At 42.6% G+C, this 70,711-nt stretch overlaps 1 protein-coding gene across 2 annotated transcripts; it reads right to left on the reverse strand.

Annotated features, from left to right (window-relative positions):
• Nucleotides 1–26,618: 26,618 nt before the first annotated feature.
• IAR1 (ZIP metal ion transporter family) lies at nucleotides 26,619–53,922 on the reverse strand. 2 transcript variants are annotated; one of them, XM_087378101.1, is made up of 11 exons: nucleotides 52,792–53,922; nucleotides 49,614–49,697; nucleotides 49,385–49,434; nucleotides 49,164–49,215; nucleotides 48,873–49,049; nucleotides 48,430–48,710; nucleotides 48,166–48,327; nucleotides 47,757–47,864; nucleotides 27,766–27,867; nucleotides 27,612–27,656; nucleotides 26,619–27,401 (listed from the first exon to the last, which is right to left on the reverse strand). In XM_087378101.1, the coding sequence occupies exons 1-11, from the start codon at nucleotides 53,282–53,284 to the stop codon at nucleotides 27,249–27,251; spliced, it is 1,707 nt and encodes a 568-aa protein (XP_087234227.1). In that variant the 5' UTR covers nucleotides 53,285–53,922; the 3' UTR covers nucleotides 26,619–27,248. The 2 variants fall into 2 exon arrangements, with proteins under 2 accessions (XP_087234227.1, XP_087234228.1); XM_087378102.1 differs by having other exon boundaries at nucleotides 49,614–49,710; nucleotides 52,792–52,907.
• Nucleotides 53,923–70,711: the final 16,789 nt, after the last annotated feature.

Genomic DNA, 70,711 nt, shown 5'->3' on the forward strand with positions numbered 1-70,711 from the left:
TTCATGCATTTGAGCTTGATTCTGATTGTTTTTTTATGTTTGGTTGTACAAGAAGGTATCTAGTGTGATTGCTAAGCTCGTTGTATCGTCAAATCCAGCTGAAAACATTCAAAAATGAAGAGATGAGCCAAATTTTGAAGTGGTTTTTTATATGCGATAGTCCAATTTGTGAAAATCACTCATTTGAGAAGAAAAAGTTATTGTGTTTTGGTGTTTTTTGTTTGCTACAAGTAGTTTAGGTAGCTTGTAACACCCCCATGCACACACAACTGGAACAGAACTTGAAAATCCACCAGGAATCATTAAAAAAGAGTCGGTGATGCCTTGTGTTCCCAGACAATTCTTAACCCGCCGACTCAGCACCTTAGGCTAGGTATCCCGCCAACCGGTGCCATAAGTCCTTAACCCGCCGACTGATACATGTCTATAACCTAACTAGCCCCCTAAATTAAAGATTGGTCAGGGGTTTGTCGGCTAGCTATATAATTCTCATAATTTATGGGACTAATTCACTCATATTTAATGGTTGGCGACTATCATGAACGATTGTGCTTATTTGGCTATTTGTGGATCCTATTTATAAATTTTATGGAGCATATTTATGGACAATTTTTCTTATTAGGTTGTTTGTGGAGCATATTTAAGAAGAAAAGACAAGGAAGAGGGGGATGAAGGGAAATCCTAACTTACCCTATAAAAGTATAAAAAGATCTCCTTCCCTTAATTCATTCTTTCGTCCATCAATTGGAGGAAAGGAAGACCAAGGACAGAAAGTCTACTTCCTATCTACTGACTCTCAGCTTGGTATGAAGATTTAAGCTCATGTTTACTTTCATGTTTTACAATTGTAAAAAAACAAGAGAGAGAAATTGAGAGAGAAGAGAGGAGAGAGAGGGGTTGAGAGACAAAGGAGAAGGAAGGGAAGGCATGGCCACAAATGGGAGGATTAGGGAGGGAGGAAGGGAGAGGTACAGCATGGCGGGAGGCAAAGGCATGGTGGGAGGAATAGATAGGACGGGAGGCAAAGGCACGGTGGGTGGGAGGAATAGAAGGGATGAGAGGCAAAGGTGTAGCATGGCACAGTGCAGGGGGAGAAGGAGGAGACACTGCTGAAGAGAGGGTATAGGGGGGGAGGAATAGGGAGAGAGGCAGAGGCGCCTCGATGCGCATCGAGAGGAGGGGGAGGAATAGGAAGGGAGAGAGAGGCCGACGGTGCGGCGAGAGGAGAGGGAGCTGTAGCAAGCAGCTGATGAGAGGAATGGAACAAAGGGAAGGGTGGGTGCACCAATCGAGGAGAGGGATTACCCCCTCTCCCTTACCCCTCGATAGTCGCAGCTTCCACCAGGAGATAAGGGAGAGAGGAAATCGCCCCTCCCTTAGCCCCTGGTGGCTGTGGCCACCAAGGGGTAAGGGAGAGGGGGAATGATCCCCCTCCCTTACCCCTCTATGGCCACAACCGCCAGGGGGTAAGGGAGAGGGGGAAGGATCCCCCTGGTATCCGCGGCCACCAAGGGGTAAGGGAGGGGGGATAATCCCCCAAATTTTGGGGGTCTCCTTCCCTCCTTCCCTGCGTCGAGATTCCACATTGCAGGTGGGCAGACAGATAGATAGACAGACAGACGGAGGGATGACAGGATGATGGATATAGTTGATGGAGGGATGACCAATTTTGTGGGCACATTACAGTTTTATGATGGTCAAAATGCATTTTCTTTCATTTTACACTTTACATATCTTCATTGTAAAGCCTTATTGGCTATTTTTGTTGCAATTGTTGACATATTTGAGCCTTGTAATGCCTTTTGGGCTATTTCCCTCATCTATTGCTATATCAAGCCTTGTAACACGTTTAATAGATAGGGATGTTTGAAATTGTAGTTGTTGATACATTGTATCTATCTAAAATCTCCATTATTTTTTCATGTAGGATTTTCAATTATTATGGAGCACTCTGAAGAGATTAGAGCACTTGTCTCTGGCACCACCTTACATTTCAATGGAAAATGGTATGCCCCCGATAACTTTCAATGGAAGTGGACTCACATGCACATGGGAGGAAAAGTTTGGTTTCTCCAAAGAAAAATTGAGCTACATCTTATGATGTCAAGGAAAGATATCGAGCAAAATGAGGAGCCATGGAATGCAAGCTTCTCTAAGAAAGATATAACTTCTAGCATGGTAGTGGGAACCACGATGGAGCCAAAGAAACCATTCTTAGATATTTTTGTGAAGTGTTCATAGCCTGACATTGGGGGGTATCATTTTATCTTATCAAGAGTTGTAAAGAGGTTTACAATACCACCTCCTCCACCATCAAACTTTACAAGATTACGAGCTATATTGGAGGCTCTCATGGATGAAGGGAGCGAATTTCCAAGTGCAAAGGCAAGTAGGATACATCAAAAGTGGTTAATACTTTAAGAGATCTCCATATGAGATAGAGCATGAATAATATCACAACAGGAGAAGGTAGGGCACAAGTAGGATCAGAGGGATGTTATTTTGGTTCACTAGACAATGAACCCCACATCAAGGGTCTACACACAAACTCTTCGAGATAGAAACAAAAGCAGATGCTACAATTGAAGAGAAAAATGAAGAAGCAACACAACCCATGAATGCGAAAGAACTACAAAAGATAGAAGAAGACGAAGGATGAGCCACGGCCATGTTGGTGCAATCTATCAAAGGCAAAGAAAGACTTAAAATGCAAAAGGTTAGTACTATTTTTGTTAATTATGTTGGATGTGTGAATACATAAGGGGAATTTACTCATGGGCATTTATCATGGATACATATTGAAAGTGTGATGATTGATATAAAGCATCTTTTAGTCTAATTTATTATATACATCAAATGTCTCATGATAAGAATCTAATAATTATATCAATTCAATCACCTTATTTCATAGATTTCACTTTATTTGAAATTCGGATTCTCCTCTCATGAGCTCGTCTCTCGTGACTTGTGAGTCGTGAGGTTCCTCTGCCCAAACCTCTTTTTCTTTGAGCTCCCTCTAAAATCCTCCCTCCTAGCCCACTGCATGCCATGTGGACTTCTAGATGCCAAGTGTCCTTCTAGGGGACCTTAGTCTTTACCCCTTCTTGGCATCCCTCTCTAATGCTAGGCCCCACTTATGCCTAGCCACACTAATGTACATCCACCATTGTAGTGTCAAGCCCTCTTGGTTTCTCGCCTCACCATAATCACGTTGCCTGGCTCCAGGATTATGGTTGACACAACATTCCCTTCCCCTTAAGAATGGGTTGCATCCTTGAAAACAAAATTGGGAAACCTCCTCTAGAGATTGCTTATGTTGAACTCTCTTCAGATCTATCTTTCCACTTAACCAGACATTCTTGCCATATTGTGTGTCACGTTCTTTTTTCTTGTCTATCTAAAATTCTTTCTGGTTCATGTGGTAAAGATGCAAGTTCAATGAGTTCAACTAGGACTTCATTTCCAATGAGATTATCATCATATCCTAACTTCTTTTTAGCCTACTAACATGAAAACCTAGATGTACTCTACATCCCTCAGGTAACGCTAATTTGTAAGCAAGTTCTCCAATCCTCTTAAGTATTGTGAATGGTCCACAATACCTAGGAGACAACTTTGGACATTTACCTGTCTTTAGAGATTCTGAAGATTCAGGTACCTTAAGGTAGACTTTCTCATTTATTTCAAACTCCAACTTTTTACGGTGGGGGTTTGCATAACTTCGTGCTCTATCCTAAGCTCTTCTTATACTATCTTTAGCTAGCTTAAGTGTTTGATTCATCTCTTCAAGAAAGTCTTTGGCTGCTTGAACATTCTCTTTTTCGAGTCCCACTATCATTGGGGCTCTTGGTTGAAATCCATACATCATCATGAATGGACTAAAACCTGTAGCTGAATGTTTGGCACTGTTATATGCAAATTCTAATATGAGCAGATATTGTTCCCAATTAGTTTTCCGTTTACTTACATATGCTCGAAGCATATCCTCAATTATCTGATTGACCCTTTTAGTTAGACCATCACTCTGTGGATGATCCGTGGTGCTCATATTCAATGAAGTTTCTAACCTCTTAAACACAGCCCTCCAAAAATGACTGTTAAATTTGCTATCCCAGTCACTAACAATACCGGCTGGTAGCCCATATAATCTATAGATTCACTCTCTAATCCCTTGAAATTAGGAAACATTAATTGGAGGCCCTTTTGAGACCCCAATTCTCCCCTAATGTTAGGGACATCCTCTTCTCTAATTTGTACTTGGTGATATCTTGATCTTAAATCAATTTTAGTAAAGTATTTTGCCCCTTGCAATTGATGAAAGAGCTCATCAATGCGAGGCATAGGATACTTATTTTTTATGGCAATTTTATTTAGTGCTCAGTAATCTATGCATAAATGCATAGTACCATCCTTTTTCTTTACCAGTAAAACTGGTGCAGACCAAGGTGAGCTATATGGTTGGATTTAGCCCTTCCTAAGATATTCCGTTAACTGTCTTTCAACCTCACGTTCCTCCGTTTGACTAAGCTTATATGGGGGTTTACAAACAAGGGTAGATCCAAGAATTAAATCTATTTTATGATCTACTTCTCTCTCAGGAGGTAAACCATCAGGTAAATCAGACGGAAAAACATCTTTAAATTCAAACATTAAATCATAGAAAGAAGATTTATACTTTTTAACATTATAAAAAACAACATTACTTCTTTTTAATGCTAAAGACATAAAATCACCAATTAAAAAAACAACATTACTTCTTTTTAATGCTAAAGACATAAAATCACCAATAAAACTAAGTTCAGAGAGATATACCTCGCATTCTTCTTGGTGTAGTAGTCGTTCCAATTCCATCGAACAAATAAGAGGAGAGTTAGGCACATCATGTTCTCCTTGAATTTGGAAGACTCTACCCTCTTTTTCAAACATAATGGAGTTATTAAGATAACTCCACTGTAAGCTATGCCCAAGAGTATGCAGCCATTCTCGACCAAGCACTACATATGTTCGATGGAGATGCATGATTTGGAAATCCAAGGCATCCTGATAACCTTGAATATCCACCTTCACACCATGTATCATGGTGTCCCAAACTTTTTTATAAGTGCCCTTTGCCAAAGAGACCACATATTTATAGGCATTGGGACTCTCAGGTAATTTTAATTTCTTAACTAACGAGTAGTTCAAGAAATTATGTGTTACACTATCCTCGACCATCACTCTTACTCTTTGCCCCTTAATTTTTCCATGCATCCTCATTAAATCATGAGGACCAAAGGTGGGCTACCACATTGCTGATGATAGACAGCACATGTGGGTGCTATCCTCATGATAGACCTCTACCTCAGTGTACTTTTCAGTACCATTAAGTGGCAACACTTGCACCGTATGCACTTGTTTTTGTGGAGGTCTATTTGGGGCTTTAGCTCTCGCTTGTTTATTTTTAGGGCAGTTCCAAGCAACATGGTCTTTGCCCAAACATTTGAAGCAAATATTTTCTTGCTTGGCCCTTTCATAATCCTCTTTCTTCAAGAGAGGATTAATTTGTGTTTGAGGTTTCTTAGGTGGTGCCTAAGGAACCTCCTTTTTAAAGTGCCCCTTACTTTTCAAATTGGGAAATTTGTTGAACTTTTGAAAACCTGTTTGTTTTGAAGTTTCAACTTTGAATTTCCCCATCGTATCATCGTATATTTGGGCATACTTAATGGCTTCTTCAAAGGTTTTAGGAGAATTTCTTTTCATCTCAACCTTATAAGTGTCTTTGAGACCCCTTATCTTTTGGAATTCATCAATTCCCTTCAGCTTAAGGACCGCCTCCCTATAGTTCACTATGTACTGGACTAGAGTGTTTTTACCCATAGTGCAATTGTCCCAAGCCTCCCATGCTCTTTCTAATTCATTTTCCAGTAAAAACTCTTTTAGGAAGGCTTGTTCAAACTCAATCCAATACCTAGGAATTCTATCACTTTCCCTTAGGCTCATCCACCATTTATAGGCTTTATTTCCAAGGAAAAGACTTGCTTCCACGACTTGATTTTCAGGAGGAGTATTCCTGAGTTGATGGAAGTCTTGCCACTTTTGCAAGAATGTATTAATCGCATCTTTATTACGCTCTTTTTCTTCCCCATTGAAAATTGGTGGTATCTTAAGAGGTTTCTCTAAGTCAAGAGGTGGACCTCTCAACTTGATTAGGAGGAATCGGTGATTTTTCTATAATAGATACCGATTGAGAATCTGCTATCTTAGTTATGGCTTCAGCTAGGGTTTTCAATGTATCACTTATAACTCCTAGCTATGTTTCTATTTTTTGCGTTCAAGTTTCAAGTTTGGTGAATTCCGTATACAAAATTCCATAATCACCATAGTCTGTCCTCCATTATCCTCTTGAGTTTCAATTTGTACCTCCTCATGTGTTTCCTCTTCATTTATCACTTTTCCTTTTCTAGTCCTTTCCTCGGCCTCCCTAATCATATCATCCCTTTCTGGAGTTGTCATTTTAAAGATGTGTCAAAGTGCAGATCGTACTTAGCCTAATCTATCACTCAATGAGCATAAAGATCACAGAGGATCTAACCATAGAAGACACTCCATGAGAGAGAGAAAGTAAGTATGAAACTCTCAATCTATTCCAAATGTGCTACATCAACAATACATGATAGGCCTCTTATATAGAGAGTGCCCTTTGAATAGTCAACACTTGTGGGATCCTCTCATCCACATCTCTCTTTATGGATATCCTCAATCCACATCTCCACATCATGTCATCCACATCCTAGGGTGGCTACTTTGATTCTTTCCTTAGCACATACCTTAGCCTCTAATTATATGCTCATGGCACCACAACTCTCAACACCTCCCCTTGGTGCCATGATCCTTTGGCTACTGCAAGGTAGTCAGATGTGAGTTACACTCCATCACCTCCCCTTAGTGCATACATTGCTACTTAAGGTGGTCAAGTGTGGTTTTTGACAAAATATGAAGAGGGGAGAGGAGAAGAGTGGAGATGAGGAGAGGGCACATCTAGAGAGCATACCACAAATGTGACTAACTATACACTAGATATAGTTGAAAATGTAGAATATATACAAACCCATTTAGGGTTAGGATTAGGGAATCTAACCCTTTCCTTTATAGCACTCTATTGGGGTAGTGCTATGCACATATGATCACATGATGTTGCTAGGCACATGTGATCACATGATGTTGAGCATGAACTCTCAACTCAAGAACAACATCATGAAGCAGGCCTTCCCTCAAGATGATGATTGTTGGGAATCAAAGAACTGAGCATTACATTCCATCACACCCCTTTAATGGGAATGTCCTTCCTCTACGTCAAACCAAGAGCTAGTCGGTGTTTCTCGAAAAGCTCTTTATCGAGTGGTTTGGTAAAGATGTCCGCAACATTCTTTTTGCTATCACAATGTGGCAGTGTGATGTCATCAAGTAACACTCTTTCTCTGATGAAGTGCTCTATGACATCAATGTGCTTTGTCCTGGAGTGATATACTAGATTCTTGGCCAATGTTTGAGCTGATTGATTATCACAATATATTGTTGTTGGCTTTGACTCATCAAAGTAGTCTGTTTCTGACAATAGTCTTCTGAGCGATATAGCCTCACATGCACCTATAGTGAGTGCTCTATATTCTGCTTCAGTTGAAGACAAAGAAACAGTCGGTTGTTTGTTTGACAACCATGATATAGCACCTTGACCAAGGAAAAATGCATATCCCTATGTCGATCTCCTGGTCTCATGATCTCTGACATAGTCACTATCATAGTATCCATGCAACCGTGGATGACTTCCTCTGTATTCTATCCCAAACTGTCTTGTACCTTTGATGTATCTCAAGACTCTTTTGGCTACATTCCAGTGAGATTGTTTTGGATTTGCCATAAACTGTGCTAGTGAGCTTACTGCATAACAAATATCTGGCCGAGTGATAGTCAGATATATAAGAGATCCAATGAGCTGCCTGTAGTATCTATCATTGACTGTAGGATTTTTTGAATCTTTAGTAAGTTTCAAACTATGTTCCATGGGAGTGCCTGCAATCTGCCACATGAAACTTCTTTAGGAGACTGTCAACATACTTGAGCTGACTCATGAATGTGCTATCTGAATCTCTCCAGAACTCAATACCAAGACAATAGTGCATAAGTCCAAGATCTTTCATGTCGAACTCTGTAGAGAGAAGTCTTGTTTTAGTTTTCTAATGAAGCTATTCTTGCTTCCGGTCACAATCAGATCATCTACGTACAAAAATGCAATAATAGTGTCTTTCCCTTGAACTTTGTAGTAGAGAGTATAATCTGCATTGGATTTCATATATCCCAGATCAGCAAAATATTTGTCGATTCTGTTGTACCAACTTCTGGGTGCTTGCTTTAAGCCATAGAGACTTTTCTTGAGATGGCAAACCTTATTCTCCTTTCCTCGTTCAAGATAGCCTACAGGTTGTTGCATGTAGAATTCCTCGTCTAGATAACCATTGAGAAATGCATTCTTGACATCGAGCTAGTACACATTCCATCTGCTGAGTGTCGCTAGTGATATCAAGAATCGTATGGAATCCATCTTTGCCACTGGAGCATAAGTCTCATCATAGTCTTGACCACATTGCTGTGCAAATCCTTTTGCAACTAGTCTAGCTTTGTATCTTTGAATACTTCCATCTGGATTGTACTTCACTTTGCATACCCATTTGTTTGCTATGGCCTTCTTTCCTGGTGGAAGGTTGCATAATTCCCAAGTATTATTCTTATACAAAGCATCCATTTCTTCATTCATAGCAGTTTGCCATTCTGGCTTGTCGACTGCATCTTCGAAGTACACTGGCTCTTCTGTAGCCATGATGGTAGTCATAAGAGCATAGTTGGTGGTTTCAACCTGAATTGCTTTGCCTTTTTGAGCATATGTCAATCTGGCTGGAGGTCTACTTTCCCTAGTAGACCGTCTGAGCTGTTGTGGCTCTACTTGGGGTGTTGCTATCAATTTTTGCTCTTTTTCATCAACCTATTTTGTAGATGACTGTGAAGTTGATGCTTCTATCTCCTGTGTGTTTGAGGTTTTCCATTCTGATTCCTCATCAAAGATTACATCTCTGGAGATAATGACCTTGTGGTTAATGGGATCATACAAATTGTATGCTTTGCTTTCTTCACTATAGCCAACCATGATGCATTTGCATGACTTCGCATCCAATTTCCTGCAATGATCATCATGTATGTGGGCATATGCTATGCAACCAAATATGCGGAGATGCCCGATGTGTGGCTTGTGTCTAGTGAATGCTTCATAAGGAGTCATACCTGTATCGGTTTCGTAGAAAGCCAATTAAGCAAATAGTTTGCTGTGGCTATTGCTTCTTCCCAATAGTGATTCGAAAGATGCTTCTCACTAAGCATTGCTCTAGCACTGTCTGCTAAAATCCCATTCTTCCTTTCAGCTCCTACATTCTGCTGAGGAGTATTTGCACAAGTGAATTGTCTTCGAATGTCGTGATTTCTGCAAAAGTTCATGAATGCTGAAGACATGTATTCACCTCCTCTGTCTGATCTCGTGACTTTGATCCTTCTGCCTATCTGGTTTTCTACCATGGCTTTAAATTCTTGAAATCTGAAAAACACTTCAAATTTCTCTTTCAAAAAATAGACCCAATAATATCTGTTGTAGTCGTCGATGAAAGTCTAGTAAAGTGAACCATTGATGTTGCAGGTCTAGGCATAACCCCATACGTCTATATGTATCAAATCAAGAATACCTCATGCACGAGAGGTACTTCTGCCAAATTTGGTTCGCTTTTGTTTGCCGAAGCAGCATGCTTCACAAACTTTTCCAAGAAATTGTAGCTTCAAAATCCCAATTGCCATATTCTAATTCCTGAGATCTAACAAGTACTTGAAGTTCACATGACCATATCTCTTGTGCCATTTTGCACAGATAGTAGCATCTGTTGTGGTTGAGCTGACATGGCATGCTTCTCTGGTATTATAGCTAGCATTCTGTATAAGGGTCCTTCCTTGACACCTTTTGCTACTAGCTAACATCTTCTGGATTTATCTTTGATAGTGCATTCATCTCCGTCAAAGATGACTCGGTAGTTGTGTTCCGTCATTTGACCTATTGACAAGAGGTTCTTGCTAAGCTTCGGAACATAGAGCACATCTTTTACCAATCCTTTCGTACCATTCAAATTGTTCATAGGGATAACACTTGTTCCTTGAATTGGATTCGGTGTATTATTTGCTGTGTAGATGACATTTTTCTAACCTTCTAATGGTTTCATCACTGTGAACCATTCCTGATGATTTGTCATGTGAGATGATGCACCGCTGTCGATGTACTAAGGATCCTATTCCGCTTGGTCAACTTGATAGCTGAAATCCTCTTTTTGATTGAAATCAATGTCTAGGTACACTGTATCAGTTTGCTACATTTCCTCATTTGCAAGAAACATATTCCCATGTTCATTTGCAAAATGAATGTGACTAGAATGTCCACTATGATGATTTCCTCTGCTGCGGAAATTCCCTCAATTGCTACTGGATTGACCGCCTTGGTCGTACTGCTTCTTGTGGCAATCTTTGTCATAGTGTCCACACTTATGACAGTAGTTGCACTGGATGTTTGACACATTGGTGGATGCATTCCCTTGTCCTTGGAATCTTCCTCGATTGTAATGATTTCCTCTTTGTTGATTCTGATGTTGCTGAGGATGATTATACTGATGATGACCTTGTTGTTGTGTTGATGATTACCACTTCACTGGAATGATCTACCTCTGCCTCTGCCTCTGCCTCTACTTCTGTCTAAAGTTGTGAATGCTTTATTAGGACTAACTCAAGTTCTTCCAATGTCAAAATTTGCCGTTGGATGGCAATACTCTGGACTAGATTCTCATATCTCTCTCCTAGTCCATTCAAGATGACTTGAACCATTTCTGTGGGGTTCATAGTCTTTCCTGTTGTGCTGCAAGTTGATTGTTGTAGTCTTTTATCTGGAGTACATAAGCATGACCGGCTTCGTTGCTGTTGCGGAAACTCCGGTTGATTTGGTTTCTTAGTGTGAGAATCCTAGAAGTGTTCTTTGACTCATAGAGAGCTGCAAACATATCCCATGCTCTTAGAAAATACCCAACAGAGGGTACGCACAGTGGAAGACTTATAGTAATGCCCAGGAGCTCATACAGTGTGCGGTGTGGGGTGTGGAATCACAAACTTCTTTACTTATGTGCATACAATAGGTGTGCAGACTCATCAATAGACAATGAACCAACCAGATAGAGAAACCACCAAAATATATATTTCCATCCACAACTATGGACACAATACAAAAGAGACAGATCCAGAGTCCCACCAATGGTGTGGTCCTCTGATCTTACCACAAGGTCCTTCTCCTATCTGCTGTCTATCTCTAGACTCGAGCCCACGTGCTCCACCTAGAGCTTCTATAGACTTTTCGTCTAGTGTGTTCTTCTCCACCTTACTGCCTGTGAATTAGCCTAGGTGGGCAGCCCCTGCCAAGCTATGTCTGCAGCACATAGATCCCTATTCCACTCCTCCAACCTGCTTGTGAATGGCTGCTCCAGAAGATGATGATCTCAGCAACCTCCTGCCCTAGAAGACAGTCTAGGTTCAGCCTCTCCTTGGAGCTAAGTCTACAACACCTCAGCACAGTTCACCTCCTGGTCATAGGCCCAACTACTGCTGCTCTGCTGCTCCTTCCTGCTCCCTGAAGTGCTGCTAGGCTGGATGTTGAAATGAGGCCTGAGCCTCTCCTTTTATTGGGCTCAAGGCCCCCTTGAACCAACCGACTAGCCAGCCCTAAATGGGTCGATTGGCTAGTCTGTAGCAACCCTAACCAACCGACCAGTTGGTTGGCTGCCTTTCCAACCCTATTTAGGGCCCTTTGCTGGCCCTTTGTTCCATGCAGGGTCCATCCCCGTTGTTATTGTTGTCCTGCCACCTGCCAGCCCTGCTTGCAAGGCCATAGACCTGCCCATAGACCCCCACTATACTACGCCTTGCTGCAGCCCTTTGCCGGTACCTTGTCCTAGCTGTACCTCTTCCGTACACTGCCCTGCAGCAGCCCGTACGGATCCGTACAGCCTCCCTCCCCCACGCTCTCCTCATTTGGGGGCTTACAGATGGGGAGGTGACCTTTCCAACACCCCCTCTCACCGACACATCCAGGCCCAATGCCAACACGTCGATGAAGATGCTCCAGTAACTCCCTGGTCGTAGCCCTTTGGAACCTTTCGCTGTCAAAATCTTTTCCTGGCTTTTCATCCAGTGGCTCCTACTCCACAGGTCCGGTTCCGCTTCTGCACACCATACTAGTACACAGGTCCATCTTTGGTAGCACCTCGTGGTACCACCTCCTTCAGTCACGTTCCCGCCTCTAAACTCAAGCAATCCAGCTGTCACGATCTTCCAGTCATCCCCCTCATAATGAGTGAACAACCTGGAGTCTTCCAAGCACCATGCTTTGAGGGTCTGTTTCAACCCGTCCTTCCTTTGGCAAGGTCTACAACAAAAGTACATCTCCAGATCACCTGGAGTGCGAACTTTAAATGCATTTGACTGAACCTGAGTTACCCTCCTTCTCACAAGGGTACAATCCTCCAGTCGTGGAAGTCGATTCCCTAGAGCTTCTGAATCAGGGTCGTCCTTCAGCAAGGTCCCTGCCTTCAGGCTCCCACACCTGTTAGCCTCCTACTTGGGCTCTGATACCATGTTAGAAAATACCCAACATAGGGTATGCACAACGGAAGACTTATAATAATGCCCAGGAGCTCACACAGTGTGTGGTGTGGGGTGTGGAATCACAAACTTCTTTACGTATGTGCATACAATAGGTGTGCAGACTCATCAATAGACAATGAACCAACCAGATAGAGAAACCACCAAAATATATATTTCCATCCACAACTATGGACACAATACAAAAGAGACAGATCCAGAGTCCCACCAATGGTGTGGTCCTCTGATCTTACCACAAGGTCCTTCTCCTATCTGCTGGCTATCTCTAGACTCGAGCCCGCGTGCTCCACCTAGAGCTTCTGTAGACTTTCCGTCTAGTGTGTTCTTCTCCACCTTACTGCCTGTGAATCAACCTAGGTGGGCAACCCCTGCCAAGCTTTGTCTGCAGCACATAGATCCCTGTTCCACTGCTCCAACCTGCTTGTGAATGGTTGCTCCAGAAGATGATGATCTCAGCAACCTTTTGCCCTAGAAGACAGTCTAGGTTCAGCCTCTCCCTAGAGCTAAGTCTGCAGCACCTCAGCACAGTTCACCTCCTAGTCATAGGCCCAACTACTGCTGCTCCTTCCTGCTCCCTAAAGTGCTGCTAGGTTGGATGTTGAAATGAGGCCTGAGCCTCTCCTTTTATAGGGCTCAAGGCCCCCTTGAACCAACCGACTAGCCAGCCCTAAATGGGCCGACTGGCTGGTTTGTAGCAGCCCTAACCAACCGACCAGTTGGTTGGCTGCCTTTCCAGCCCTATTTAGGGCCCTTTGCTGGCCCTTTGTTCCATGCAAGGTCTAGCCCCTTTGCTGCTGCTGTCTTGCCACCTACCAGCCCTGCTTGTAGAGGCCATAGACTTGCCCATAGACCTCCACTATACTGCACCTTGCTGCAGCCCTTTGCCGGCACCTTGTCCTGGCCGTACCTCTTCCGTACACTGCCCTGCAGTAGCCCGTACAGATCCGTACAGCTTTGTACCCTGCTCCATACACATGCTGATGTCAGCGCACCTTTCATAGGGTCCTGCTGTAGTCCACTGAGTGCCTCATGCCACTGATCCAAGACACTGTGTCCCCGCCATCTTCCTGCACATGAGCTGCTCCTGATGCAGCCTTTCATCCTTGGGATACCCCACCAACCATGAATGCTCCAAATCTGTCCCAGATCCACACATCCAGGTAATCTCTCTTTGGGCACATCCTGCCCTAGGTCTCCCTCCCCCACGCTCTCCTCATTTGGGGGCAGATGGGGAGGTGACCTTTCCAACACATGCTTCTTTCGATGTCTTGATTGTGTTGAGTTGTCCTAGCATGACATCTTGCATATTCTGCTTGATCAGATGATATGCTTACTTATCTATCTTATCCCATTCTGCCTAAGCTCGGGCAATGGCAAGATCTGCTACAGGTGCGAAAACTATTTGTGTTGCTGTAGATCCCGTTGTAGAACCCGCTGCTAGTGTTGTGACAATAGGTGGAGTAGAGCTATTGGTGGCTGGATCGTCCAATGGTCTAGGTGTAGATCCATCAACATACTCCCATTTGTCCTGAAGTACTAGAATGGTCTCCATTCGGTATTTCCATGTGCCGTAATTGGAGTTGTCTAGCTTAGCAAATGCCTCCAGATTAAGGTTGCTAGTCGTAGACATGGTGCAAGAAATGTACTCAAAGTGTCATGAAAATCTCTGTATGAATGAACTGCAAAACACTGACTGTGGCAAGTCAGATCTAAACTATCGGTGAAGATAGAACTCCAATATATAAAATCTGATATGTGTTACAAGGGGGTTACAAGGCTTGTGGCAAATGATGCCGAGAATAGCCAAGGGACTTTACAAGGCTAAAATGATGTGCACAATGCCATGAAATAGCCGAATAGGCTTTACAATGATGGCATGTGTGTGTGAGATTAAATCATGTGCTATCTGCCCACTGAACAATCGGCAATGCCTCTGAACACTCTGAAGTCGGCTCATTGAACTGATGAACGTCGGGTTTCAGGTAATTTGATGATGTGAACCTGTATGTGAGCATATGGATTGACTCCAAGTTACTATAAGCTTTTTCTACATTGTCTATGCTTATCAAGATCAGTTCCAGATTATAAGTTGATTAACAAATGTGACTTCTCTTTAGGACCCTCTCAAATCCAAGATGTTTAGGCAATTCTTTAAAAACATTTTGTTCCCTTATTATTTTATTCCTATTTATTTTGGACCATGGAGGCTAATTAACTTATGTTTGTGTAAGGATTGATTAATTTATGTGGGTTAATTAATTTATTAAGCTATGTTTAAGAGGAGTGCACATTATTCAAGGGGGTAGGATTAGAACCCACAATGTTGTCTTTCCCACATGTGAGCCCTACCACTAAGCTACAGAGTGGAAGAGCATACCTAGTGCTGATTAAAATCTTATAAATGGTCCCTCTTCCCCCTCCCCCTTTAGTACGTGCCTTCTTATTTAAAGTCCCCTTCAAATGGTTCCTATTTCCCCTCCCCCTTTAGGACGTGTTTTCTTCTTTAATACCCCTTTCTTAAGTGGTCCCTCTTTATTGAAACTCCTCCCTCCTCCCTTTATCCCTTAGTTTAATCATGTTAGAATATGAAGCCAAGTTGAGTCAATTTGGTTTGTTTTACTGTGTTCTAGTGTGAGTTCTAGTCTAGTGTGTCCTATGGATGCCATGTGTCACATTGGGAGTTATCCCATATGCATAGGTGTTCATATCTCTATGTGTGCTCTTATATAAGAGCTATACTTGTCTAGTGTCAAATCAATCAACTATCAAGCTACAAGCTCTTTGGTCTTTCATTTTGGTTCATTGCTCTAGTCATTTCTTTTCCATTTCATTATGTATCTCTTTGAGTATCACTTCCTCTCTCCCTAGCCTACTCTCTCTCTCTCTCTCTCTCCCTTTCCACCATGTGCCTTCATGTGGTATCAAAGCCTCCCTTCCTACCTTCCCCTTCTTACTCTACCTAGAGGAGGATGAGAGAAGCCGGCAAATGGAAGCTACCCTCCCCTCCAAGGTAGAGTTGTGAAGATAGTGGGAGAGAAGGAAGGAGTCTCACTTGCGGCTTTCTCACATACACAATGGGGGAATACACACAAAGGTGGAGGCTGAAAACAATTTTCCTCTTCTTAGTTGTGTAAGCCAAAAGAACTCTAGTACAAAGAAATAGAAGAACCCTATATGTGGGTCTCAAACCAAACTCAGCTAACTAAGGTGGCATACTAAGTGAGTGACAAACTAGAGTACATAAGGATAGCTGTCATGTAGCTATTATTCATGGGCAGTGTACCAACCGCATCTGCAGCTAACAAGTCGGTGATATAAATGCACAACGGTCACTCTGGCATATCACGAGTGGAGCTCGATATCTCAATACTCCCCCTTGAGCTCAATCCCAATTCTTGCACACCAAGCAGGTCTCTGAACTTGCGCAGCTTCTCTGCGCCCAATGCCTTCGTGAATATGTCAGCTACCTGATCCTCTATGCTGACATAAACTAGATCAATAAGACTCAGTAAAACCTTCTCCCACACATAGTGATAATGCACCTCAATGTGCTTTGTTCTAGCATGATAGACTGGGTTATTTACCAAGTGTATATTGCTCATGTTGTCACAATAAATGACAACTGGCCCATCTGTAGACTGATGCATATCATAAAGTAGCTTATGCAACCAAGCTACCTCACATGCAGCCATTGCTGCACCCCTGTACTCAGCCTTTGTGCTCGACAAGGTAACTGTAGGCTGTTTCTTGCTGCTCCAAGTGACTACAGCACTCCCAAAAGAGAACACATATCCACTAGTAGATCGTCTATCAAAAATACTACGAGCCCAATCACCATCAGTGTATCCATGCAACTGTATCTAAACCCCAGTCTCATAAAATAGTCCATACTGTAATGTGGACTTCACATACCTGAGTATGCGTCTAGCCACATCCAAATGCGGTTTCCTTGGAGCCTGCATAAATTGACTTACCAATCCAACAGCATAGCTCAAATCTGGCCTAGTAATAGTCATATAAATCAAACTTCCTACTATGCATTTGTACATAGTAGGGTCTTCCAGAAGCTCACCTGCATCTGTGCTCAGCTTCACATTCTGCTCCAAAGGAACTGAAATAGGCTTATAGCCTGTCATCCCATATTTGGACAGCATGTCCAATCCATACTGCCTCTACAAGAGCCGTATCCCACTTGGTGATCTAATCACCTCAATGCCCAAGAAATAACGCAGCTCTTCCAAATCCTTCATCTCAAACTTCTACTTCAATAGCATTTTCACATGAAGGATATCTTCATCACTATCACCTGTGATGGTCAAATCATCAACATAAATGACAAGCAGCATAATACCTTTCTCTGTTTTTCTCACATAAAGTGAGAAATCTGCCTTGAAAATCTGAAAGCCAATAGTGACAACATACTTTCCTATCTTGTTAGACCATGCTCTAGGTGCTTGCTTCAAGCCATACAAGGCTTTCTTCAACCTGCAAACAAACTCACGATGAACAGCATGAACATAAGCATGAACATAACCTGGTGGCTGCTCCATAAAGACCTCTTCTTGCAAATCACCATGCAAGAAGGCATTCTTTACATCCATCTGATGTAAAGACCATCCCTTTGATGCAGCCATAGCAATGACTGCTCTTACGGTTACCATCCTTGCAACGGGACTGAATGTTTCTTCATAATCAATGCCATATGTCTGTGCATACCCCTTGACAACTAATCTTGCCTTGTATCTGTTCACAGAACCATTTGCATTGTGCTTCACCTTATAAACCCACTTACAGCCAATTGCATTCTTGTCTTTAAGAAAAGGCACCAATTCCCATGTAGCATTTGCTTCCAAGGCATCCATTTCTTCATCCATGGCTTTCTCCCATTTTTCTTTTCCCATGGCTTGCTCAAAAGAAGTGGGTTCTGGTTCCTGTATCACTTTGACCATATAGGCATAGTGAATGGCTGTAAATCCATCATATTTCAGCCTATCCACAGGATACCTAGCTCTAGTAGACCTGTGCAAAATAGGCTCACTTCCAGATGCTCTCAAAACATCCCTGGTCTTCCTTACTCCAGGTGTAACAACAGAAGGAATACCCAACTCATCATCAATGCTCTGTTCTGAGCCACTAGATTCACCATCCACATAAGAGTGACTTGCATTCACATCAAACATGGGCTGATCTACCTTCTCTTTTCCTTTTCATGATACCTGCATACCACTATCTGCATTGCTTTGAGGAGATTCTCCTGATCTCAATCTGCCTGTCCATGGCGAAGTATGTGAACCACTGCTAGAGGACACTGCAGGTCCACTAATATTTTGTGATTGCTGTTGTGAATTCTGTGTAGCATTACCATTTTGTGCATCTACATCATCAATCACATTTACTGGTTTATACCAGCTGCTCATCTCATCAAAAACAACATCTCTGCTCACTGTAAACTTACGAGTAGAAGGGTTATAGCATCTATATCCTTTCTGCTGCAGAGAATAACCAATAAAGATGCACTTCTCAGCTTTTGGATCCAACTTGGACCTCAACTCATCTTGCACATGAACATAGGCAATGCAACCAAAAATTTTCAAATGAGAAATATCTGGTTTCCTACCAGTATACATCTCCTCTGGCATCATGCCATGTATTGCTGCAGTGGGAGTCCTGTTCATTATGTAAACTGCTGTAGCAACTACTTCAGCCCAATAATAATCTGGTAGGTCTTTTTCATTTAGCATGGCCCGAGATACCTCTCCAATATGCCTGTTTTTCCTTTCTGCAAGTCCGTTTTGCTGTGGGGTATGACTGCATGAATATTGCTGCTTTATGCCATGCTCCTGCAGGAACCTTGCAAACTCATTTGAGAGGTACTCTCCCCCTCCATCTGACCTTAGGCATTTTATTTGTAGGCCTATTCCTTTTTCAACCATAGCTTTAAAAGCTTTGAAATGTCCAAACACTTCACTTTTCTTTTTCATAAAATACACCCAAACTTTGCTGTTGTAGTCATCAATAAAAGTGATAAAATAATGATAGCCTCCAATAGATGGAGCTTTAGTAGTCCACACATCAGAGTGGATTAATTGCAATGGCTTCTTACTCTCTTGAACATGTTTAGGAAATGGTTTCCTTGCCTGTTTTCCAAATTGACAGGCTTCACATACCTTATGCATTTCTGCAACCTTGAATTTAGGCAATCCTGCAATAATATTTTGGGCCTGCATTGATTTAAGTTGCTATACATTAACATGACCAATGCGTTTATGCCAGATATCAATACCAGATATCAATATCTGCAACTACACCGGTCCCATGTGCAAACATTGCTGCACTCAATTCAAGCATGTTTGCATCCAACGTGAACATCCTGCCCTTCTTCTTTCCTTTTGCTATCAAGCGACCGTTATTTTTCATATCCTCAAAAAAGCATCCATGAGCATTAAATCTGACCTGCAAGCCCTGCTCAACCATTTGACCAACAGAAACTAGGTTCTTTGTGATATTCAGAACATGAAATACATCAGACAGGTATTTCTTTTTCCCATCCTGCATAGACAAAGGAATTTTACCAATCTGCACAATAGGATGTGCAGTATCATCACCAAACTCCACAAATCCTAGTCTTTCCATTTTCCTTGCATCCTGCATCCATTCTGCATGACCTGTCATGTGGTTTGATGCACCTGAGTCAACATACCACACATCATTGCTTTCTTCTGCACTTGTCACAGAATTGGTCATGTGCTGCACCATAAACATATGCTCATTTCTGTCATCACCCTGTCTACTAGAAGATGCATAATTCCCTTGCTGCAATTTTCCATTCATGATGTCATTCTTCTTTTTATAGCAGTCTTTAGCCATATGACCCATTTTACCACAGTAGTAGCATTCAACATTGCTGTTTGCATTTTGGCCTCTCTGCCATCCACCACGACCTCTTTGGCTCCCCCTACCTCTAGAGTTACAACGTCCTCCTCCATAGGACCGGTTTTCTTGAGTTTGCTGCATATTCTGATTTCTACCACAGCCTCCAGATCGGCCTGCTCTACCTCTGCCTCTACCTCTTCCAGCATTTGAGTAGAAGACAGTTTCTTTTGAAGTTCCTCCTGAAGAAGATGCACCACCATTTCTCTGCTCTTCAGAAATTAGAAGAGAAAACAACTCCTCAAAATCAGGAAATTTTTCACGGACGGCAATGGATGTCCGGAACTGTGCATAATTCTTTCCTAGACCATTCAAGGTCACAGAAACTAAATCATCATCTTCCACTGGTGACCCAATGGAAGCAAGTGCATCTGCAATTTTCTTCACCTTCATGTGGTAGTCATTGTGGTAGTCATTGATGCTCATATTTTCTCTCTGCACATTGTGCAACTCCTGCTTGAGCTGCATTTTCCTGGCTTGCGTATTTGTGCTGTACATTTTTGCCAAAGTATCCCATGCCTCCTTTGGCGTACTTGCATCCTGAATATGCACAATCATAGAATCTGAAATATTGATAGACAGCCAGTACATAACTTTTCTGGCTCTCTCATGCCATCCTTTAAAGGCCTGCATTTTCTGTTGATTGGGAACATTAGGAAGAACTGGTTCTTCTTCATTTCCTGTAATGAACTCCCAATAGCCTTTTCCCATAAGGAAATTCGTCATTCTAAACTTCCATGCTTGGAAGTTGTTCTTGTCAAGCTTTTCAGTGACAATCTGTGAAAGAGAATCAGACGCCATTACAGAACACTGCAAAATATTCTGTCACTGCAAAAAACACAGCTTCTGCCTCACAAGGGCAAATCTGCAAAACTGACGAAAGTGGTATTTGACCACACAGTCACTTCCTAGTGACGATTTTGCATGAACAGGCAATAAGGATGATTCTGTAACTCCCAATATCTCTGCGCATAGGCATACGATGCAATTTCCGCGGCAACTTTTCACCGACCTGCAGAGCAGTGGTCGCACAACAAAAACAGGGCCTTTTTCTCAGTGCTTGCGGAGAACTTCCGCCTCCAAAACGGGCCCCGAAATGGCCTCGAATCAGAAAAATAAAGTCACCGATGGCTTTGCCCTTTCCCGCAGCATATACTGCCCTCTCGCCACACCGCGAAGGGCGTCTCAATCTAAGACAATGCACTCTTGCACTTTCCGGCTGTGCTACCTGTAGAGATTTGCTCCCAAACTCGAAAAAGGAAAGAAACACTGGTCCTCTTACCAGGGTACCGCGAACTTGGTTTGCTTTCTTGAGCTCCTTACCACAAACCAGGCTCTGATACCATGTGAAGATAGTGGGAGAGAAGGAAGGAGTCTCACTTGCGGCTTTCTCACATACACAATGGGGGAATACACACACTTCTTAGTTGTGTAAGCCAAAAGAGCTCTAGAACAAAGAAATAGAAGAACCCTATATGTGGGTCTCAAAGCAAACTCAGCTAACTAAGGTGGCATACTAACTGAGCCACGAACTAGAGTACATAAGGATAGCTGTCATCCAGCTATTATTCATGGGCGGTGTACCAACCGCATCTGCAGCTAACAAGTCGGTGACATAAATGCACAACGGTCACCCTGGCATATCACAAGTGGAGCTCGATATCTCAACAAGAGTTTCCCTCCCTTAGCCTCACCATTGTTTGAAGCTTTTGGAGGAGGTGATCTACATCGACCATCAGCCCAGAATGCCTCACCTTTAGCCTAGACCTATGCCGCACCATCGGCCGCTCCTTTAGCCTCAGCATCAGCTGCAAACAAGCCGTACAGACCGCTGCAAGCAGGCTGTACAGGGCCATACAGTCCGTATAGACTGTACGGAACAGTACGGACTGATCCATACTGCATCAGAGCCGTACAAAGCCCATACCAGCCCTTAGGACTGCCACCAACTACTGCTACTCCTACCATCACGCACAACAGGTTCGTACTAGCCCTCCATACTACTTGCAATCCCACAGTACATTGGTGAACCTAATGTGAAAGGTTCTTTGCCATTTGTAGTCCCTCTAAAATGAATGTTTAAACAGTTAATAAAGGTCCTCTGCCTTGGATTGTCCTCCTAAAATGATGTATTTCTTTTATGGTGTGTGACTCCATGTTTCTAGTTAGTCCCTGGAGTCAAGAGGGAGATGTACTGTGGGAGCCATGTACTGGCAGTGATAGGGTCTAGTTATCATGCCTGGCATATGAGTTCCAGGATGTTGGTGCATTGGTCTTCTAGACCTTTGAATTATTCATGCATCCATGCAAAGACATGAGCCTCCGAGTCATCTTTGGGACGTAAAACCATGTGAGTGCTCAGTCCGACCTCTAAACCATGCTTGGACTTCAGCCTCTGAGTTGGCATGGGAGCCATGTCTAGTTCAGACATTGCACAATTTAGTGGTCCTGACACTGTCATGTTCTGTCCTTGGTTCCATTCCAGTAGTCTCTCACCTTGCCTTCATGGGGGGGTGTTAGAATATGAAGCCAAGTTGAGTCAGTTTGGTTTGTTTTAGTGTGTTCTAGTGTGAGTTCTAGTCTAGTGTGTCCTATGGATGCCACGTGTCACATTGGGAGTTATCCCATATGCATAGGTGTTCATATCTGTGTGTGTGCTCTTATATAAGAGTTGTATTTGTCTAGTGTCAAATCAATCAAGTATCAAGCTACAAGCTCTTTGGTCTTTCATTTTGGTTCATTGCTCTAGTCATTTCTTTTCCATTTCATTATGTATCTCTTTGAGTATCACTTCCTCTCTCCCTAGCCTACTCTCTCTCTCTTTCCCTTTCCACCATGTGCCTTCAAATCATGCCCTTTCCCCCATCCTTTTCACCCCTCTTCTCTTCTCCACAACTAATTAATGGGGATTTCCCATTTTTCAATGTATGGGGGCACATTTTGTTCCCTTGCAATTCTGTGTTTAAGTGGATATTCCTTTGTATAAATTTCTTAAGTAGCTTATGCTTATGCAACTTCTTTTAATTCTCTACTTCTACATTCAATTGTAAACTTGATTTAATTCGAAGGCTTTTCTTTTCCTACTCTCAAGCTAAGTTGTATAGATAAGTGAGCAACCATTTCACACTTTTGGGAATAAAGTGTGCATCCTTTTTTTGTGGTTTCTACTCATTATAATAACTTATTGTTCTTCCCTTTTTCATGATCCAACTCATCATAACATACGGAATGTTCAAATTTATTTGCTCTTCCACTTTTTTCTTATGAGCTTGCCAACTTGTTCTAGCTTGGCATCTTTAACCAAAGTTTCTTTCAAGGATATGATGTTGCTAGATCTCTTGGTTGATTGTTGGGTCGTATTCTTGACTACGATGACAAGTAGTGGGGGTCTATGACACCTTTAGTCCCAAGTTAGAAGTTATATGTTTTCTAATATCACTTCTCTTGGATTGGATGCAAGTAACACTTCCTGACATTTTAGCACAACTGCCAACAAGATCAATGCCTCCAATTGTCTCCTTGCTCTCCATTTCTACAAATGAGGATTGTAAATGCAAAGGGTTTCCTACATCATTATGCATTCCGTACTTCACTCTAATGCAATAATGTTTTCTAACTAGGATACCAATCTGCAAAACTGCTACCTGTTCCCAGGAGTAGATCCTTAGCACAGGTATACGTATGCGTATATTTATCTATTTACTTATTTAAAAAATGGCTCAATGGGAAATCCTTCACAAAACTCATTCCTTTGCAACACACATTCAAAGCTTGTTCTTTAAAGAATTTAAGATCTCATTGCAACAAGCTACACTTCATCGACATGAGGAAAGATAAAATTAATAATATAATTATAAGAGCTGCAGATGTTAAAACTAATCCAAACCTACTCAAATCACATCTAGGCTATCGATAATTAGAACATCTCTTGAACGCCTACAACATAACCACCAATCCATTTTGTAATGTTCACAAGCAGGGAAAGTAGTTGGTTACCATTTATAAATGCTTAAAGTATTCATTAAAATAAGAATTGGATGGATATAATATCAACATCTCCATCGATTAATTAATATGTGGCAATCCAATTACTTATGCATAGTACTTTGGCACTATCTTATCATGCATATCAAAAAAGGATAACCAAAGTTGCCAATTCATCATGCATCTAGGACTATTCAATTCATAAATACATCACCAAGGAATGAGCAAACAAAAGTACTAAACCACAAAAACTGTTACAAACATTGTTTGATGATTCTCACGATATCATGTGCCAAACAATAATTGATACCATACTCAATGGAAAATCAACTCTTGTTGATTTCACATGTCTTATGATCTTAAAAATTATAAAGAACAACAAGAAAAAGGAATCACGTCATACTCATTATAGTAAGTGTTGTGATCCCAACAATTACTAGAGAGAACAAACAATACTACAACTCCTTTTTTGACAATCTAAGAATACACTAAGACGACATGAAATATACTGGTAGGATTTCTATACACTAAATATTAATACAATCATAGAAATTTAAAAGAAAATCACATAAGATAAACACAAACAATATAAGGACCCTAAGAAAAAGCACACGAACTAGCCACAAAATACTCTTTGGGCACAAACACTTAATGATGCAATTATTTTAGATCCACCAGAAACAATAGATATGACAAACTCAAAAGGAAAGACACGATTGTGAATGTGGATATTGAAAAACCAAAAGTAACGAGCGAAATCATCAATGTTTACAAGCTCTTGAAACTTTGATTAATGTAGAAACCCTTCACACACAAATTAGATTATTTAATAAAGAACAAAAAATTATATTTGATGATATAATGTGTAGCAAAAAAAATCCTTAAATCCCCATCCATCTAAAAAATAATATTGGAATCCCAATCTATCTTTTCTTAACCAAAGGAGGCGGTACATGAAAACCCACAATAATGATCCACTATAGAAAAAATCATTGAAAATAGCATACACCAAAGAAGTAACTTACAATATTAATGGAACCACACTTCATTCCACACTTCCCATACCTATAAACCATAAAAGTAAGGCATTACCTAAGTTACACAATGAAAAACTATGCATAAATGAAACATATGTAGAATTATAAACCATAAATTTAGATGAAATTTCTCTAATTTGAAAACAAATGTTAGAGAAAGTTGATAAACGCTTATGAAGTATTAAACATAATTACAAACTTGCCATTTAGTGGAGATGTTTTAATGATATGAGACTTGCACCATATCAAATGTATGTATGATAGTTGGATCTTTCAAAACAAGAAGGCATTGTAAGCTTTGGGCCTTGCCACTTACCCTAGCCTCACTTCGAGTAGGGGATGTGTGTTTCCTACTCAACCCACTCCCCTTCTCTCTCTATAACTTTCCCTTTAGCCCAAACTACAAGCCAATGACCAATGTGTCTTCCTTCTTCCCTTTTGCCAATTGCACCCTACAATGCCACTCCCATCAACACATTGGAAGCACTTCACTCCAAGTTTCTGGGAGTTTGTTTGGGCCTGTAGCAACGACAATTTGCTCTACACTTTGTTCTCCCTCCAAACGATGTGATGGTTTAAGCACTCTTTGTTGCTCCCTCAAGTTCTGTTTTGGCGCAAGTGTTTACACTAAAGGAAAGAAGGTTCATATTGTGTCATTGGGGCAAAAGCTAAGTCCCCTATTTTGTAGGTGTTTAGGACAAGTCTTCACACTTCTGCTTATTCTTTGATTTTGGCACAAGTGTTTACACTGAAGGAAAGAAGGTTCATATTGTGTCGTTGGGGCAAAAGCTAAGTCCCCTATTTTGTAGGTGTTTAGAGCAAGTCTTCACACTTCTACTCATTCTTTGATTTTCATTCCAAATTGAGTGTTTCTCTCTACTTCAGCATTTTTTGGCTTTTTTTGTGAAGATTATGGGATGGAGATTACTCTCCCACCTCTACTATAATATTTAATTTGTCATTTTGAATGGAATAGATTATTGTCTCATTTAAAATAACAATGAAATAATTCAATGACCACATTCAATGCTACCAAGATAATCGTGCAGACATGTTTATAAACATATTTGATAAGTTTCAACTAAGTACTCACAATGAAGATAATATCATAAAATCAATTCAATTCTGTAACAAAGATTCCTGTCGATTTAGCAGGCCCTTACGTGTTCTATAATTGAAATTCACAATGAACATGGCTTTACACAAACATTTAACAAATGGTGAAATATACATTCTTGATGCAAAATTATCAACACCATTTACATTATCCAACTAAGACTATCATATAAAGATTTTGAAAAACTCAAAGGCCTTCGTAAAGAATTAAAATTAAAAGTATGAATGTTGATGGAAATTTGTATCGAAAATTACAACAAAACAAATGGATTAGTAAATGGAGCAGAAGGTACTTTCAAAGGAACGCCACAGCATCTTCTTGATATAACTATTTGGATTGAATTTGCAAATTAAAATATTGGACAACATATACATCACCAAGAAAACCACTGATACAACTTAGATGTACAAAGAAATTTGACACCGATCCTTTTGATCTCTAAAGGAGTTCGAACAAGACAGAACGAAAACCATACAATAACAAGAATCCAATACTCGATTCAACCCCTGTAGTAGCATGGACAATTCATAGAACACAATGAACAACCCTTGAGAGAGCAACTCTCAATCCCACTATAGCAAAAGAGCAGGAAGTTACATAAAAGCACTTTCAAAGTAAAGAACAATTGTACCTTCTTAAACCATTAGAGCTCAACAACTTTCAAATCAATAAGCATGTAGAAAAGAAACACAATCTACATGAAACTATTCCATATCATTCTCATGAGAATATAAAGAAACTCTCCATGCATTAAATTGTGATAAATAGTAAAATACAAAAACTTCCTACTCCAATACCAACATTTGCAGCAGTGCCATCTTTGAAAGTTTACAATTGTGATACCCTACCCTTAATGCCTACAGCTTAAAAACAATATAGTTAATGCCCCTTCAAGAAAACGCCTTGACTAGTTACTTGTGCTTTAATATACATGGCTGAGGATAAAAGCCATGAAAACACCTCAGTGCCTACATGGCCAAAAATCATTAAAGATCTGAAATGTAAATTGCCTCAAAACAAGGCAGCAAAAAGGATGGCTTGTAAGTAATAATTTGGAAAAACACAATGGCCCAAGCAGTAGACAAGATTCCAGGAGGAATACCTCTCCTTGAGGGCAAACTGACCCAATGCCCAGCTTCCATGATAGGATTGCAGTTCAAAAAAGTCCTTATATTAGGTGATGAAAAAACGGCCCTTGTACATTATTGTGTTTGAATCACATGCTATCCTGCAAAGTAATTTTGAGGCTGGAAACAGAGGACATGTGCAGCATTGTGTAGTTGGAATGTGCAACGATTGCCTCACTTAACACATAAAGGGGTGATAAACTCACAAGCACAAGAATAAACCTGCCTGTGGACCGTAGTCCAAACTATGACCCCTCCAACTTGTGTTTCAAGGAACAGAACAGCCTGTTACTCCAACAGCGAGATAACCAGGGCAATGCTCATTCCCAAACCTAAAGCAATCAACTGAAGAACTGTAGTTTTGGCAGTTGTCCCATATTGATGCATTTCTGGTAAGACTCCAGCTACGGCAATGTATATGAAGCCACCAGCAGTGAAACCCTGAAAACCATGGTAGCCAAGTTGAACACTCTCACAAACACTACCTTCCATTTCTTTAAAACTACATAAACCACTTTGTCTTTGACCAACAGATACACAACGTGGTTTGACTCAGCTTGGACACCTCAGCTTGGACACCAAGGAAAACAGAAGCTGCTAGACACTGAAACATATTGCAGTAGACTCGTGTAAAGCACATGTTCTCTTTACCTCTATCAGGGATGAATGACCAGGACTTCCGCCCAGCATTAATGCCTGATAGGTGAATCAGACCAAAGCACTTGTCAGCATAGAAGCCATGCTCTAACACAAAATAGGAAAAAGTCATTTACTTTTTTGAACGTAGTCAAGATTTTTAGTTTACCAAAGCTGTCCCTGCCAATGCCACCAATGCTGATAAAAAGTTGAAAGCTAAGGCCTTCAGCACACTGAACCCTGATTGCACTAAAATGCCAAAATCTCCAACCTGTTACATGTACTCAGGTTCAAAGCTTTAACTTAGGTTACAATCAAATTACAACAAAATCTAATAATTAGAATGCCCTAACTCGTGAGCCCTTTTCCATCCTTCAAAATATTTCAAATAAACATGGATCATCCTTAGCATACCTCAGAGCGTTACAAACTTATGCCCATGGATATGACAAAAAGAAAGGCATTACAAACAAAGAATTCTCATAGATGTCTGACATTCTTGACACGGTTCATGAGGTCTTTAAGAGAATGTTGACCATGTTAACAACACCCCCATCACTAAAGTGCACCTAGTCCCTCAGATGGATGAGTCTGATTTTGCAAGTGGTTGCCTGAAACATAGTTCGAGCATTTTGTATGTGGGATGAACCCTAAAACCCCATGTATATATATTTTCTAAGTGGAGTTTCTAATTAAAGCATGGCATTCTTTTTGGCACCAATCCAAAAAGTTCCAACTTGTCTTCTTTCACCTGCATTGTTTACCGTGCTTTGCTCTACTTAATAAAGAGCTTGTTCTGGAATAAAAGAAAAAAAAAGTCTCATGCTGTTTTGTGGAGCTTAGAAATGAAGCGGATTTTCTTAATATAGATACTATCCTGTCTTGAATGGAGTCAGTTCAATGGGATGCTTTGCTGCCAGGTGTTTTAGCACTAGCTGACTTCTCTAGTCTTTCTTCCTTTAACTTAAAAATGAATTGTGACCTACGAATGCACCACTATCAAGCTGCTGCTTGGCTGCACAGGACACAATGCTACAAGTTCCATTATGCAAGAACAATGCAATGGTTGCAAAAAGAATTGTGATGATCTAAGAATGCACCACTATCAAGCCGCTGCTTGGCTGCGCAGGAAACAATGCTACAAGTTTCATAATGCAAAAATGAATGCAATGGTTGTAAAGTATGGTCTTTTAAAGACAGATGTGAGAACTTTAATGAGCAACCTTTTGCTGTAGTGAGCTCCTTAACAAAGCCGATTTTATATCCAACTGATGCACATTTCATCCGTGATGGGCAGCCAAGGCAACTACACATATAATAATGAACAACCTATAAGTGAGCACAAGGGATAGTGGAGCCGAGAACTTCAGCCAGTGTGGAACAGTTCTAGCTAGGAGAGCTTGGAGGCTTGACACCTGCATTATATTGTGGGTACATGGATCAGTGGGGGGATGGGCTGAGGCTTCAATATGGGCAGCAAGATGGCTGGCACATGGACAGCAGACAAAGATCCTTCTTAGTGTTGATTTGAGGCAGCCACATGGGCCACCCACACCAGCAGCAGTGGATGCCATATGGCCATGGTTGAATGCACAAAGCTGCTGCAGTGCACAGCAAGAAAAGGACCAGGAAAAGGGCTGCAACATAGAGAGCATCTAGTCGGCAGCAGCAGCAGCAGGTACAGATGGGCAGCAGATGCTGCAGAACTGGAGCAGTACCAGCAGGACAGGCACTTACTGGACAAGTGTTTATAAGCCGAATTGTTGGATCAGGTCAGACAAACTGGTGGGGATGTACATATCGATCAGGGTACTGGTCAGCTGAAACCGGAAGGGGCCCTGTGTAAAGGGCCCCAGGCAGGGGGCCAAAACGCTTCAGTTACCTTGGACTCCGCTGCATCTAGAGCAGCCAGAAGTCTCCTCAGACTGCAGATCTACTCGCCAGAGCATTCCTTTGCAGGAGTGCTCAGCCTTGAGCTGCTACTGAAGCCTACACGGAGGAACATGGCATGACAGAGAAGACTTTACCTGAGAGGGTGCAGCAAACAGAGCCATCTTTTGGTACCTTACCTTCGCGGCTGTTTGCTTATGGTGTTGGTACCATTTGTTGGCAGTTTTTGTACTTAATATCTACCATGAAATATTTTCTATTTTGGCTGTACATCTAAGTTCTCTTCTGGATCTGAGTTGTCCTCTATTACTGTACATAGAGTTGAGTGTTCCATACATGTGTCTTGCGTTGCAGGGTAATCCTTCTGCCTTTTTGGGAGTTGGCATTTAGCAAGTGACTTCCCTCTATTTTTCTACAGGTCTGCTATGGGCTGATTTTCTGCCTCAACATGCTGCCCATCAGGCGTTACAAGTGACCGGTTTTCATGGACCTCTGTGCCAAATGGCAGTGGACCTTCAAACATATTCTGTCATATACTGGTTATCTGTCTACTGAATTCAGCAATTGGCTGAGGTGAATTCTCTACAAAAACAATATCTCTGCTGTCAAAGATTCTCTGCTTGCATGGATCAAAGAGACCATATCCCTTACTGCCACTGCCGAAACCCATAGATATGCATTTGACAGCCTTGTCATCTGATCGCATCTGTGAAGGAAGATCATCATAAGCAAGGCTACCAAAATTCCTGAGATCGTCAACCTTAGGCTTTCTATCATACCAGCCTCAAATGAAGTGATGGTCTTCAAAGCCTTTGTAAGTCACCTCTTTAGAACATGTGCTTCACACATGATAGCCTCAAGCCAAAACTTGTGAGGTAGATGTTTGCACAACACCATTCATATGTGGTATGTATGGCATAGTGCACTGATGCTTTATCCCTTTTTTGTTGAGTATGCTTTGAATGCATCTGACAAATATTCCCTTCCTCTATATGTACAGAGGGTCTGCAACTCGCAACTTGATTCATTTTCAGCCATTGCAAAAAAATGCTGAAAACACTTAAATACTTTAGACATTGCTTTCAATGGTTGGGGAGCATCATTCAAACTCATATATTAAAACCGGTTTATTTGTGCGGGACCGGACCTAGAGGAGCAGGAGTTGTGTGTTCAAAGACCGATGATCGAGGACGTCACCTGAGAGCTTCTCAGTGGGAGCTGATGGAGCATCTGCGTTAGACGTGTGGGTGTTGGCCCACATGTTAGAATTATAGATATAATTCAGCAGTGACCAATGTAATTTAATAAGCTAGTTAGGGGCACTTTTCCCTCTTTAAGAGGTTTTTCCCCCTAACTGCAGTTAGTCCAGTAACTATGGTTAGTGACTACTAAGGTTTTGTTACTAGGACAAAACCTTATCTCACTCTTTCAGTTGTATCACTCTCACACTCTTCTATTGCAACTAAGCTCTCAAGCTTTCAGCTCTCAGCTCACTCTCTTGCTCTCTCTCTCTCCCCAAATCTTACATTTGGTATCAGAGCAGGTTCAAGAGCTCCTTGCTCCCTGCTCCCTTCAGCCCCTTGCTCACAGGGTCCCATGAGGACTCCATCATTGGGTTGTCATCTCTACTTTGTTACTTTTATTGATGATTACTCCAATTTCACTTGGGTCTTTGGGCTGAAGCGCAAATCAGAAGTGTTCATGGTGTTTAAACACTTTTCAGCCATGGTTGAAAATGAAACTGGACTCAAGATACAGACATTGCGCACAGATAGAGGTGGGGAATACTTGTCTGCAGATTTTGATGCTTTTCTGAAAAGTAAGGGTATTGTGCATCAGCTCACAGTGAGGCTGACCCCTCAGCAAAATGGCAAAGCTGAGAGGAAAAATAGAACTCTTATGGAGATGGACAGATGTATGCTGAAAAGCGAACACATGCCTCACAAATTCTGGCTTGAAGGTCTAATGTGTGCCAACAACATCTTAAATCGGGCTCCCACTAAGGCTTTGAAAACAAAAACTCCCTATGAAGTCTGAAATGGGAGAAAGCCTTCAGTGGATCATTTCCGTGTCTTTGGATGCCTTGCATATGCTCATGTGCCAGTTGAATTTCGGCATAAGTTGTCAGATAAGGCAATTAAGTGCATATTTGTTGGGTACTGTGACGCCAAAAATTGATATTTTTAACTTGGCATTGATATTGTTTTTCTCTATGTTTGATAAGGGTTTGAGTATCAAGTGATAGCCTAGCGGCTCTCACTTATTTCTATTTTTCTATGATATTGTATGGGATTGAGAGGATGAGTGGAATGGCTCATTGTAAATACCATAGGTATGAATTATAAATACCTTGGTATGGGGTGAGAGTTATTTGTGTATGGGATATTATGGAGTTTTTTAGAAAATAGGAAGAGTGAGTCATATAAAGAGGTGGGCTCATGTCCATGTGTTCCAATAATATAAGAGAGGCCACATGCCAAGCATGTGGAAGGCATGTGGAGGAGTGTGAAGTCAAGAGGAATCCTTCTAGAACTCCTATGTGGAATAAGGAGAATGTGGACATGTGGAAAAGAGAGGGTCCCTATGGGCTCCATGTGAGGAGACTCTTGACTTTCTCAATATTTTAAGAGTCTTGAGCATCTTTTGATGGGACACATGGCAAGAGTAGTCAAAAAGGACATGGATGGTGACATACGTGCTTATGTGATTGATGGGGAAAGGAATCTACAGGCAGCAATTGTAAATGGGTGAAGGAGGGTAACAAAATCTCTATAAAAGGAGCCCTCCTCTCCCTTGTTCATCAGAATCTCTTCCACCATTGGGCCTTATGTTGCTGTAGTTCTAGTCTCCCCAAGCCTCTTCCATGAGTCTTCTCTTCCTCTTGTAGATATTCTCTTATGTAGACTCTTGAGTCCTTCTCTTTCTAGTTTATTCTCTCTCTATGAGTAGTCTTGGAGCTTCCGCTCCCTCTTGTATGTATGAAACCTCTTCTTCTCCCTTGTGTTTGTAGTGTTGAGGTGGATTCTCACTCTATTTGTAATGAAGGTCACTTCAGGTTCTCTCTCTCTTGAGTATCTCTTCCCTTTTCTTTCTTTCAAAGCCTTAAAAGTTCTTTCTATTCGGCTGCTCACTGTGCACACATGGTCCATTTGTTTTCCGAGCCACTATGCAAACTTCTTCCCCTCTTCTAGGCGAAATCTATGAGGAGTGGATCGTTGATGAAGGTGGAGTCTTGAGGGAGCATCCTGCTCAGGCGAAATTAGCCTGGCTGGAGGGTAGTTTTCATGACAGTTTGACCCCCTGTTAGTGTTTTGCTCATAACTTTCTGCTCGATAGTCCAATTGTAATGAAATTTATATCAGCGCGAAGCTCTCTTCAAGGTGCATGTTTCTATGTGATCAGATCTTGAATTAGATACTGCTGCAAAAAGTTATGAGTCTCTGTGTTTGACAGTCTGTTTTTGAAACCGGCCTTTAATCACTCAGAGGGCAGTGGAACTAAACCTTTAATCACTTCAGCACTTATTTACAGCTCACAAAGCATATATCACAACCATTAACCATTGCATGATCACCATTTGGCATTTACCCATTTTTCCACAAACAAAACCACTGAAAAAGGGATGGAGGCTAGAATGCCCCTGCTCAACAGACATAGACAAGTGCACCCGATTGGCCCCTTCGGTATTTCTTTATATTTCACAGTGAAATGATTACAAGTTGCATCTGGGAGACCTTCCCTGCAATCGAGCACGCAGCCCCAATTCACTAAGCCTTCGCAAGGCTTTCAAGCATATAACACCATCACATAAGTGTACTTAACCCGTAGGCTCAACCCAAAGGCATTCTCTTTTCCGAGTGCAATTCCATTGGCTGTCCAGATGCAATCACACTGCACCCCAGCTGCACTCTCTTTGAGTGGTTTCCAGATGGCATTCACAAAGCTTTTCAAAGCTCCAAAATAAAATCAGCAAAGTACCCAACCAAAGAATGACTCATATAGCACTGCCTGGGCACCTGTGAGCCAAGAAAGAGGCGGCACACGAGGCCAACCAATAGCTTATGGAAAAAAGAAATTGCAGTAGCAAAATCACAACTCACCAAGCCGTGAAAACTCGAACCAAGTCCTCAATCGCCAAGAGGACATAGTAGCCAATGCCCAATTGCATTCTCAGCCAAAGAGGAGTGCAAAGGCATGAAGAAAGAGCATTTACAAGAACCGACCAGCAAGAATTCCACTGAAAAATGCACTTCTGTCGCGAAGAAGTGGGAGTTCTTGGACTCAAAAGAAGCGTGCTTCAGAGAGGAATGCATTGAGAAGGTTTTGGAGAAGTTTCATCGCCGGAAAGTCCTCCAAAACTGAGAAAAACCAGTCAACCAGCGCGTCGGACCACTCGAAATTCAACAGAAAGCTGTAGCTTTGCAAGACGAGAGGCCCAGGAGGCGGTAGAAGAAAAAAGGTCCAAAAAAAGCCACTTTTGCAAATTCGACCAGCAAAAGAAGTGCTCAGCTCTGCCCGTTCTACCAAACGCACGGAGGGAAAAGCATATCACTACGAAGGGGAGGCAGAGGGGAAGCCATCGGGCCAAACGGAAGTCGAGGAATCCAAACGGGTGAGGAGTTATGAAGAAAAACGGAATTCAGCTGAAGGAGGCTGAAAAACCAGTCCAAAATCTCAAAAAAGGGAGAAGATGAGAGAGAAAACCACACATGTGAAGTTTAGAAGGCCCAGGAAGGTCCAGGAATGGCAAAGGAGCATGTAGAAGGCACTAGAGCCACCTGGAACTCTAGGGGGGCCACTGAAGGTACATGGCCCTCTAGGGGGCCCATTAAAAATGCCACGTCATCATTTCCCAACAAGCACTCTTTTAATTCCTTGGAATGCCTTTGGGCCTAGGGATTAATTACGCTTATGTGCTAGGCACCATGCCGCGTTTAATTACACATTATTAAGCCCACGCTTGGACTTTTAAAACCAAAGTTGTCACGGTCTTGTAGTACATTAAAGTACCTAGAATTTCACGCCCCCGTGACATACCCCTCTCTTGAAACAGCAAACCACAGTTTGCTGCCCCAAAACACAGGAGCGAGCATGAAATATAGCATAAAAGAGTATACAAGAAAGCCGCAATTATAGTATACAGAGATAGTAAAAATATGGCTAGGAGAGGCATGCATCCATCCATATATACTGCTCAAAATCTATGTGATCCTCGGCGATCAATAGTCAAGATGCATCAATATCATGAAGTCTCACAGCAGAAATACTGTCAGCTCAGTATCTCGGATGAAACATACAGTGTCATCAAGCGACCTCATGAAATCACAGTGAGCCCGTCTGTACTGAGGGAGTGGAGGTGCTACCCCCCTCTCGAACATAAGGTAATGCTCCAGACGCTCGCTCTGCTGAACTACCTGTAGGAGCCCGGACCGCAGTCGGCTCTAATTGGAAAGCATCAAGGTAAAGCTGCAATATCCCAGGTGAATCTGCCAGTTCACCTTCCTCCATCCATTTCGCATCAAGTGATGGGTAATTTTGAAATTTTACCAAGTAGCGACGGATAACTTTACCCTTGAGCTTTCTATCTCTGTGTGCCAGAATCTGCTCTGGGACCAGAAGTTCATCCTGTTCTTCCACTTCAGGCTGCACCTCATCAGGTACATCCTCAGGAATATCTCCATGATATTGCTTTAATAAACTCACATGAAAGGCATTATGTATCTTCCAATGCGGAGGCAACTTCAGCCTGTAAGCTACCTCGTTTATCTTTTCAGAAACCTGGAAAGGACCATAGTAACGCATGTTCAGCTTTGTGTACAACCTTTCCTTGCCTTTCTTATTTTTCAGCCTTGCCTTCTGAAAACGCAGCAAAACCCAATCACCTTCTGTGAATACCAATTCCCTGCGGTGCTTATCTGCTGCTCTTTTCTGCTTGTCTTGACTTCTTTGCAAGGCATATTTGATCTTCTTGTAAGCCTCTTCAAGGCTTTCCACAAAACGATCAGCTTCGAAGATTTTCTCTTTTGTATGCAAAATGGGAGGTATCTTCCTAGCACCTTCCACTATTTCAAAAGGTGCTTTACCTGTGGATGTGTGCACCGTATTATTGTAAGCATATTCCAGCAAAGGTAAATAATGCTCCCATTTGCTTTTGTGGTCTGAGACATAGCATTTAAACATATCCAAGATGGTAGAGTTTTCCTGCTCCGATTGTCCATCAGACTGAGGGTGAAAAGATGACGAAAAATTCAGCGTAGTGCCCATATTTTCAAACAGTCCTCTCCAAAAGAGGCTGGTCATCCTCGGATCTCTATCACTGATTATGGATTCAGGCATCCCATGATACTTGAAGACATGCTGCAAAAACAATTTGGCCATTTGATCTGCTGTAATTTTCTTTCTTACTGGCACAAAGTGGGCTTGTTTGCTAAACCTGCAAATTATTGTCCACAATCCATCATGTCCAGTAGGAGTACGTGGAAGATCAAACACAAAATCCATAGCTATGCTTTGCCATGGTCTATTCGGAATTGGCAAAGGGTGTAACAACCCAGGTGCCTTCTGCCTGTCAAACTTTACTTTCTGACAAACCATGCATGTTCTCACATATTCTTCCACATCTTTCCTCAAAGATGGCCAATAAAAGTATTGCTCCACTGCTGTAATTGTTGCTGTAATTCCCCTATGTCCTGCATATGGAGGAGCATGACTTTCCATTATGACTTTCTGTCGCATCTGATCAGTGACACAGAGTCGTCCATGCATCAAAATGAAACCCTCTTTCAACATATAGTGATCATGCCTTTGACCATCAGAAAGCTGTTCATAAATAGTTGAAAAATCAGCATCATTAACATACTGATCTTTCATCACATCTAACACATTGTTGTAAGCAATGCTCACTACTGAAACACTGGGTTTCTTGGAGACTGCTTCAGGCTATGGTTTCCTGGAAAGTGCATCAGCCACGACATTTTTGTTACCCGGCACATGTACAATTTGAAAATGAAACATTGAGAGGAAGTTAGCCCATCTCATGTGCTTTTTAGATAATTTTCTCTGCGTGAGAAAATATCTAAGTGACTGATGATCTGTCTGCACATAAAAATCAGCTCCAAGAAGGTAATGTTTCCATGTGGTCAAAGCATGTATCACTACTAACATTTCCTTCTCGTATATCTGCAAGTACAATTCAGCATCTTTGAGAACTCTACTCTCATATGCAACCACTCTGCCATCCTGCATCAAAGTGCCTCCTATGCTGTTCCCACATGCATCACAAGTTACAGCGAAGGGTTTTGCAAGATCTGGCAAGATAATAACGGGTTCAGAACACAATTTTTGCTTCAGCTCTTCAAAAGCTGCATTTTCCTTTGGTCCCCACCGAAACGGTACAGCTTTCTTTTGTAAAGCATGCAAGGGAGAAGCAATTTTTGCAAAGTACTTTATAAACCTCCGATAGTATGAACACAACCCAAGAAAGCTTCTGACTTCATGCAGATTTTTCAAAATTGGCCAACTCCTTATGGCCTCAACTTTTGCAGGATCCATCTTGACTCCATCCTTTGACACTATATGACCGAGAAAATGAATCTCATGCATAAAGAACTCACTTTTCTTGGTGTTTATTAATAGCTTGTGTCTTTTCAACTCTTGAAACACAATAGTGAGGTGTTTCCTGTGCTCCTGCTCATTTTTAGAGAACACAATGATGTCATCGAAGAAAGTGCCCACAAACTTTCTGTGTGCTCTAAAAATTCTGTCCATTATTCTATTGAAAGTGGCAGGTGCATTAGTCGAACCAAAAGGCATCACAAGGAACTCATATAAGCCAAATGAAGTGCGGAAGGCAGTCTTGTAGACATCTTCAGGCCGTATCCTTATCTGATGGTATCCACTTTTAAGGTCAATACGACTGAACATTGAGGAACCTTCCAACCGATCCAATATATCATCAATGCGTGGAATTGGAAAACGGTTCTTAATTGTGACTTTATTCAAAGCCCTATAATCAATACACATTCTCCAACTGCCATCCTTCTTTTGCACAAGCAACACAGGGGAACAGTAAGGAGAATTACTTGGCTGTATTAATTCCTTTTCCAAGAGTTCCTTCACTTGTGACATTATCTCTTCCTGTTGTGCCTTACTGACACGATAGGGAGGTATATTAGGCGGTGAGCTTCCTGGAATTATATCAATTTGATGATCCTCGGGCCTCTTGGGAGGTAATTCTTGAGGAAGTGCATCTGAGAAACAATCCTGAAAATCTGAAATAAAAGCAGCCCTTTCTCTATCTAAAGCAGAAAGAGTAGAGCCTTCTTGAACTGGTTGGCTGTCCTCTTTGACAAAAATCAAGTACGCTGAAATATGACGCTTTATTACATTGGAAATACAAGAAGCTGAAACTATAGGGATGGACTCCCCTTTCAACTTTACATCAAGTACATGATTTTTGCCTCTATGAGTTAAAGAAATCTTCTTGTTTCTCATCTGCACATCAGCCCCCACCCTGTACATCCAAGGCATCCCAAGCAAAGCATCACACTCTGGCAAAGGCATAATGTAGAAGTCCTCTGCATCCTGATATCCCTGGATATGCATCCTCAACTTGCCAATGATAGGAGTGACAGGTGTGTTGAGTTCAGGGTTGGCCATATCACACATGCCGGATGGCCCCATTTCCTCAGGCTCAATGCCAAGCCTTCCTGCCATATCAGGAGTTATGAAATTTGCCTTTGCCCCAGAATCAAAGAAAAACAAACAATTCTGATGCCCAGAGCATGGTAGTCACCGGATAGCCAGGACAGTGTCTGAGGTGTCACGGCTTTGGACACCTGGCGGCTGCTTGCCCACGTTTCGCCAGCTCTTCTCGGCCTCCCCCGCCTCCCCCCTCTCCGCCCCCTCCTCCCCCCTCCGGGCAGCCACGCCAGGAGGAGCAGAGGCAGCCGAAGCCCGGACCAGAGATAGCTGGCGGCTGGACTGAGGTTAGAAGGAAAAGAGGAAAGAACAAGAAGATTTCTGATAAAGGCAAGGAGGCAGAGGTTACCCCGCCTGTAGCTGCACCTCAGAGACCCGACAGGCAGCCGCCCCAGGGACATGGAGAGCATCTTCTTCGACGGTAGCCCGCCCTCCACAGCGTCAGGTCCCCCTCTCTTCCTCTCCCCAGCCTCTTCCCATCCAGCCCCAGCCCATCCCCCAACTGCACCCCTTGTCTCCCGACCCGCAGCTTCAGCCCCCTCGTCCTCCTCAGTCTTCTCCCCCTCCTTCTCAGCCCCAGTTCCAGTTACAGCCCCATCCCTCCCCCCCCCCCCCCGCCTCTTTCAGTTCTCCCGCAGAGCTAGCTGCTCCGACGGTTCCTCAGCTGAGGGCAGTTCCCGCTCCCCCTCCTTCTTCTCCTCCGCCAGCCACCCCTGAGGAGTCTGAGCTGCCTATTCCCCAGCCTCCTCCCCCTCCCCCTCCCCCTCCGCTGGCAGGACACCCGGAGTCTACACCACCACCGGAGCAGGCTTCTCCGTCCGCTAGCCCCTCAGTGGCAGACTCTGACGGGCCTCAGCTTCAGGAGAGAGAGCTCCCCCGCGACTTTTACAGATCTGGCCCCTGGGACTACTTGGATGTGGGAGGCCTGGGAGTCATCGATCCAGAGCTGCAGAGTCAGGCCTTGTTAGGCAAGTTAGTCATCCGCGGTTTGACCCCGGGGGGGCAGACGTGGAAGATGCTACTTCAGCAGGGGGTCGGTTCTTGTGTCCCGCGCCGAGGTGAGAGTGGCTCCCGTCCCTCAGGTGGATCTTCACTTCCGCCCCGCTTACTCAGCCCCGTTCCCCACTCGTTCGTAGCCTCCTCATGGTTTGGAGGCGGCTCCGCCTCAGTCTCATTCAGTCCCCTCCCCGCTGTCAGGAGGAGATCGATCGCCAGCCGCTTATCTGGAATGATCAGGTCAGAGATGCCGAGGGCCTTCAGTTGGGGGAGAGATCACATATCAGGTGGGATGGTTGGATGAGGGGGCCAGCCCGGTTCCTTCGAGTTTGGAGGGACACGTACAGACATTTGGAGACGGCTGATCTCGCAGACGCAGCTGGAGGTGCACGTGGAGCCCAGGCGAGACACACGGAGATCGACGGCGCGATCCCAGCTGATTGGTTGGTTCCACCTGAGCCTCAGATCCTCATGCCTGGTGACGACCATTGGCTGGGACAGTTCACCCCCCGTGGCATCCCACTGGTGGTCGCAGGACGTTTGGACGACTCCTCTATTTCTTTCTTCGCGGTTATGGGGGATGGACGACTCAGGAGAGAGGATGCACTCATCGACCCCCTACTCCCATGGCAGAGGGTTCGGATCGTAGGCCTTTTGGGGAAGGTCTGGCGTACCGATCCTAGCATTGAGCAGGATCAGCTGCAGCTTTGGCGACTCTGGCTCTGGGAGGGGCGGGCCTTGTCAGAGCTTGATTGGGACCCAGGAGAGTGGAGCTGGCCAGAGGTTGTGACAGGACAGGGGCCGACCTCCTTCTTTGCCTACAGCACGACTTTGGGCAGGCGAGTTCTTGGGAGGATGCAGAGCCGCCCCCCCACCCAGCGGCCCAGTTGGTATGCACAGGGTATTTCCAGATTCTTTTTGCAGGCCTTCTGGAAGGCCTTGTGGGAGAGCTGGCGGCCGCGGAAGATCTCCTACTTCCTGTGGCTTCTCGCCCACAAAGGTCTTCCGGTGGGGAGCTGGTTGAGACAGATAGGCTAGGACGGACGCTGTCAGATCTGCCATGAGGTTGAGGAGTCACCAAAACACTGCCTGTGGAGCTGCACTCGCGCCCAGGAAGTGTGGAGGTGGACTTTCGGGATTCTCACTCGCGCAGCACCAGAGCTAGGCTTGATCACGTGGGGCGCGTTCTGTTGGTGCAGCACCGCACCTGGTCTACATCACTTATTCGAGGCATGCCAGCAGGACCCCACTTTCCTTATCACGCAGGGTACATGGGGGCAGCTCGAGGGTATCCCGCAACACCTAGCAAAGGCGGATACAGGAGTTCAGGAGAGGCAGCCAGTCTGGGAGATTATTAGCAGCATAGCATGGTGGCACATTTGGACCTCGCGTTGCGCGCAGATCCTTAGTGGCACCTCCTTATCGACTGCCCAGATCATGACTGATATTTGGTGTGAGATTATTCATACCCTCAGAGGCCAGTGGGACCAGATTCAGGGAGATTCCCGGTCCGGTCAAGAGAAGCGGAGACGCTTCCTCCGGACTTGGAACACTCAGGGCCTCTTCTTCGAGCAGACTTCGCAGGGCCTTCGGTGGCGCTACTCACCACCCCAATGGCTGTTCATTCACACTCGCCTTATCCCGACGTGAGAGAGTGATTTATTGTGTTACCTTTTAGGGCTGTGTCCGATTTGTGAACGCAGCCCGTCAGCTACAAGCTGACCTTTTGTATCTTGTTCTCGAAGTAATATAATTAGCACTGTTTTTTCGGCAAAAAAAAAAGCAACAACGGTTTCTGGGGATCAACTATTTTTAACACCGGTCCTGAGACCACAGCTTGTTTTATGGTGTTAAAACTTTCTTGTTGATTCTCTCCCCAAATAAAAGGTACTTTATCTGAGGTCAGATCAGTCAATGGCGATACTATTCCGGAATATCCTTTGATATGCCTTCTATAAAATTGGACAAATCCCAAGAATAATCGCAACAACGCGGTCAGACTCTGAGGGATTGGCCAAGTTAGTATCGCAACCACTTTCTTCGGATCCATTTCTACCCCTTGTGGAGTAATTATGAACCCTAAATACTCAAGCCTAACCATACACAGTATAGTTTTCTTTTTATTCACATTAAGACTGGCTTTCCTCAAAGTACTGAACACTATTCTTAAGTGTTCACGATGCTCAGTAACACTTTTACTGAATATCAAGATGTCGTCAATAAAATGTACTACGAACTTTCCGATATACGGACGTAGTAAATCGTTCATAAGCATGACGAAGGTTGCTGGAGCATTCGTAAGTCCGAAGGGCATTACCAAAAACTCATAATGACCAAACCTGCTTCTAAAAGCGGTTTTATGCACATCCTCGGCTCTAATCCGGATTTGATGGTAGCCACACTTAAGATCTATCTTACTGAAAATCACGGCTCCATGTAATGCATCTAGCAAATCATCAATCCGAGCCATCGGATACCTGTGCTTAACAGTGATATTATTCAATGCTCTGTAATCTATACAGAGGCGAAACGTATCATCCTTTTTCTTCTTTAATATCACTGGCGAAGCAAAAGGTGAGAAACTTGGTTGAATCTTCCCCAACTTGAGGTATTCTTCCAGTTGTCTACGCACCTCCGCCTCTTCAGTAAAACTCATTCTATAGGAAGGTCTATTTACAGGTTCTGCCCCCGGGATCAGTTCAATCTTATGCTGAACTTTCCGCTCTGGAGGTAACCCATAAGGTAGTTCATCCCTAAAACATTCAGAGAACTCCTCTGTTATAAGATTAGCCAGCTTGGCCATCTCACCACTTTGCGTAACATCAGTGCTAGCCGAAGAATCATCCACCAGCTCTACCGATGCTGTGCAAAGGAATAAAAACTCTACTTGAGCCTTCCTGATTTCCATTACGGAAACCAACGGTCCCTGAGGTATATCTTTTTCACCTCGCAAGACATAAAGCACATCATTCATCTTGAATTGATATACGTGCTTTTTCCAATCAATGGCTGGATTCTTTCTAGAATGCCACGCCATACCCAAGGCTATATCTGCATGAGCAAGCTTGGTCATTTCAAAATCAAGCTTCTCAGCATAGTCCTGAATCCGAAGCTCCAACTGGGTAACCCTTTGGTCCCATACTTCAGTTGAACTTCCATCTGCCATCCTGACTGTATACGCATAGTCAGATGGACTTGTCTTTAATTTCAGCCTCTTCACGAGCTTGGAGTTAATCACATTGTGAGTTGACGCCGAGTCAAACAACACAATGACATCATGACTGGCCACTTGCCCTTTCATTTTAATTAACTCCGTATCATTAAAGGCCGTATACCCCATTGTTGCGGGCTTAGATGCGGGCTTAGATAGGATGTTATCAGGTGCACTCGTCACTAACTTAGCAACAGATACACACAGTGGCAGTGTACACTGACAAATTCAGAGAATGTGTCATGAAAATAACAGACCCTCTCCCTATGTCGGTTCAGTTAAAGGACTATATCTATGGACTGAATGACAAGATCAAAATGGAAGTTCGGGCTAAATATGTGACTACACTAGATGAATCTATAGCAGTAGCCCTGAACTATGAGGATGCCAGAGGCAGATCTGGTGGATTTGTGCAGGCAGGGAGTCAGTATGAGTACCCGAAAAAAGGGGGATTTTCGAGGAAATGGGTTTCAAAGACAAGTGTCTCGCAGCCAAGTGGCCAAACCAAGCAGGTGAAGCCGGTTGAGGGACCAGTAAAAACAAGTACCACCGTTGGGGTGAAAAGGAAAATAACTCCAATGGCAGCCCGGGCTTGGTCAAAGTCCTCGTTGACCCCTGAACAAAAAGAGAAAGCTAGAAAAGAAGGATTGTGCTTCGGCTGCCTTCAGCGACATCAGTGGAAGGATTGTCCACTGAATAAAGACCGTCACACGGCTAATATGATAATATCTGAATGCGACGTAGAAATGCAGGAGAGTCCCAATGCGGAACATATGCAGATGCAACTGGCGGGACCTTCTCAGAGGTTAGTACCTTGTGGTGCACCTTTTTACCCCTCTCTTGGGGCACATTAAAAACCACTTGCCCCTTGGCATTATTGCACATTTAGGTGCACCTAGGCCTTAGCACTCAGAACTATCTAGTCAATGCCATTCCGCCCTCACCTAGGACCTTGGCAGTTACTTCTCTTGACCATTTCAATTACGCACATTAACTATTACAAAAGTTGGTCATCTAAGAGAAAATGCCCACCGATCTATCCGAGGTCATGCTATCCCGGCTAGAGCATAACATCCACACATGACAATGTTGCAGATATTTTCACCAAAGCACTTCCACGTGAAAAGTTTGAGGTATTTCGCAGTGCCCTGAACTTATATCCGTTCGGTGATTAATCATCCTTGTACATGACATTGGCACTGCAGGGGGGTGTTAGAATTATAGATATAATTCAGCAGTGACCAATGTAATTTAATAAGCTAGTTAGGGGCACTTTTCCCTCTTTAAGAGGTTTTTCCCCCTAACTGCAGTTAGTCCACTAACTATGGTTAGTGACTACTAAGGTTTTGTCACTAGGACAAAACCTTATCTCACTCTTTCAGTTGTGTCACTCTCACACTCTTATATTGCAACTAAGCTCTCAAGCTTTCAGCTCTCAGCTCACTCTCTTGCTCTCTCTCTCTCCCCAAATCTTACACCACAATGGGTCGCTGAGAAGGGGTGTTGAAGTGTATATGCCACCTCCCCACCTGTGAGCCGCCAAAATAAGGACGACATAGGGGAGGTGTACCACATCTCATGGGACAGAGAGAGACCACGTGGGCAGATAGAGAGGCTGCTCAGGGGCAGATCTCACAGTAGAAGAAGGGCTGCCACATGGGCAGCATGCAGGCTGCCATGTGAGCAGCAAAGTTGGCTGCAAGGAATGGCTGCCTAGGAGCACAACATGGCCCTGGAAGAGGGCAGACGTTCAGGCAGCAGAAGGCCCTGCAAGGGCTGTCTATAACATCGGCTGTCAGGTTGAAAAAGAAAGCTGTTACAGGACGGAGGACCATGGTTAAGGGGAGGCCTAGAACCTGGGTTAAGGGGCTGAGACATGTTTTTTGAGAATTATATCCCTGTCTTGAGGGGCTCTCGAAAGACATCACAAGAGAATCCTATTCCATCAGAGTATTTCACAAACAAGAAGACATCGGTGGAGGACCTGCCTATAGGTAGAGGCAGAGGCAGAGGCAGAGGTAGAGGTAGAGGCAGAGGCAAAGGAAGAGGAAGAAATGGACCTGCAGGTAGATGCAAAGGCAGACAAACTTATGCTAAAGGTTATGCAAGTGAAGAAATTCATGAACCTGAAAATCATTGTAAATACAGGTTGCAATTGCTTGCTGCACAAACTAGACCTATAAACATAAATCCATATGCCTGGATGTTCTTCTTCTTCAGATAAACAAAAGAGTTCACAATTTTCTTCAAATATTAGTTCTTGGATAGTTGATTCTAGAGCCTCATGCCATATGACAGCCGTTTCACTCATTTGAATACAGATTCATATGAATGATCCAGATGTTGCATATGGAAATTGTCAAAAAGTCATGATCAAATGAATAGGTGCTATTTCTATTGGATTGCTTAACGGTCACCTCAGACAATTCATAATGTGCATTATGTTCCAGGTCCATGCATGAATTTGCTATCTAGAAGTCAAATTCACATCAACAAATGAGAGTAGATTTTGACAGCGACGAGTGTGTAATCCTAGACAAACAATAAAAGATGAAGGTCATTGCAAGAGGTGCAGTCACGTTAACTTGTATAAATTGTATACTGATATTTTCACATCAAATGCAAGTGACTCTGAAAATAATGAAAAGACTTGGCTATGGCATAGGACATCTGGGCACATTAACTTTGAAACTTGGAAAGCTGATGGTGTACGGGCTGCACCATGTGGCTGAAAAGGTCAACAAAGTTTGTCAGCCATGTTGCTATGGAAAGCAACACAAAGTTGCATTTGCTAAAGGTCAGAGCACATAGAGCCAAGGATGTCCTAGAGCTAGAGCATACAGATATTGTGGGACCCTTTGAGGTCAGATCTTCAGGTGGCAGCACGCTACTTCATTACATTTATAGATGATTCCTCCAAAAAAACACGTGTATGTGATTGTTAGAAATGACCCAACAGAGGGTACGCACAGCGGAAGACTGATAGTAATGCCCAGGAGCTCACACAGTGTGATGTGGGGTGTGGAATCACAAACTTCTTAACTTATGTGCATAGATGTGCAAGCCAGAAAATAGACAATGCTCAGAGACAAATATAGAAGCAACACTTTATATTTCCGTCCGTCCAGAAACTAGGACGGGATACAATACCAAAAGGTACTTCTACTACAAGCCTGGGACTTCTAGATCTCTGAGCCCGCGTGCTCCACCTCGAGCATATGTAGACTCTCTGTCTAGATCCCTTCCACCTTGCTGTCCAGAAGCCAGCCTAGGTGGGCAGCACCTTGAGCTCAGTCTGCAGCCCTATGTCAGCCTCCTTCTCCTCCTGTGTGTAGGTCCAAGGGTGGGCCTGTGGCTGCTGCTGTCTGCTCCCCAACTGCTGCTTCAAGTGATGAATGAATGAGGCCCAATGGCCTCTTTATATAGGCCCAAGGCCTGCTCCACAAAAACCGGCCAGCAGCATCATTCTGGCCGACCCAAACAGGCCAACCAGTCTGCTGGAAAACTGCCCTTAAAGGGCTCTCATTACAAGGGCCCTTGACCCACAATACTAGGTCTTTCGCCCTCCTATATATTCAGGGTCCAGCCCCCTTCTGCCCTGCCATTTTCTAGGCACGGTAGGCTGGCTGGAACCAGCCCTATGGCTGGCCGACCAGGCTGCTGGTAACCCCCGCCCTGTTGCACCTCTGCCAGGCCCTTCTCCAGCGCCATACAGATCCGATAAGTCTCCGTACAGCCCCGTACAGTGGGGCCATACCCTGCTGATGTCAGCGCATCCTTCACAGGGCCCTGTTGCAGGCCGTACGCCTGTCCTTTGCTTTGACAGCTGCCCACATGGCAGCTCATGTGCTGCCCATGTGACAGCCCCAACATCACCAGATCTACCTCCCCCACGCTCTCCTCATATGGGGACTTACAGATGGGGAGCTGACCATTCCAACAGTGATGTCACACAAGTCAGATGCATTGCATGAGAGAATCAGATGGAAAATGCATCTTTTGTTGGTTATGTAGTGAGCAAAAGGCATATATGCAGACCAGAAAGCTAGAGATTATTATTTTTTACAAATCTGAAAACATGCAAACTGGAAAACAGAAAAAACAGCAGCCATTCACTCTTGAAATTGAAGAGTAAGATGAACAGCCTGAGGTTCACTTGGAACAGCCCAAATAGGTCGACAAAGGCAAGCAGGTTAACAAAGATAAACAGGTTGATAAGGGTAAAAGGTGGTTGAGGAAGAAACTCCCCCTGCTAGTACTCAGAAAAAGCTTGCCACGTGGTCATGGGATCTGATAAAAGACGCAAAGATATAGGAACCCTCTAAGACACCATCAGCAGGACCTAGAAGATCACAAAGGCGAAAAATCTGATTGAGAAGTACTCAAGCTTTCCAAATGCAGCTTTTATGGGAGATGCAGATTGACATGAGTGGTCTAACATACGAATCTCAAGACCATGGAAACAAAACCGAAAAAGCAGGATCAAGTTAGACATTCTTGAGAACAATAGTGAGAAAGATAAAGAGGGACAATTCACTCGAGACAGAAATCGAAGTAAAACAATGACGTGAAAAAGGAGATGGACAAGGCCATGAAGGACATTGAAATAATGGTCCAAAAACTGAGAATAAGATGTGTGCAAGAAGCCGTAAGCCTTACTGGCAGTCCAGAAGGAATGGCCATTCCCATCCGCTACTAAGAGCATATTCAGGAAGACATAGTTCTGGTAGCAGTTTGATTAGCATGAATAGAGGCAGATTGAAACTGAGCAAGGATAGCAAGATTTCCTTCTAGGGAAATACACAACATCAAGCAGACACAGAGTTGTATGATCACCTCATCTGAGGTTGCATCTACATGCTTCAATTTGCAACAATAGACGCATATATAACAGATTTGGACAATCCTAGATAAGCAATGTGGTTGATCTAGCGCTTTAAGGTTTCAGGGTTTAGAGTTTAGGACCTGATTGGTATAAGCACCAACTAACATAGCACTATAGCCAAGGTCCTTACAGACTCTATAATATAAATATGTGTGAGGTTCTTGTGAAACCAGTGGAGCTCCAGCATCGTTTGAATGTGATCACAATTCCTACCCTTGAGATTCAATGGGTGTCCTTCCTTCTACCTAGAGCTCGCTTTTGTGAATTCAAAACTGGACTCGTTCATCCGTTCAGGTTCTCAAACGAGTCAGCTTCAAAGAGAGCTGGTGAAGCAAAAGGGCTACCATTACATTAAAAGCATATCAATAGAGAGTAAAACAGAACCAGGTGCCCTTGAAAGTGTCATGCTTCTAGCTAAATTAAATTTGTTCCAAACTTTAAGGGCTCAAAAGAAAATACACTAGCAAACAAGCTCTACCTCTTGTGGAAGCTCATGTGCAAGCAAGAAAAGAGTACGTGACCAGCCACCGATAATTCCATGATTTAAAAACGCTGAACCGAGCGCCATCCCATCAGTAAAATTATGCTGCAGCCACCAGAATGCAAAGGGGTGAATGAAGCAGCTAGCATCAAAACTCTTTTTCTTTTCTAGCAGTAAGTGAATGGGCAACTGGCCTTAAATATCGCCACAAAACTCATCTGCACAGAGTAGGTCTTTGGAAGAAAGAGCTTTATACAAGTATTCATTTCATTCACCAGTTCATGCAATGCCATGTATCGACTTTAAATCAAGAAGCAAAAAATCTACAGCAGATAACATGTTGCTTCCAGGAGTCAATCTGATGTGATGAGTAAGTTAGAAAGGGAATGTGGAAATGTCATCCCACCACTCCATCCGAGAAGAGATTCAAGTAGCCTAGGACCAAATTAGGAGCTGAAGACTCCTTGTTTGATGGAGAAGCTATCTTTTTATCAGAAGAATCCTTCACTGGTAGTACTGGGCTTTTTTCTTGAACATCATTTTCTTTGGTCCCTTCTTTCTTCACCCTCTACAATATAAGCACTAGTTAGCATGCAGATTGACAAGTGCAAGAGGTTTTCAAACTTTCAATCTGCCAAATTATTAATAGATGTATGATTTTTGGACTCACTTTGCGAAGGACAGCCTCTTGTGATTGAAGTTTCTCACCATCAACAGGGTCATTTTTGCATTTCTCAACCACTTGATCATCGAGGACCTCTTGACTACTGTCTGCACCCTTTTCTGGAATATACTCTTTCTTTTTTGTTTCAGTTCCCTCCCCATCTTCTTCTAGATGTGCCTTATGATGGTGGTGGTGGTGATGATGAACCCAAGGTAGCACCCCATTTGAAGATGATTTTTCAACTTGCCTCACAATCTTCTCAACAATGAAGAACAAGATGATCCCAGCTACAATCAAACCATGAAGAACCATAATCAATCAATCATCATTTTAGCCAAAAGAATGGATGATTGCAATACCCAAGCACACCAAACCATGAGACTGAATGGCATTTTAACATATCAGTCTTCAGCATTGCTATCAATTTGATTGCTTCAGCTATTAATTACCTAGAACAGCAAGACCCACGGATAAGTCTTGAATGGAATGGGCATGGCCATGGCCACCAGCTGATGTGTGTGCTTGCCCATCAGAATTGCTCCAACTGTGAATGTGGCTGTGGCCATTATGGTCATGTGCATGCCCATCCTCACGACCATGTAAGTGAGAATGCCCACTGGAGCTACCTACAAGGAAATATGCAAGGGTCTTAGGAAAAATTCAAACAAATATAGACACAGCTGCAGTACATACGAGAAAAGTCAAACCTTCAGGTCTCATATCAAGTCTACACACAATACCTAAAGCATGAGGCAGCTGATGCAGAAAAGCATCACCCAACATAGCTCCAGCCTGTTCAGTAAGGGAACAGGGAAATCAACCAAATAGTCCCATAGTCATTTTAGTAACAGTGGTGAAGCCTAGACAATAAAGTGAATGGGTTAAAAACAGAGCCTTTTACTTTACCAGTAAAGAGACCCTGTCTAATTGACAAAAAACTGCATTAACAAAAGAGGCTTACACCAAATGCAGCCAAAGAATCCACCACAACTCTTGAAGGCTTCCCTTGAGCTGCACACAAAGGAGAAATACACTTTGTCATAACAATTTTCCCGTTTAATCTAAGATTACTAAGGCAGCCAGTAAAAATCTAATGAACTAGCCTTCAGATGAGGTGAAGGCTACTCTTTCAAATAATTATGATTGCAAAACGAGGAAAAGGCTCTATTTGACATAAACAAAAGGCATACCAACAAATAAAGGAAGGAGAATGAGACAGATGAGTGAAGCCATGCTCACAAGCAAGGAGCATCCCATAGCCCGCAACCATAGGCCTGCATCAGGCACCTCATCATGGGAACAAACACAATCAGGTGACCAATATAGCATCTACATACTCAGGAAAATAATGGAATGAATGCAGTACTATGGTTGAGTTCAATAAGGAAGGATGTTGCAAATCACATTTCAAAATGTAAATCTACATAATAGATAGCTGCTAGCTGCATTTCTATCTAGGAAACTCTTGTATACTCAACAGTCGTATAAAACAGTGTTGTATTTTGAGACTTGCAATGGAACATGATTTCTCACTTATTTAAAAAGATTCATAGCTGTAGAGTTTTGCACATCCAGGGTGGAAGAGTTATTGGATGGAAGACATATAGGCTTATTGTTCTTTAAATAATAGACAGAAAAAGGAAGCTACAGAAAGAAGCCATCCACTCCATAACCTCCCTCGGCCATTTATCCTGGAGTCAACAAGTTACTGAAACTAAAATCCTTATTGCATGCACAAATCTCGTTAGCAAGTTTTCTTGCATCAATTTACATTTCAGGAATTGAACAGGATTCGAAGTGCTTACCTGCATGACATTACTGAAAATTTTCCTTTTCCACAGACAACCTAAAAACAATACATAGCAAGAGTTTAACCCTGGGATGGAAGCTAATCCATGGCACAGGTTACAAGTATGACAATGACATGTAGGATAGTGCCCTAGAACGACACTGCCAAAGGACATGCCATTCTTTGAAAAGGCAATTCCCAAGTGGTATTTGTCCTTGATGCCTTTGTCTTAAGGAAAGTTGGCCTCGATAGCACCTTTCTTTATACAACATCACCCTCTATACGAGGGTTGGCATGGCCAGTCATCACCACAGGGCCTTCATGCTTTAGATCGAGAAGCTCTGAACGTCTGTGGATTGTACAGATATCTACCATAGGCAATCTAAGCTCGGTGTAGGCTTGAATAGGATAAACTGGAATCCTGGTCGCCTTGGAACATGTATAAGATCTGCAATTGTCGTTGACTCCACACGATAGGACAATGGTGCAGATATCATGAAACGGCCTAATGCTATGACGCTGCGATAACAGCACCACAGATGAAATGTCTGCTAGCTGGTCTTGTAGCCACCTGCTACTTTCCAAACATCTCTAGAGGATAGGCTCAAGATCCCATGCGCTATGACGACCACTATAGCATGGGCTTTTCCCTTACAAAAAGTCTGTTATTATCTACTGTCTAGGTCTCTATCAGGCTAGCAGTCGCATGATTGTGTGTCTATGTTTGGTGACCTCAGACAAGCAGAGAGCAGCACACCTTTGGTCCAAATATTCAACGACCTGACGCATGTCCAAACCCTTGCCATGAACACGCAATAGTCTCACATTTTATGGTATCAGTGGCATGTCAACCTCACATGCTCCACTGCCTCCACCTGTTGCATGTCATGTGACGTGTAGAGTCTGACATTATGGTGGTGTTGTGTGGCCTCCACCTCTTGTTGGAAAAATTAATGAACTAAGGACTTAATTACTAAATTACCCTTGAGATAATTTTGGGTTAAGATTAAGTAAAGGTAGAAAAGCACCTTAGGTCCTAGGTTAGGACATCCAAGATGTATGTCATGGACGAGGGTTAGAGATTTTTAAGGGGCCAACGCAGGTTACCATGGCTTGCCTTATCAGAATCCATGACACAAGTAGCTAAGCATGATCAGAGGTGTTGGTCTGCCCATACATGCAGATGGTTTGAGAGCCTGGGACTCCATATAAATAGATTGCCCCCCTTTCAAAGGCCCCCTCTGTTTTGCTCACTTACCACAAGACTAACCAAGCTATCCGAGAGAATCTCATACAACTACGCAAATTCAGGACCTGGTTAGGCCCTCGCAACCTTCCTGTGAAGCTCAGCTTATACAGAGATCAATGCTTACGGAATTCATTGATCTGCCAAGCTACACACAAATCCATCTCCCCCACTCTTTGAGATTTCGATTGGGCAGCTATCGTGTTTCCTCACATCGACTATGCCTCAAGATTGGACAGGCTGAGGACATACCTAGAGAGGGCCGCATTTGCACTCTACGTGATCTATAAGAAATTGAATCAGAGGAGCACATTGCTTTCAAATGCTCTGTGTACTATGAGATCCGAGGTCGTCACCACTGTCTTTTTAGGGATGGATTCGAATCCCTATCCAGCCTCTCGTCTCACCTGGATTTGAGACATTAGGTGGCTTTCATTCATGAGGCTGTACTATACAGAGACCAGTTGCTCAAGGCACATAGGCAAGATCACGGTGCTCAGCCTAGAGTGTGATCATTGAGTTTTTCCAATCGGATAGCAAGGACCAGCAGGCCCCAGGGAGACAGCATGGCCGAGAGCCGGAGCGAGAGACATGACAGACCCGTGAGCATGTTGATGGACAGATCAAGCTTGGGGATCTCCCCTCCGTGTTCACCAGACAGAGGCACAACCAACAGGTGTGATGATGGCACTTATCCGACGCATTGCCATGGCTAGGAGACCACAGCGGACTGCACATGTTGACCAACATCAGTGCTCTATCACAGGTTTTAAGCCATCGTAGCCCCATAAATCACCGGAGCCTCTCTCTGCCGACACCGGCTTATCCATCCTCAGCCGCCATGTGGACTTGGTCGGAACTGAGTTTGGTCGACGAGGAGAAACTTTGCAATAATGTAGATGTTGTGTGCTTCAGGAGGAGACTCGATTGACTACGTGTAGAGATGCATAGAAAACTAGAGACCATTGACGGCAAGGAATGACTAAACCTGAATAAAGGCTTCATTTTGCACCAGTTAAAACTAGCATCGAAACAATCTCACATAGTCAACTTCTAAGAACCCCCTCTGGCACGTTGATCCCCTAAAATATTGATATTATACGTGTGAACATCTTAAAGGTCGACATCTCATATGATTTCCTTCGTGAAAGCTCAATTTCGTAATGCCAAAAGTAAGGTCAGGGCGACGGGAAGAGGGGAAACATTTGCTTCCTTTTCCCCGCTATATTCAAAATTGGAGTATGACACATTTGCTCTAACAACACGTTGAACATTTAAAAATTATTTCATCAACTAACGCTAAGTTATTTAACGAGAAACGCTGCGCATATACCTAGAGGAGACATTTCAAAATGTTTCCGATGTTTTTCATGCCAGTAAGCTGGAGGCTCGAAACCGTGAAGTTGCAGGTCTTCTTCCTCTGCTATTTCTTCCGCAAGCCGATACCTGTTACTCTTTGAGTGCACGTGCTCATGATCTTGATGATGACTTTGCTGGTGAAGTGGAGGGTGATGGTGGTGATGATGATGGTGCCCATCGTGATGACCATGATGGTGGTCGTCATGACCATGATGGTGATCATGATCATGGTTATGATCATGGGACTCACGAGAATGAAAATCAAAATGATCATCATGGTCATGCTCACCATTGCGGGGCTTACCCTTCAAGACACTGGGTTCAGCATGCCCGTCGATGTGATGGTGGCCATGGTGGTCATCATGCTCTCCGCCGCTGAATGGGCAGGAGGAGGCTGAAGCAAATCTCAAGATGAGAAATGGGACAGCTAAGAAGAAGAGGGCGAGAATGATCTCTCGTCTGCTCATGTTGGGGAAGGCGATGATAGAAAGATCTCTGGACCTCGAAATCCAACTGCGGATTCTCCTCGTCCTGCTGCAATTTCGTTCCTGCTCCTGCAACTCAACTGCGGATTCTCATCGTCTTGCTGCAATTTTTGGCTCCTCCCCCTGCAGTTCAACTGCGGATTCTCCTCCTCCTGCTGCGATTTTGCTCCTCCCCTGCAATTCAACTGCGCGCATTCTTCTCCTCCTCCTGCTGCAATTTTGATTCTACTGCGGATTCTCCTCCTGCTTCTGCTCTTGCTACGCCGATTGTGGACCCACTCCTAAGTGCAACAGCCCAAAATCGTCCCGGATCTAAACCTCATTGCGCGTAATTCATCCTGTTCGTTGCCGGCCATGATCATCCCACCGTATTGGGTTTACGTTCCAATGCTCTCACCGAGCTTTGGGAAAGAATTTGTCGATCCAGATTTATGGGTGCACCCTGCAATGCGTCTTCATTGCGGGTTGCGCTCAGCCTATGAGAGTTGCAGATATGATTCACATAAGGTTAAGGTTGGGTTCACACCATCTCCCGTTCATCCTAGTGTGCAGGGCTGCCGTCCTACTTTTAGCCCAATAGAGGACACTCACACAAAAGATTTGTGTCCGGCAAATGAAGACTTCGGAAGAACAACAAAGAGGCCGGCACCCTCGTCATCAAGGAGAAGCTAGGAGTGAGCGGGCTGCAAGATATGAAGATAATTGTATTGGATATTAACAAAGGTGATGATGGAAGCCCTGAGAAGCGAGAGAAGTGCATGAGCGGCCTTGGCTTGGCCATCCATGGCCAACTCCTCCAAGGGTGACCCATTCCATCTCCTCCAACTAATCACACATTGATGACATAAATTAGCAGCTTGATGAGACCAGTGCGAACCACGACACCCGACGGCCATCCTCTAATTGTATTTTCTTGTCCATCACGAGCAGATGGTCTTTACCCACCCTAAAAGTGATCCTAGGCTTTTGCCTACTGGTTTGGGCATTGGGCTTCCATTCTGAGGTCTCGGGTTCACCTTGGAATTTATGGAGTGAGAATCATCTCATGGACCTTGGTGGTGTTCATAAACACCTTTAATCATAGCTCTTACATCCTAATCATGCAAAAAATGAACTATCCTAATCAAAAAAGCCTACTTCTATTTACTGCAGTCCCACTTAGGTGTCGGTCACTCGGGGGGGGGTCACTCATCATATGTAACCCTATCACGTGAGTTCAACAGAAGGATATTTTTTATTCCTAAAATTCACATAAATAAATATACATAAGGGACTATTTAAAATAGTTTTGGAAAAAATTTACAGATTTGTATAGAAAAGGGGTACATTTTATTAATGAAAAAATTTACAGATAAGGGATTTTAAATATAGGCCTTGAACGCACCGGATATAGAGGGTTTATACATAGTGACCCCCCCGAGGTCGGTCACGATTGTACGGTGGAGTCTCAGAACTCCATATTGTACCTACAGAAGGAAAATAAATCAAGTCAAGAATTACAATTGTCAAATCAAAAGACTTTTGCAACTCATTACTCATAATACTTAACACAGGAGCACGGATAATCTTTGTGTGCCATCCTACATGCTCTTCATATCCCAAGAAGCACACAAAGATCCTTTGTGGTCCATAGGCGGCCACAACTCGTTGAGGAACAATACGATAATATCATTGGTGCATGTATCCCCCAAAAACACAGTCTCTAACTTGCAGTTCCAACAAAAAACTCAAATCGGGAATGAATTTATAAGAAAAAATAATATCGATCTTACGCACTAATACATAGCTGAAACAAGTCTCACTTATTGCAAAAAAAATAAAGGGACAAGAGGATAGTTTATTCACCCAAGGTAAGATGCCATCTCTAGCAAACTCGACCAATAGCTGTGGTGTTACTGGAGCTGACCAATACGTTGGACCTGACTATTTCTAAATGTCAACTAAATAAACCAAGTTAGCATTTAGTTACTAAACAAATATATACCTGTAATATTAGTTGTCCCCATTTCCAGTGGCATGATCTCTTGCATATTAATTATCTCTTTCTCCTTCCTTGCACCATTCATTCGAACATCCTTATTGACCTCCAAGTTGCTCTCTCCTGATACCACTTCCAACAATGTACACATTTTTGGTGTTATGTTTTCATTTGTAGTATTTATCCCTCTCTCCTTCCATGCATCAATAATTCCTAGGGAGTATAATTCCAAGAAATTCATTCATATATACAATGTAATTGCCATGGCATTCTCCCTCTAAGAATATGGAGAATGGCACTAGCGCCATTCTCCCTATGAGGTAAAGGAGAATGTCACTTCTCACATAAAGAACTGTACAAAGTACTATACCCTATCACCACATCATGAGGGTTCTCAATGAAGCACTTAAAATACAACAAAAAATGCATTACAAATAACCTTTCTCTTATTCTCCACAACCTCATATGAAGTGGCAAAGAAAATGCACTAGTACCATTTTAGTTTCAGTGGATGACAATAACATCATCCCTTAATGAGGTTATGGTGAATTTCTTTTAAAAATCATCAGAGAATGGCACTAGTGCACTCTCCAAATTCTAATAGATCTGTGGAAATAACTTCAATTCAAACACTTTGGAAAAACAAACTTTATAATACATTGGGTTCATATAACACGAAACCAATATCAATTAAAAAGTGCAATGTTATATTATTGAAATGGTCGCTTCTACTATTTTTGAACTAGGATTGACATGCCATATATCCCTTTACAAATCATCCAGAGACATAACAAGTGGAATATTAGCAATATCTTCGGTAGGTATAAGAGGCAAGGGTCCCATTGGCTCACCATCATCATCTGAATCACGTGGTGGTGGCGAACCAGCACGTGTTTGCAGTGGCTTTTCGATTCCGGACCAAAATATGGTCTTTGGATCATTTGTTAAAAGATCAGAACAAATGGACTTGACTTCTACGGCTTGTGCTTTTGTCAACACCAAGGACACCACTCTTCTTTCAAGGCATAACACATGCCTTATCACAACTCCTTTGGTGAAGAAGTCAACTACAATCTGATCATCCCTACAAAAACACATGATTCTTTCTTTCATAATGCATTCCTTGATGGCCTCCTGTGGATCCTTTGTTTCCTCCTCCTCATCACTATCAACCATGGTATTATCCTCAAGTATGTTGTAGGGCTTGGCAACTTGCAAGAGGTGACCAAATCCAGCATATCCACCATCTGAGCTCAAGAATGTCAAAATGCCAAATGTTTCAGTCAGACCCATGAGCACCTCATCGTCTATGTGAATTACATACACAAATCTTCAACTCCAAATTGAATACTCATCAATGGCATTCTTGAGATTGGCCATCTCTGTCATATTCAAAAATGACAAAAGAATGAACTATGATGGAGACAATGTGGACCGCATTACACCTTTAATTATCTTCCCAAATGTAGCTTTATTCATCTCTTATTACTCATGGCATTTTCTTCCTTTAAAGTCTTTAACACTGCAGAAAAGGCATCCAATATTTGAGTGTTGTTTAAATTTTCATGGTTAATGGTCTAGCCCTTGGATTCCATCGAGTCATCCATATTGGATATCATCCTGGCATTGTCATAGCAAGTAGGATCCAAAAGGTACACTGTGCAACCACCGAGACGAACCTCAAGGCAATTTGTTTCTTGGACTTTAGCTTCCACTATCTCTTTAACCTCCCCCACATCTTCATATGAAGTTTCTCGGAGATTAACAAAACAATGTGCATGGCACTGGTGCCAACAGAATGTCTCTTATTGCATGGGAGGCTTCCATTAAAATCACTAGAAAATTTTAGAAAAATAATTTCATGTAAATTTTGTCTAGATCTGTTCCCCACAAGGTTTTTGGAGATTCCATGTGGATTTATGGAGAATGGCACCAGTGCCATTCTTCACAATCCCAAGAAATTTTAAATTTCCCTATGCAGAATAGCCTTGGTGCCACTCTCCATGTTGGTTTATGGAGATTGGCACTAGTGCCATTCTCCATAGACCCAAAGCCATTCTGCATGGGAAATTCTAGACTCACATGTAGATTGGCACCAATGCCATTCTCCATGTGGCATTGTGGAGAATGGCACTGGTGCCAATCTCTACATTTGGAATTTAGAGAAAGTTTTATCAAATTACTAAGATTTTTAGGGAAATAATTCATGCTTTCATGGAAAATTTGATTAGACCCATTCATGGATTCTGGAGATTGGCACTAGTGCCATTCTCCAAAAACCCACAATGGGATTGGCACCAGTGCCATTTCTCCATGTGGATTTGTGGAGATGGCACTAGTGCCATTCTCCATAAACCCACATGGAGATTGGGACCAGTGCCATTCTTTGTAAGAAATCTAGGCTCACATGGAGAATGGCACCAGCTCCATTATCCACAGTCCCACATGTAGAATGGGACTGGTGCCATTCTCCCCATTGTAAGGACAGACTGGGATAATTCTCTGTTGGTCTTATGAAATTCTTTGGTTCTAAGTTCTTGCAAAATTTCATTTCCCATAAAAATAATGGCAGGGGATGGCTACCAGATGTGGGGACAAGGTCATGATGATGGTGGGGAATGAAGTGGTTGCAATTGGTGACTGGCATAATTCTCTGTTGGTCTTATGAAATTCTTTGGTTGTAATTTTTCCAAATTTTCATTTCCTATAATCATAATGGCAGGGGATGACTACCAGATGTGGGGACAAGGTCATGATGATAGTGGGGAATGAAGTGGTTGCAATTGGTGCATTGTGTGTAATAGATCCAGAGGGCTACTATAGTGGTGTGAAGATTGGGGCAGAAAATGTATCAATGATAGTGTAGAAGTCTATCAGTAGAGTGGCATGCTCTTGCCATTTCCCACTATGGATGTAGTGCTTATTGGTGAGGCACTTTGGAGCATTGTCAACAAGTGGTCTAACACATCTCTAAAATATGTTGGTGATTCTTTAGATGATCCGGTAACTCAAGAAGCCACACCAAGTGAGCCTAAGCAACCTTATGTTGAGGCAATACCAATTTCTTCAGTGGAAACTGACAATTGCATTTGTGAATCTTGGAAAGAGAAAAAGGTTATCTTGTGGGATGACAGCAAAACAAAGACCATGCGGGAAGGTGTGCACTGTGATCTTGTATGTTTTCTCGGGTGACTCTATAAAGTTGATTTATTGGTTAACGATTGCATTGGTGTGAGTATTGAAAAGAAATAACAAATTATAGGAAGTGACTTAGGGTCTTCTATGCAAGATGTCAGGTCTCTCAGCCTAGTTAAGTGGCCCATCAAGCAGATTACCTTACTTGGTGGAAGCCCATTGCAACAATATGTGCCCATGAGCTAGGTTGCTAGCACAGATGAGGTGGTTAACAATTGAATGTTGAAAAAGGATGCTCCACCTTCAAAGAAAAGAAGGTACACTTTCATTAGGAGGGTGCCTAAGTAAAGGGAGCCTCCAACGCCAATGTACAAAATGTCACTAGAGTCGGTGCAGCAAGTTTCTTCCATCAATTGTTGTGGCAGTAGGTGTTTTCAACATGCTAAGCAAGATCTCTTAATGTCTATAAGGAATAATTTTTGGGGGAGCTCCTTGGAGTCTCGTACAAACTTTATATATGATGTGTTGTCAATGACTTGGCATTGTGACTGCGCTAGGAGGATATGCTACAACTTCAGGGTAAACGGTCAAGATGTGTGTTGTAGAGCATGGTACGAGATGCATGGAATCCCAAGGACATAATTTTATCGATATAGGGATCAATTCAAGAGTGGTGTGCAACGATATGTGCATGGGAATTTTGGGATTGTGAGGAGGAGGTGCACATAGGTATGGGTAGGGCTCTCATTCAACACTTAAAGGATAATAGCATAGAGCATATGCCTCACAAGAGTAGAACCATGCAGGATGGTTCTAGAGAGACACATCAAGTGATACCTGAAGTGTATAAGAAGATAGATGTCATGTGTGAGGTCAACACTTTGCTTAGTCAACGTGGTTATCAGAGCCTATCCACATCCACATTTAGCAGGATTTGGAAATCAGACTTAAAAAATGTAGCCCTTGCTAAAGTGAATTCTATAAATGTAGCTTGTGTAGTTAGATCAAGCTTCAATTGGCAGCCACAAAAAGTCAAGATGAGCACAATTTGTTGATGGAGGAGAGAAAGATGCATATGATACAGCAACAGAGTTACAAGAATTTGTACTATGCATGGCGTAGGTAGTCCGAGATGGATCCAAAAAAGTATGTATGCATAATCCCATGATAAGATGGACCAAAAAAAGACGATGATTCCAAGGCTTTGGGTGAGGTCCAAGGATACCGATTCCGCATGGCAATTATAGGTTTCACTCATTGGAATGATTACCCACGGGCATGGACTCGGTCATTATGGACACTTCAGCCTCAATGGTTTGTGGCCATTTGATCCCAACCTAACAATTGGATCGCTCTCAATTTGTTTACGTGACCTAGAGAGGATGGATATGCATGATTTCTAAGACCTTGCTACTAATGGGATTCCAAGAAGCAATGCTCGCCTTCTGAATGCTCTATGCTCAAGAAATGCTTTGGACTCCCATTACAGTTTTGAAGGTGCACATCTTTCCAAAAGGGGACTTAGCTTGTCTGAAATTGTAGATGTCACAAGTGAATTCTATAAATGTAGCTTGTGTAGTTAGATCAAGCTTCAATTGGCAGCCACAAAAAGTCAAGATGAGCGCAATTTGTTGATGGAGGAGAGAAAGATGCATATGATAAAGCAACAGAGTTGCAGGAATTTATACTATGCATGGCGTAGGTACTCCGAGATGGATCCAAAAAAGTATGTATGCATAATCCATGATAAGATGGACCAAAAAAAGACGATGATTCCAAGGCTTTGGGTGAGGTCCAAGGACACCGATTCCGCATGGCAATTATAGGTTTCACTCATTGGAATGATTACCCAGCCTCAATGGTTTGTGGCCATTTGATCCCAACCTAACGATTGGATCACTCTTAATTTGTTTACGCAACCTAGAGAGGATGGATATGCAGACCTTGCTACTAATGGAATTCCAAGAAGCAATGCTCGCCTTCTGAATGCTCTATGCTCAAGAAATGCTTTGGACTCCCATTACAGTTTTGAAGGTGCACATCTTTCCACAAGGGGACTTGGCTTGTCTGAAATTGTAGATGCCATGATCACAAATGCAAATCTAGAGACTGCACTAGAGAGTGACCCAAAGTCTGCCCACCACAGATGCCATGACAACTTCCATTGCGAGAGTTACAGACACATGTAGGAATTTGTTGCCATTGATGAGACTGACAAAGCTACATTGAAATGCCTTTATAGCTGGATGAACAGTCACATTTGCAAACACACCGAGAGGAAACACAATTCCATTATAATATCAAATCACCAAAACTAGAAAAACACCGAGAAATACCATATACTGATAGCCACCAATAACTGTAGAAAATACAAAGATCACTTAAATATATAAAGATCACAACCTCCAAGCGACCATCAACTCGTAGATAGAACCCCCTGTAGGATCAGATAGAACCTTTCTTGCCAAAAATATTGACTGGATGCCCTTGAACTCGGATGGAACCTTGGACCTTCACATCAACTCCTCACTTGGGCTTCAAGACTTCCTCCTCTACTTAGAAACGTTTGAGGCCATCCAAGATGCTTATCTTAGAGTCGAGTTTACCTTCTTTTACTCCACTATCTCCCCTTTAGGACACCTGAGTAATATATGCACTTGAGTTCTCCTCAACACCGGGCTAGGTTCAAGTAATCTTCACGGGATAGATCCTTATGCAAGTCGCCATGCACAGCCATCAAGAGAACTCTGCCTCTGTGATCCTCTAGAATGATCCAAACCTTGCTAATCAAATCCGGTTGTCTTCTCTATTTGATGGCGCAACCACTAATCATTGAACGAACAAAATCTTCCCATTATCACCTATGAGTTGTATGAGATGAGTATCAAACTCCCAACAGTTCCCACAACTGATGTCGTACAAACAACTACTTCCCCCGGGCTCTATTGCAGAGAACCTCACGAGATAAAAGCTTCCAACACTTTGACTGTCAAACACTGCACCAGCGACTGCTCCTAGGTTGGCTGCTTGAAGCAAACCACTGCTTATGCATTTCAATAATGGACCGGCCTCTGTCCTATGACCTTGAGAATTTCCTTTGCCAGCCACAAGCTTGCTGGTCGATATTACGTAAAGCTTCAACCAACCCACATCATCCTTCGTGAAGTTGCGCTGCTGTAGATGGATATCCCTCAGCTCTCAATCTATTGTCTGCCCAAAATTTGCATGCGGATCCTCTCTAGTGCCACAAGAGCTTCTCAGTTATTCACGTACGGCACAGTGCCTCAGCAGCAGCGACCAGCCTCCATCCGCACTCACAACAATATTAATGAATGATAATCAAAAGGCTGCTAATAGCCTGCTATTGAGCTCTTACAAGCTCTCTCAACGTCCACGAACCTCTGGTATGATCAGCGAATACTGAACATTAATGGCTGGCCGCTTCCATCGAAAACCTTTTTCGGAATGATGCGGTGATTCCAACATGTATAGCTACTCCACTATTCCTTGCAAGTATTCAAGTCCAGCCCCTATTCGAAAGTTGTGAGCTTGGACTGATGGCACCTCAATTCACCTATTGATGCAATGTTCAGCAGGTTTTTTGAGAGTTTGCAAGTGGGACAAACGTTCACTTTCCCTCATCTGATGGATACATTCAGAAAATGTACATCAACTTCTCCAGCACCATTTCTTCTAACACGGGTTCATCTAGCTTCAAGGATTATGTGGATGGTTATCTCTCTCATGGGCAAGAAATGCTAGTTGGTCATGCAAAGCCATTACAATTTTGATTTTTCATGCAAGGTGCATCCAAAATCACCGAACTGGATGCCCATTAAGGGGGAATTGAGCTATGGAAGAAAGATAGTGAGGGTCGACCATTGTTGCCTACAAGTTGTGGGAGAGGAGAGCACACACAAAGGGATAAGGAGACACCAAAAGTGGTGGAGCAAAAGCTACTCCAGCTTATTCCTCTATCATATATATATGAGTATACACCGGCACTGTACAAGTGGGTACTTAAAGGCAGTGTGCCTTTTAAGGGAGTATAGTACACGTACAATACAATCAGCCATAAGATGAAAAACAAGATGACCAGACCGTCATCCTATGCCCATCGGCACTTTACAATGTGCAAAGTGCATAGAGGATAAGCTGCTAGCAGACATCAAGTCTACAGGATAGAAAATGACAAGCTGTAGATGCCTGTCAACCAAAATCTCATGCCAAATCTCACTGGGAGAGTGAACTCTCACCACCAATGCTCCTATGCTAAGTCCATAGCACCCGAACTGTCACTATGCAAAGAAAATGTCTCTATACCACCTGTGACCATAAGCACATGCCCTACAATAGACCCCTGCTGGTCTACCTAACCTGCATCACCTGCATGCTGCTCAGTGCTGCTCCTGGAAGCATAAGGACATGATGTCCACAACCACTTCCCGACTGCCAAAATCTGCCATAATCATGCTACCAGCTCCCACTGCAACGGAAGCAAGAATCGGAAGTGTAGCCCCAATGGCAAACATGTGAGAACCAAGTCTCAACCTAGTCATGGATGCATGAAGTACTATGGCTGCCATATCAACCATAACCTGCTGCTCAACTGATCTGTGATCGTCAAACCTGCTGTGTTTCAAGTATGGAGCCAATACAGGCAATGGAGTACCTAGTAACTTCCCCCTCTCCATACTGAAACAACCAAGTATCGAAAGACAAACATCATCAAGACCATGCAGCTCCCAATGCAAAGCATCCCTATCCATAAAGGACCGTATGGCAAGTAGCCTCAGAAGGATAGCAACCTCCTATACTGAGACCATAACCTGTCTCACTGCGCATCACATCTCGAGCTCTCATAACTGTATCAAACGAATGAAGCCAAGCTCGAGGGGATTGCTTCTAGCCTTGGAGGCACTTACAAAGCAAACATATCAATGATTCCTGCCCATGCGCACTATGACCTAAGTCAATAAATGCAAAAACCACATCTGTCTTAGCATAACCAGCCAATGGATCATACCGAGCATCATTAGCTAAGGTATCCTCCTCACCATGCATAGCCTCATCCTCATCTGCAAGAGGCACTCCGCATCCTGGGAGCAAACTGTAACTGTCCATAGAAGATGCATCAACAATCTCCATAGGAGGATAAACATGTGGAATAGTCGAGACATCTGACCGTCTCTGACCAAAATCAAGAAGTAATCATGGCTGTCCCAACTTTATAACTTGCTCACCGTGGGAAAAACCTCCCACTCTAAGGGATATGGGCTGCCCCTGCAAAGAATTTGGAGGTATCGGAACACCATCTCCTGCTATCCACAGTCCTGGGCTATCTAAACATAACATCCTCGATCGGGAACCATGAGCATAAGCCTCGCAGCCAAACACACGTAAATGCTCATAACATGGTGCCTTGCCTGTCAAGAAGTCAAATGGCACTCTACCATCTAGAGATCTCTTGGGTGACCTGTTAAGCAAGTATGCAGCTGTCTTACATGCCTCAGCCCAATAGCATTCGGTAAGACTTGCTTATCATAGCATGCTACCAATCCTGTTCAATAGAATCCGATTTATGCCTTCTACCAAGGCATCATGAGCAGAAAGATGAGGAGTGGTCAACACCCTCTTGATACCAAGTATATCACATAGATGCTGAAATCTAGGAGAGGTAAACTTTGCATCACCATCAGTCATCAAGCTCAATAGCTTCTTTCCTGACTGATTTTAGCATTACCCAAGAAGCACTGAAATGTATCATATACATCATGCTTCTAACGAATCGGATATACCCATATGTACTTTGTAGTAGCATCAATAAATGTCACAAAGTAAGAGGCGCCACCCAGTGAAACGGTAGGCATAGGCCCACAAACTGCAATGGCTCAATATACCTCTCACTAACTATCTTCCTCATAAAAAAGGATCCTGACTGGTGACCATCATGACAATCATGACATAAAATCTAAGAGACATCCATAACAAGAATGTATCTCAATGTTGTAAGGGCTTCCATACCTGCAATAGACATATGTCCAAGTCTGGCATAGCATAAACTAACTGATGGCTGCTTACTAATCATAAGCATCTGATCCTGGACACCTGATACATGCAATGCATAAGAGAATCCAACCCATGATCCCCTAGCCATAACCAGATTGCCTCTAGCAATCTTCCATGCATGATCACTCAAAGAGACACGATAACCTGCCTTAACCAACTGTCCAATACTAATCTTGCTCATAGCAAATCCTGGTATATGTCTAACCCTCTACAGAATAAGAATAGAGCCACTAGGCATAACAAGGTGGATATCCCCATAACCATAGACATCCATAGAATGATCAATGCCCATCAAACTACTCTCCACAATGTATTCCTGATATGCACTGAACCATGACCTATGAGGGGTCATATGACATGAAGCACATGGTTCTAACATCCAATCACCGAGAATGGGTACATCAGTGGCGAAGAAGGAGGTGTCAGACATAGACAAAAAAATGCCTTCATCACTGCTACTGTCAGTGGAAACCCTGGCATCCACGCCGTGAAGCTTAACATGCTTCTTCTCCTTCTTCCCATCATTCTTAACCTTGCTCTTCTTCTTGCATTTTCTTAGCCATTTCCAGCAGTACTTTTTCGTGTGGCCATACTTTCCACAATAGAAACATCTAACACAAGTCCGAGAGCTAGACTTGCTCTTGGAATTCCCCCTTGAACATGACTTGTTTCTACCAGTTGATCTACCTCTCGAGTGCATATCATGGCTGTATTTCAGCCCATCAAGCATTTCAACCCATCATGCTATAACATAACACTATCATGGTCATACATCCGTCATGTACGAGTATAGAACTTACATGTCTGCACCCTGTACACCATCCTGTACCTGTAAGTAGACTGGCTTCGAGAGTGATGACTAAATGATAGAGCATGTTTGCTCATCCATGTCATCCCAATCACTCTGTTTAATGCTATTAGGCTTCACACATTTGCATTGAATGGGCTTATGCTGCCTCTTTTGCACTATCACATCATAAATCTGCTCTTTCCAATATTGAAAGTTTGATCCATCCAACCTCTCAATATCAAAGAGGGCACTACCAGTTGTAGATGCCATATCTTTGGCACAATAGCTCACAACCAAAGAGCAGTATAGTGCAATAGGCAACCCAAATGACCAAAAAATATAGTGTTGTCCAGACCAATCAAGTCTCCAAATAAAGTGGCTGATCCAATGCTCAAAAGCACTCAACCATAAAGAGGCATAAACAGGAATATATGCAGCCCAGTAACCTGCCAATGCGTGGCAATCCAAGTAAGCAATGCATTGAACCAAATGAGCAATGGTAGTAGGAGCCCAGCTCAACTATCCATAAACATCAGTGCGGCATCTACCAATGCAAATCCATAATGCATCGAAATGGCATTTATTGCATCACCAATGCATCACCTCAAGTGCGCAACCCTTTGGCATCAAAATCAAGCATTCACCACTTGCCAAATGTGCCAAAGTGACTTGCCAAAATGCCAATAATGCCCTTGGACTGAAGTGAGATCCCAATCACTTTCTGTAATTTACTGTGAGTTCCCAATTCACTGTTGTGCAAGAGAAATTCCTACAACAATACCTCACAGCCACTTTGGGCAAGATAACACACTGTCCCTATATTTGAACAGCGATATCTTTTCACCAAAAGACCGGATGCCAAAGCTGTAAACAGAAAAGTTGTAGCTTGTAGAAAGATCTACAACTTATTAGTTGACCTCAAGAGACAAATCCTTGTGGATTCTCAAATATTCTCACCTGAAAAATAGCTTCCTACACATTGGTCACAAATAGACAGTAGACTTCAACTTTTTGTGGTTTTACAGAGGCTATAATTCCTGCAGCAGCGTATACCGGATCAACTTGCTTCCAAAAGCAAAGTTGTATTCTATTATGCGAACTACAACTTTCCAGATCAGCACAAAGTGCAATTTTGCACCAAAAAAGAGTTATTCAGTCCTGAAAATGATTGTTTTGTCATAAAAATAGCAACAGCAGCTTCCTTGTATGCTTGCTGCCCTTTACAACACTCATCTGCTCCAGCAAAACAGCCCCAAAAATGGTCAAAAAATGCACATCAAATAGCTCACCTATCAACTGTGTCCATGCTTTGTCATAAGATCTATCCCAAGATCACAAACCTGCCAAGCACATGTAGCATATCACCTCAAATGGTGAACCAATGACCGTAAGTGAGAGTAAGAAGTGCGAATGAACAATCCGCTGCAGAGTGCAAACAAGTTGTGCACTAATAGAGCAAGACCTAGCTCAAACAGCTCTCCAAAACGTCATCTACATGCATATCAAACCTGGCAAAAAACCGACAGAGTCCCCTGTAACTGGAGCAATCTCAACAATAAAACAAGAGGGAATCACAAAGAAACTATCGCAATGGCCAATCCAGGAGAACACTTGACTGGAATCACAGCATGAACCAAAAGTATTGACACTGCAATGCACATCTAGGAATCAAGCATCCGAGAAAACCATGAGCGTATAAGCTCCCACAATGTCGTGCATAGACAGAAAAGCTACCAAGAAATCTGGCGAGTCAGCGCTCAAGCCAAGCAATTAGACACAATGCCCAATGGCATCACTCGCTCAAAACCAAGCGATGTTTGAATATCAACAACCAAGTCCTATCAAGGCATCACATTTCGCAATCGAGTGTACATGGAGCATGAAAATAACTAGCAAAACCATGCAATGCTCAACACGAGAGCATAAGTATGCCAAAGAGTGTCTAATGCACTCCACTCTTGCCACATGCACCAACATCATGTGCTGGCGCACCTCATACTCTCTACTATCCAACACTTGCATACGCCAAGACAAACTGGCGATTACACTCCACCTACACAAAGCTTAAGCCACAACCTACACTCTGAATCAGCTGACGATTTCTTCTACCAATCCGTAGAGCTTGAAGTCAGCTCCATTTTGATAAAAAAAGTTTTGCGATCGGAGTTTTCTAGCTCAAGTTATGAGCAAAATATTGAATTGCTGTCAAACCATCATAGCTGAGCGACTTGCTTCTCTCCATCTGTAAGCTCACCAGATGAGCTTCTTCCTCCAAGCTCTCACTTTAGATCTGCAAGCTTTGATACCAATTGTGGGAGAGGAGAGCACACACAAAGGGATAAGGAGACACCAAAAGTGGTGGAGAAAAAGCTACTCCAGCTTATTCCTCTATCATATATATATGAGTATACATGGGCACTGTACAAGTGGGTGGGCACATTGCCCTTTACCCCAACACAGGTTGCCAGGATATATTGCCAATGGCTACATTTGTGAGAGATCACTTGCAAGTAATATTAAGGATAAATGATTACATTAAGTTTTGGGAGAGGCGTGCAAGTGGAAAGAATGCATTGTATGAGTTCTACATTAGGCCAGTGATAGACTACTAGAAAACCATGATTGGTGAGCTTGAACAAGAAAACATCTCAAAGATAGGAGTGTACATAGATTTTTGACCAAGAACACAATCACTTGATGAGGAGGAGGATATAGATGCTTGCATTAATGAGTTCCAAGGCTATGAGGAATGGAATGATCACTATTGCGGGCCTCTAAAAGGTAAGCCAAGGGAAGAGTTTAGACCAATGGTGGATGTTAAGCAAGGTCACTTCATCTTAGTGAGGCCATCAGACCCTGTATACCCCATATGGCTTGGGGTTGCCATATCAAGTGTCGAGATGGATGCTGCATCTCCTAACTTCAAGAAATTATTAATTCAGTATTGGGCACCATCAGTAAAGAGAAAGGGGCTTCATGATGCAGATACCTATGTTGACTACTGGAACAAGTATTGGGCAGAGAATTAGGTTGGATCCACAGGTGTGGGAGTGTATTGATGCAGTGGTCTGTCGTGGACATCAAAAGCCATAAATAGACCCAAGAAGATTAAGATTCCATGGAATATATGTATTAAATCATAGGAGAGCTTGCTTGTTATCATAGCATAAAAAATGGTGATCATTTTCTCCTTCTTGATCTCCCAAACCTCCATTTTAATATGTGTTCTCATGTGATGTTTCTCAATCGTTGTTAAATTATCGATGCATATTTGCATATTATTAATATGATAATTTTCAGAAGCTTTCTTTCACCACCAACTACTTTGTTTCTAGTGGTTCACTTTCCATGGTGTTTGTTAACACCACCAATTGGTGTTTATTAACACCTCAAGTACCTTCAACATGCGCAACAACCCATTTGGGCCTCAATAATACCAACGGGCACCCATCCCAGTGTATAGGCAACCTCATTGAGCAAAATGAATTGAGGGCATGGTGAGCTTGAGCTACAAACAAAGTATTGAAAATATATATCTTTCATGGAGTTAGGAAGAGAGAGTTTTATATTAATTAGGTGATGAGGTCTTAGATTTGCGTGTTTATCTTTTGCTTCTATTAAGAAAATGAATGAGACCATTTTATAATTGAAAACAACATTCTTTTGAAGAACAAAGATAAGAATTTTAATTTATATATATATTTTTTAACTTACATTTGAGAATACAAAATGAGACATTTTCTTGTGTAGAGGGGAGAACACCCTTACTTCTTGATGTGGTACACTATGATATTGCATCATTGACATGATGGCTAGTACATGATGGTGCCATTTCTGTGTTCATACAACATACAAGGTTTCATCAATGGGAACATAGCTTGATCCGTACTTATAAATTGTACTTTTTTGTAGCATAGTCAATATGTTTTAGACAACCATTGCATGGAAATGGTTGTGCTTGTGTGTAATTAGATGATATCAAAGAAGAGCTCTACACCGGTTGGCCTTTTGTAGATTTGTTGTATGTATGTGTCAGTCAACTTTGGTTCTAAAAAGTAATTGAGATCAAGCAAGAGTATGTTTTTCTTAATGAATTTATGGATCATAACTATAGAAATACCTAGTCCACATGGGGGACATGGTGTCATAAAGAAGCCTTTATATGGAGTTCAACCACAATAGTACATAGTCTACATGGGGGATATGGTATCCTTAAGATTGCTACCCTTAAATAAGTATTTATAGGCTCCATGGGAATTCCTTATGGAGGGAAGGATATACAAATTGGCATTATATTTAGGGTATGTAGTATGTTGTATGCCTTCTTGGTTGGCATTCCAGACTTCTATGGTTGGCATTACCATCTGTGAATGCACCTATAGACATGAAAGATTCATAGAACCAACTAATTGGGTCAAGTAGGTGTTCAATCATGTGTTGAGTGCTCGAGCCCTTGTGCAAAGGTCTAAAATTAGCTTTACTACATCCACTACCCTTGTATGGTCCTTTTTACTTACACTTCTAGACAAAATTGATGGTTATCAATACAACCATTGGAACAAGCATCAATATAAGCATCAAAATAGCCATCAAAGTAAGCATTGATAATGCTTATTCTACTTTTGAACTCTGTTGCAAACTTGTAGATTTTTCCATGCCTCCATAGTCTATTGCATGGAAACTTGTGTAAAACCTTTAGTGTACAAGAAGCTAGATCATAATGTAATCCATGAAGGCATGAACTTTTGAATGAAGAGTATACCATAACAAATTTTTGTTGTGTAGCCATCCGTAATGTGAAGCATTAGATGATCTTTTGCATGATCCTCTAATAAACTGTTAGTATCTTATAAAGGTTGTACAACCACTGGCTCATGAGTAGTGAAGGAGCAATGGAAGTGCTTGCTTCCATGTCCCCTACTATGACATTTTGCATCACCTCATCTTCAAAGACATGTCGCAATCCTTGGTACAACTAAATCACATACCACCATTTTGCATCCAAGAAATCCCATTGAAAAATACCTTGAGAATAACTTATTAAGTGCATCAACAATTGGGTATCTATGCATCAACAATCATGATATTTACGGTCCAAACTATCCAATAAGGATACTAAAAAAATGTAATATTGGGATAGCAATAGTGTATCTATAAGGTCATCCCTTTGGTAAATCAATGTGAAAAATCTCATTCGAATCTTTTCTCACATTGCTTAAGGCCCTCTACACAACTTTGAACCACTTCACATTTAATAAAAACATATTGAATTCAAAAGCTCACTTTTATGATATCTTGTATGGTTCCAATATAATATAGCTCACTTTTTGGTGTTTGGATATCCCATACACAAGCTTAACTCTCTTAGGAGAAGTTTTATGTGACTCCACAGTCAAATATGTTATGCTTCACATCAACCTTCTTTGTGTGAAAGTGA

Source organism: Dipteris shenzhenensis, chromosome 8 (assembly GCF_047967505.1).
Source record: "Dipteris shenzhenensis isolate YYH24624 ecotype China chromosome 8, Dip_SZ_1.0, whole genome shotgun sequence".
Classification (NCBI taxonomy): domain Eukaryota; kingdom Viridiplantae; phylum Streptophyta; class Polypodiopsida; order Gleicheniales; family Dipteridaceae; genus Dipteris; species Dipteris shenzhenensis.

Excerpts from the sequence above, each read along its gene's own strand:
- IAR1 (XM_087378101.1), bottom strand. The coding sequence starts at position 53,284 with ATGAGCAGACGAGAGATCATTCTCGCCCTCTTCTTCTTAGCTGTCCCA. Across the intron at positions 27,868-47,756 it reads CACATGAGCTTCCACAAGAG|GTTGGAGATTTTGGCATTTT; the intron begins GTAGAGCTTGTT and ends TACATGTAACAG. Across the intron at positions 27,657-27,765 it reads CATTGGCAGGGACAGCTTTG|GCATTAATGCTGGGCGGAAG; the intron begins GTAAACTAAAAA and ends TTCACCTATCAG.